This window comes from Arvicanthis niloticus, chromosome 5 (assembly GCF_011762505.2).
Source record: "Arvicanthis niloticus isolate mArvNil1 chromosome 5, mArvNil1.pat.X, whole genome shotgun sequence".
Taxonomy (NCBI): Eukaryota; Metazoa; Chordata; class Mammalia; order Rodentia; family Muridae; genus Arvicanthis; species Arvicanthis niloticus.
The window spans coordinates 33,002,406-33,073,397 of record NC_047662.1 but is presented as its reverse complement, the minus strand read 5'-3'; the positions used below and the strand labels follow the sequence as shown (position 1 = coordinate 33,073,397).

The following is a 70,992-nucleotide window of genomic DNA, read 5'->3' as shown; positions in this document are numbered from 1 at the left end:
CAGAGGTTGAAGCAGAAGGATCAAAAGCTCGAGTCTATCTTCAGCTACTTTATGAGTTCAGAGAGACTCTGTCTAGCGTGTGTGTGTGTGTGTGTGTGTGTGTGTGTGTGTGTGTGTGTCTTTACAGAGTTTCCTTCTGTAGATGAAACTGTCAGGTAGCTTCATGAGGAGTGAGTTTCAGATTTAGGTTCGGGTGATAAATGAGCAATAATACTGTGAGACCCAGGACTACAAACACTCTGGCTCCAGGTAAGCATAGTTCATTCATGTTTTCAGCATCCTTTCCTGAGGTGTCTGCAGGAAAGCACACAGTGTCTCTCTGTAGGCAATTCCAGCTTTGTCAGATGTCTGGAAGTTTCTCTCTGTCAGCAGGAAAGGTGCACCAATCTCCTAGGAGGGACTTCTGCTTCCCTCGTTGCAGATCTACCTTTAACTCTCATGCCTCCCTTTTACCCCCTAGTGTCACCCTATGTGGCCCTGGCTAGCCTGGAACTTTCTACATAGATCATAGATTTGTCTCACCTTGAACTTTCAACAGCTCTCCTGTCTCTGCCTGTCAAGTGCTAGGATTACAGGCCTGCACCACCATGCCGACCTATCTTTATACCACCTCAATTTTAGTCCAGAATCTTTCTTCACTCTCTTCAACACACACTCTCACAAGGCAGACAGACTGCTCTTTCTCCACTGAGCCACAGGGACCTCTAAAAACCCATCCTTCCATGGGGGCTCCCAGTGGTAAGGGCCCTTTCTGAGGATTTTGCCCCCTCCCTGGGCTCCTTAATGTCCTGTTTAGATGGTCTTGTGGTGGTCTCAAGCTGGAATAAGATAACCTTAGATGTGCTGAACAGAGTCGGGGACATAGGGACCTGGGTACAGGGCTGCAGGGGCAATGGACAGGGTTGACCTGGCCTGTTCTGGGTCCATCCTTGATCTCCGAAACTTCTGGGTTGCCTTTGGCCTTGGGGAGTGTTAGAGGCCCAGTCTGATATGGAAAGGTCCCTGCCTTGAGTCTCAAATGTTCATTCAAGTCCCTGATCACGGCCACTGAAGAGGTTGAAATACTGCCGTGTGAGCAGAGACATTAGCTAAAACTATGTTCTCAGCCCGCCTTCTCCAGTTGTACCAAAGACCCTGAGGGAGTGACACACTCTATGGAAGAGGAGTCTGCACTGTGGAGAGAACTCTGAGAGCATGTGCAAACTGCTAAGCAGGGTGGCCAGGCTAGCAAGAACCCAAGTGTTCTGCAAAGAATTGCTGACAAGCCTGGTTGCATTTATTTGTTCCTGTGGTCCCGAGGATAATAGCCCAAGGCCTTGTACATGCTAGGCGAGCTCTCTGGCACAGAGCCACATGCCCTCTTTTTATTGTGAGACAGGGATTTATGAAGTGTTTCGTGTTTACCTTGAACTCACTATGCAGCCTAAGCAGGCGTGAACTGAGCTTGCACTTCTCCTGCCTCAGTCTCCCTACTAGCTGGGATTACAATTGTGAGCCACTGTGCCTAGCAAGGTGTACCAGTGTGTGTTCATGAGAGAAGGGGAGGGGAGAGGAGAGGAGGGGAAAGAAAAGGAGGGGAGGGGAGAGGAGAGAAGGGGAAGGAAAAGGAGGGGAGGGGAGAGGAGAAAAGGGGAAGGAAAAGGAGGGGAGGGGAGAGAAGGGGAGGGAAGAGAAGGGGAAAGGATGGAAGCAGAGAGGAGGGAAGAGGAGAGAGATACTAGGTTTGGGTGCCAAGTGCCCTTACCCACTGAGCCATCATACTGACCCTTGTTTTCTGTTTTGTTTTGTTTGAGACAGGGTCTTGATACATAGACCAGGCTAGCCTGGAGTTCACGTTCCTCCTACCTCAGCCTCCTGAGTGATAGGATTACAGGATGTGTCAACACGATCAGTCAGGACTGGGTGTCACTTGGGACGAGATGGGACTCATCAGTTGTCCCAGGATAGGAGTTGGATTTTCAACATTCCCATTCAACATTTTTATCATCAGTAAAATCTCCGATCCAGAGTCCCAGCTCACCCAGGTGAGGTCCTTCCAGTGTGGTGGCCAGGTGAGCTCCCCACCCTACTAATGTGGAGCCGTTGAAAAACTCTGGGTACAGTGCAGGTTGTCAGGTATGTGAGAAGGCATGATAGCCCAGGAACAAGCTTGCTGGGCTACCCCATTCATGGGGTTCCTCCTGGTAGAGCTGTGTTCCCAACCTCACCAGAACCTTCCAGCATGGGAGCTACTATTACCCATTTACAGCAGGGGAAACCGAGGCCAAGGGTAGGTGGTGACAGAGCCAAGCTTTTGATTTCACACTGCTTGTCCTTCCTGTCCACTGATGTGAGCTTAACACAGAGGATGATGGTGATCAGCCTCAGGCTGGCCTGCGGCGGTGATGTGAAGATGGGTTTCTAGACCTTCTCTTATGTGTCTCTGGCTTCCAGGCTCCTCATCTGTTGATACCCCAGTTTTTTACCCATCTTAGAACACAGTTGACTGCAGGGAACACTGGCTCAGAGTTTTTACCGCTGGTAAAACTTCCTGGGGATGCTGGCAATCCAATTCAGATATTCTGTCTCCCAGATCAGAGAGCGGAAAGGAAGCTAGAAGGACCTGGGGTCAACTTTGACTTGATATGAGAGACTCCTACCCTACTCCCACCCCATCACACTCAGGAGAGTTATGGAGTAGTCTTTAGGAAAGAGGTGACAATATGGTTATCCACCAGTGTGCAGCAGATGTCCAGTCTAGGAGGCCTGTACTCAATGGCATTTCCAGACCCGCTGGGCACCAGGGTGGGGGCTGGGGACTGGCACCGATTGTGGCTTTTCAGCCAAGTATTCACTAATCCACCCTGCACATCTGCTTGAAAATAACTTAATTAGCCTGGAAGAGCAGCTGGCAGCCTGCCAATGAAGGGCCCTGAAGGAGGGACCCACAGAGCCTCTGACAGGAGACCCCATTCCACAGGTGAACCCTGACAGGAGGAAAGAAGGCCTTCACCTTCAGAGAAGTGTACCCATTGTCCACCATAGGGACTGACCCATCCTGGATCTGCCATGTGGGGGCCACCTAACCCCACTGGACTCCAGGGGGTCTGGATAAGCCATGCAGTCAGACAGGATGTGCCTAGGAATGTTCATGATGTGGTGCTTCCTTCACAGACTTAATGAGCAAGGTACCAGCTAAGGGTTAGAGACCTCAGTTCTCTAAAACACGGATGGGATCTACTTGACTTTCTCCTCTGCAGTGGAGAAGGATCTAGAAGAGAGATGTCAGGCTGTGGGCAGGGGCTACAAACCCAATGCTGGAAGGAGGAAGTGTGTGTTTTAAGGTCACTGTTAGGAAGGGCATCATGCCAGGCGTTCATCTGGAGCCTGGATAGAGGTAGGTCTCTGATGGGATGGAACCCAGCTTGCCTCCCATCTCCTAGAGACACCAAGAGCCCAGGCCTGAAGGTGGCCCAGGGCATGTGACTTAGGGTTTGGGTGGGGCTTGAGTGGAGCAGTGAGCGGCCACTGCCTGCTAGGCCTTTACTGAGCCTTCTCTGTCAGCTGCTGAGCTGGGTGCTAGCCAGGCACCCTGGGGGAAGTTGGGTGTGTATACTTATGTGTGTGTGCGTCACTCTGAGTGAGCGACATGGAACACCCAGTGTGTAGGAGCTTTGCCTGTGCCAGTCCAAGGCTGAACTCCCTGGCCTCCCCAGCAGCTCTTCTCTCCCACCTTAGAGACTGCGTCCCACACCAAGTCTACCACATGCTACCTCCCGTTCACCCTGCACCCACTCTGCACCTCCAGCCCATGCCCTGGTCAAACTCTGAATCCATTACCTCTCAACTAACAGCCCCCTGAGGCCAGAATACCACCACCATCTCTCAGGACCCATGCTGAGTTCTTGTTACCAGTCTCCCTAGCTGGGATATCCCCTGCCTCTACCAGCAGCACCACAAACACATAAATACATATATGTAGATACGCACACACACACACACACCAGAAGTTCACATATATATGTATACAAATGCACATGCCACTAATCCATGAAATAACACACATACATACACCATATGTTGCAAACACAGACATATAAGTATACATGTAAACATAAACACATGCCTTACCAATGGTCAAGGGGAACTTTCTAGAACTCCATGCTGGCCACATTGAACCTCTTTTTGCCCTTTGTAAGCTGGTCTCAAAGCTATAGAGTCTTGGCCTTCTCATGTCACTGAGACCAAGGAACAGAGCCATTTAAAATGAGAGCATCAGGCCTGGGCCTAAATGACCCTAATGGGTCATTTAGTTACTGTGTAGCTATGGCTGAGTTACATACCTCTCTGGGCTCTTTCTCCGTTAGTGGCTACTGACTCTCAGGAAGCTGATGGGCAGCTCAGAGCATACACCATTTGCTACTTGCTCGGCCTGACAGCTTCTGCATACTGTTCAATAGCCATTTGAATGCCACAAGCCTCTGATAACCTACTGCTGGCTCTTGTGGGCTCCAGTGATACCTTCGGCACCCATTCTACATCTTTCTATGTTCTGGTGCTCTTTGGTGACCATCTCATTAATAGGAAGGAGGCTAATTATATTTGATTTATGAGTGGATGAAGCGAGAGCCCCTGCAGAAGACTAGGATGTGGTCACATGAGGTACAGATACACACACACACACACACACACACACACACACACACACACACTTTGTGGCCAAACACACTAAATCACAATGGAGTCCCAGCAGGCAAGGCTAACCTTCACAGAGACATTTCTCTGCAATCCCTTGGCATCTTTGCTTGTATCTAAAAAGAAAGGGGCAGGACCTGGTCTCCAGAAGAGAGGATGTGCAGCTCCCAGAAGCCCAGGTATGAGCCCAGGCTGCAGAGGCAACCTCTAGGCCTGACACTGGCCACCTGGGTGGCAGAGTTGCTGGTTGCCAGCTGGCAGCTGGCAGCCCAGAAGAATCTGAGCCTGGCAGTGCTGCCAAACGCCTACTCACACCAGCCGCTCACTTCCTGGGCCTACCCACAAGCTAGTGGGCAAGCTGGGTCCAAGGCGGCCCTGAGGTGCCTTGCCAGGAAGAGAAGGCTGGCGGGGGGGGGGGGGGGGGGGGGGATAAACCCTGAGGAGAGGGGAAAGGAGGGAATAAACAGAGGGCCTCCACCTCTTATCCCCACAGGCACCTCCTGGGACAAGCCAGAGGCCTGTCTAACTTTTGATGTCTCCTCAGCACCGTTAAGGATCAAGAATGGGCAAGAGTTCAGTGTTTCCTGTTCCCTCTGTACCAGGGAACTGTAGTCACCACCAAGAAAGCATGTGAGGACAGGTGTGACCACAAGAGGGCGACCAAGCTTCACCCCACAAGCAGCAGAACTATGAGGTTTGCCTCTGATACTGGGCCTGGGGACAAAGGAGACAGACAAGGCCAAAGTTGGATCTTGGGGGTGGTCACAATCTATCTATGCCTGTCCCCAGCCAGATCCCTTATCCACACTGTCTCTTTTCCGAAGGTGACAACACTGTCTGACTTTAGCAACTCAAGCGTCTGAACGAAGTAGCTATTCCTATTAGGTACTTTACAAGTAAAGAGAGTAACTCAACAGAGGTCAAGGGGTTTGCCCTGGTCACACAGCAAATAGGAATTCAGTCAGTTAGGCCTCCATTCTGGCATTAGTGAGGAAACCAAGCCTGGGTTCTTACCAGCACTCACAAGCTCAGAGAAGGAAAACAAAAACAAAAACAAAATAAAACAAAAAAAAACAAAAACAAAAACAAACAAACAAAAAAAAAGCAAAACCCAAAAATCAAAAACCAAAAGGCAAAAACTAAAAACCAAAACCCCCAAACCAAAACCCCAAAACCAAAAACCAAACCAAAAAAACCCCTTGATTCCGGCTCTTCCAGGCCCCTCTCTGGGCAGTGTAGGGCAGGAATAATCACGAGAAGTAACCACAAGCCCTTTGCATATTTGGCCTGTGTGGACTCCTTCCGTGCCTATCCTCCACAGACCCCTCCTCATCCTTCCATCACACCTCAGCCCCAGCCTGTCTCCACCCAGAAGAGTGCTTCTCAGCCTTCCTTCCCAAAGCTGCAAACCTTCAATATCCTCCCGCTGTGGTGACCCTTCAGCCATAACATCATATTTGTCCCTACTTCATAACTGTAACTTTGTTACTGCATGAGTTATAGTGTAAATATCTAAGTTTTCAGCTCCCCTCCAAAGGGGTCAGGATCATTACTAATGTCGAGAACTGCTGTCCCAGAAGTCTCCACAGCTTCTGTGGTCCCTCAGCCTCTCCACCCTGCCTAGCCATACCTTCTCAACACCTATCCCCCCCTTTCCCTTTGACTACTGACTTCCATTCTGCCCTCTGGGAGCTGGCTTTCAACTTTGACATATGTCAAGCAGGGTACTTCCTTCCTGTCCAGCCAGGAGATCAAGGAGCCTCTATATAGCTAGAGTCTTGGGGACCCACCCTGGCTCCCCAAAGTTTCCCACTCACTTCGAAGATCCAAGCGTGAGACAGATGAGCCAGCCCACTTCTGTGGAACCCACATGACCCCCCAGCCCTGAGATCCATGCTTCCCTCTCCACTTCCTCCCTTTGTCTCCTCACTCTGTCAGTGAATGTGTTCCCCTCTGTAGATAACCTAAAAATTCTCCCTCAGTGACTCCAGCTCCAGCCAGCTCCAGCCAGCTCCAGCCAGCTCCAGCCAGCTCCAGCCAGCTCTAGCCAGCTCCAGCCAGCTCCAGCCAACTCCATCCTTTACCCTCTCAGACTCTTCTCCACCTGCCTTCTTGTGCCTGAAAATTCTACCTTGAACTTGCTATGACAAAATTGGGCCTCCTTATTCTGTACAAACTTATTCCCAAAGTGCCCAAGATACACCTAGTGTGAACTCAGGGTTCAGTGACTCTAAGGTTCACAGGCTCCTTGTCACCCTTTCTGGGTCTCTTAGGTGAGAGTGTTGGGGAGCCTTCTTGCACATTACCAGAGAGGTGCTGATTGTCACCCTGAATGTTCTGCATACAAACACTTGCAAGAGCTGAAGGCATATGCAGCTGGAAGATGCCTGCAAGTCAGCTATGGTAAATTAGTGCCACCCAGACACACTGGCAAGCAGTGATAGCTCCTCCTCCCCCACCCCCCAAGGCTAAGGAAGACCTCAGCTAGGAGTGAGGACAGTCTTCCCTCTTCCTGGCCCATGGGGGAGGGGACAGGATCCCCAGCCACCTTTGCAGTGTCATTCAAACAAGCTCCAACCCCAGCTCTTCTCTGATTGCCTCCCTCTGGTGTGAGGTTACTGTACCTTACTCAAACAGGTAAATTCAGTGTGGACTGTCCTTGACATCTTGTCATCCCTTGGCATAGAGCCCAGGGTGGGCATGAGCCACTGCAGGAAGGAGTAGGGGACCGACAGAGGCTGTGTGAACCATCTCTGCAAGTCCTTCATGCTCCAGGTCAACCACATAGCCCCATCCTTGTGTGTGTGTGTGTGTGTGTGTGTGTGTGTGTGCGCATGTGTGTGTGTGTGTGTGTGTGTGTGTGTGTGTGTGTGTTAGGTGGGGTTGGGAGGGTGAGACTGGATGCCCTGTCTGCCACTGTGCCCTTTAACGAATCCCTACCTCTCACCTGCTTAGCTGATTCCAAGATGTTGGATCATCACTTCTGTCCACATGTGTGCCCCACAGGGCATTGGCACCCCACTCCCTGCTCAAGGAAGGCATCCTCCTCCTCGTGGCCCTGGCTGCTTCCCCAGTGCTTGGCAGAGAACAATGATCATGTAGGTGGCAAGCCCAGCTCTGCTGTTTCTCAGCCTCAGTTTCCCTACCCTTACTGTAAGGATGAGGTGGTTTGGGGCCCCAGCAGTTAACAAGACCCCTCACAGTAGTCATAGGCATAACACAAGCTCCATCATTCAGAAGGTGTGTTTAGCCCCATTTTGCAGCGAGTAAATTGAAACCCAGATACTCAGTAACTAAGGTTGAAGAGGTCTCAGGTCAAGAGCTAGGGAGCAGAATGGAAAGACACAGGAGCTGGAGATGTGACCCTGGCTGTCTCTGCAGACTCCAAGGGGATCCAAGTAGCAGTGGGATATGTCAGGTTATAGCTCTAGGGCATGAAAGCAAGAAGGGAAGGAAGAAAGAAAGAAGAGAGGAGGAAAGAGAAGAGAAGAGAAGAGAAGAGAAGAGAAGAGAAGAGAAGAGAAGAGAAGAGAAGAGAAGAGAAGAGAGAAGAAAGGGAGCAGAGCTGCAGGTGGGGAAGGGCAGGGCAGAGGTGAGGGCAGGCAGGAGGGCAGGCCCATGGTGCTGGGATCAGCAGAATAGCATGGGCTGCTGGTTAGTGTGGGCCCTGACCTTTCTGCTGCTCTGGGCTTTGCCAGTCAGCCTGCACAGTCACTGGCATCCTAATGAGACACTCCCCGCAGGGGGTTGGATGGCACTGAGAAGAGCCTTTGGCTACTATGGCCAGAGCCATGTTCTGCCACTTCCCCTACAGGTTAGTAGGACCCTGCATGGATTCATCTTGGGGTCACAGAGGCAGAAGATGGTACCCCATCGCCTTAAATGACCTCCAAACAACCCTAGAGACCCTGGACACCAGCATAGTGGGTGGGGGGACCCACCCCCACCCCCATAACCAGGCTTCCTGCAGTGCCTGCACGCCTTGCCCACCACTCCCAGGGACCAGCAGCTGGGAATTCCTTGGGCGTGACAATGTCATCCAGTAAGGGGCTGGAAACCAGGCTCTGTTCTGGTAACAGCTCTGGATACAAGCTAAGCTGTAGGGCCACGATATGTCATTTTCCTTCTCTGGGACTCAGTCTCCCCTTCCCCAGTGTAGGAAAACTGCAAAGACTTCCCAGTTCAGAGACTCTCAGTTTGGAAGAGCTTTGGGCTAAGGGTTTCTAAGAGGTCTGCAGCAAACCGGATGTTCTAGTCTCACAGGGAATACAAGGTGACAAATGAAGATCCGGAGCTTCTAGTGTCATCCTGGGGACCTGGGGACCTGGGCACCAGCATATGAATAAGTGAATGCATCCTCGAGAGCTTCCTGCCACACCACTCCTGTCCATGAGAGATACTCAGGGCTCCTAAGCCTTCCAGATCTCTGCAGCTTTTCCACCCTGATTTTCCTCAGGCTCCTAGTCCTACCCTTGGTTCCCATCAACAGAACATCTACACAGAACTCTCTGGTGGCCACTCTAAGTCTTCCCTACCTCGTGGATATCCCAGCTTTGCTCCCTTCCTGCCTCAGTCTCAGTCAGGAGCCTGGCTTAGTTGCCATCTTTAAAATGGCGGTGAAATTTGCATTCAGCAAAATGCAGGCTCCGGATGTGAACAGTTCCTGTGAACCTACCTGGATATCCTGTACACATCTCCCGCCCCAAATGAGCTAGAACATTCCCTTCACCACAAAGTGTTGCTGAGGGGACGCCTCCTGCCTCATCTCTCTACTGTTCTGGTCTCTGTTATCCTAGAATGTGAGAGGCTAATTTCTGGAGCTAGCTTTTCTGTTTTGCAGCCCCCATAGGGATGGCAGATCGGCTGTCCTGTCTCCTGGCATAGCCTGGCACACATTGGTACTGGAAAGCCTGTGGAAGATACAAGGCTAGAGGGTGTGCCTCTGAGTCATGAGCCCTTCTCCCACAAGGCCCAGGGTCCAGATACTCCCTCCCCCTTCTCTATCAAGAGACAACACACTACCTGTTCTAATCACTGTGTCAGGCACAGCCAGGGTCATGCCTCCTCCTTCCATGTCTCTACACATTGTGCACTTCCACAGGTGGTTGCTGCTGACTTCTGGGAATCTGGGCTTCCAAACTCAAACACCATAAATCGGCCTCTCAGGTCCTAGAATGTGGCACCGACTCTGTACTCTCTCATGGCTCTGCCTAGACAGTGTCTCCAGATACACGACTCTTCAGCAGTCCGCAGAATGACTGAGTCACCTTTTTGACCTAAGCAGTGAGCCAGAGGATCAACTGTAACCACACACCCACACAATGACATGGGGTGACCTTGACTGTCCCTCCTCCTCTAGCTTTTGCTTCCACACCTGTAAAATGACAGCCAGGCTCTCCTTGCTCTGACGTTGCCTGCAGGAGTCAATAGATTCCTGTTGGACAAATAGTCCCATGATGTGTGGCCATTTGTGGGTGGGGCCACACGCATCTACTGTTGTGCAGAGCAGCAGCTGCCCTTGTGGCCCTTGAGGGAAGACCCCTCACAGACACGGGCTCTGACCTGGGACCTCTGAGGTGCATAATTATCACGATACCATGGAGCAGTGAGGGTGTGCTTGGCCACTCCAGGACTCCTCTTGGCCACTCCTGATGCCCACTGTGGCTCAGCAAAGCCCAGCAGGTGGAGCTAAGAGAGGCAGTTGTGTCTACTGCTCGCCACTAGACAGCGCCAAACTGCAGCTGAGGCTGGTCAGGTGTACCTACTGGCTCCTTGACCCAGCCTGACAGAGGAAACTGTCTTGAGAGGAGGGCTGTGGCAGCTGGAGGCCAGCCAGGGTAAGTGAGAACAGAGATCTGGCTACCTGAAAAGGGTTGCCATCTTGGCCTTACCACAGTAGACTAACACCCAGATATTCCCACAAGAACTCTTAGACCCACATAACAGGGAAACTGAAGCAGAAGAGGAGAGGCTGGCCGGCAATTTTGGATTCCCAAAGCCAACAGATGCCCTTGAACATGGCACAAAACCTCTGTGCTGCACTCAAGGAAAGCTAGAGCACCATCTCCTAAAGACCCCAGGCTTCAGGGAGACAAGAAAAGCAGCAAGCCTGATGGTGGAGGCTCGGGGTGGAGAATGGAAGAGGCACTGGCACACACACAGAGAGAGAGAGAGAGAGAGAGAGAGAGAGAGAGAGAGAGAGAGAGAGAGACAGAGAGAGAGAGAGAGAAAGAAACACAGGAATCATCCACAGAGGGGTGGAGAGGGTTTAAAAAGAGTCATAAAAGAAGTGACAAGTGTGGGAGACAGATGGATAGAGTGCCCGAAGCCAGGCCTGAGGGAGAAGGAGCCCTGAGAGGCAGAGGAGGAAGAGTAGAGACGGAGAAGAGTGTGGGACGGGGCCATCAGAAGAGAGGTGGAGACAGGGAGGACTCAGAAAGAAGGCCGGGCAGAAAGACAGGAGAGGAGCTTCACCCCAACAACCCTTTCCTCTGCCTCTCTGCTACTCTGCTCCAAAGGCTGGGGTGGGGGGCAGACACCACCTCATGGGGATGGCGGCTGAGCAAGGCTCCCCGGGGGCACTGAAGGCAGACAGGCAGCTTCCCCAGGGTCACGTTGCCAGGAGATGTGAGCCTCAAAGCCCCAATCTGTCTCCGGAGTCTCCTCTAAGATGGGGCTTGAAGCTCAGCTGGGGCCCTTGGCCCTATAGCTCCCACCTCTTACCCTCTCGCACGGCACGCTATACAGAGAAGAGGCTGTGGAGACAGAGGGAATTCATATTTAGCAAGTACCTGCTGTGCGCCCTAGTGCCTGTTAACCCCGACCAGTCACAGGTCATAGATACTCAGGCGCATTTTTGACAGACACTGAAGTCATAGGGTTGGGTTCAAGTGCAGAGAACCCTGGTTTGTACTTCTGCTTGCCGGTTACCAGTTGTGCCCTCTTGCCCGTGATGCTCTCTCTCTCTGTCTTACAGTAACCTCCTCTTAAACAGCAGACTTCTGTGTAGGGTGCAGGCAAAGCCATACCCGAGTTCTTATGTCCCTGTGTGATGTTTTGGGGTCATTTCTTAGGGCAACTTGCCTCTGGGGCCTGTTTTTTTAAGTCCTTAAGTAAAACCTACTGAACCCTCCCTGAGAAGGCTCCGGTTCCCAATTACAGGTGAAGAAATAGACTTATCACTATGCCTTTACCTCAGTTCTCATGTCAGTAAAGGGTGAGTGTGTGCACTGGTCCAGCCAAACCAAGGACGTACAGGATAGCTAGGGACCCTTCATGAGACACTACCCCCCACCCCCCCAGCTGCTGCCCTGGCCTGCCCGGCCAGTAAGAAACCTTGAAGGCAGCAGAAGGAGATCTAAGACTAGGCCACAGCTTGATTTATGTTCCGCGTCGCCTGTGGCCTGGGTGATCTCCACAAACCATAAATCTCTGCTGCAGGCTGGTTTTTCCCTGGTGGGTGGCAGGGGGCAGCTTCAGGGAACTACAGAGTGTGCTACAGAGAAGAACCCCCATCCCCCATTGCTTGGCCCCCTCCATCAAGGCCTGGTGTCCTCCAGGATCCTCTGGGGTTCAGAGATTCATTAGCTAGACACAGGGCATCCACCTTAATGCACCTGTATTCCACCTGCTGGTCCCTCAGACCTCAGGAGGCGACCACAAAGACTGTGTGGGGTGTGAGTTGTTATTGGCAGACCACTCTAAGCTGGGCCCTCCAAGTCAGCCCACAGAGGCATGGACACAGACACCTGAAGTCAAGGACCTGAGTCCTAGGAATCCCACCACCCTCCTGGCCTTTTATTTAACATGCACTGAAATGACGATGACAAGCATGAGATGGAGAGCCCAGAAGCAGCCCCTTCTTATAGACACACCCAACAAAAATGTGTCATATTCTGGCACAGGCCCTTTCTAACCTCGCTCACAACACGGCAATTCACAGGGTCGTGTGTGACTGTGGGAGAGACAGACAGAGTGGAACTGGGCCAGTGGTGTGTGTACACATGCATGTATAGTTACCTGTTGTTCCTGCGTATACTGTATGCTCATGAGGAATGTGTGTGTGTTCATGCTCGAAAGTACATACGGCACGCATCGATGTATGTGCTTACTCATGCAAGTACATGTGTGTGTGTGCTTTTGCATGCATGTGCGTGCATAAGTGTGCATGAGCACACACATGCATAGCCGCGTAGGTGTGCCTGGGCACACACGTGAGGAATACAGATCTTCTCTGGCTTCTCCAAGCCCCTTCTCTCCTGACTCATTTCCTTCTCCCTCCCTCCCTCCCTCCCTCCCTCCCTCCCTCCCTCCCTCCCTCCCTCCCCCTCAGCCTTTGGCTGTTCCTTTCTGCTTCCTTCCATAGCCTGGGCTGGTCAGATGGGTAAGTGGGAACTGACCACCTGCCTCTCACAAGACCCTGCTAATCCTCTTAGCACCCACCTAACAGAGACCTTGCCTGCTCTCAGCAGGTCTAGGAACCATGACCATGACAAACAAGCACCCAATCCAACCCCCATCAGGGTTCATTCAATACACAGGGCCTCCTGGAGGCCACACACAGGACAGGTCTAGGGCCCAGCCAGTTTAGTGGTGGCTTCCCTCAGCCCTGAAGCCACAGGAACAGGAAATACACTGGCTGCTCCCTGGAGCCCAGAATCCTAGGATTCTATTGTCCTAGTCTCTCTCCCTGGGGTCCCCAAGACTCCAGAATCTTTTTCAGACTTTTTCTTGCCTGCTGCTTCCGTCTGTGGTGCAAGACTCCAAACAGCCGCCTACAGCCTTTCCCTTGTCCATCTCAGTCTCTGCCTGCCCATCTTGTGGGCCAACAGTCCTGCTTGAAGCCACTTAGGTGGTCAAGCAGCCTGCTTGCAGGTTCTAGCACGTTGCTCTTCCAAAGCCAGAAGAACCTGTCTGTTATGTCCTAGTTGTTGGGTGAGCTGACCCATGGGGCCATCTGGTTCCTGGAATCCTTATCACCATACTCTCTCCACCCCACAGGGTCACATGTATTCCTCCCTAAGGATACAGCCCAGCCACAAGGGTAACTTCGTTCCTGTACCTCTGACCCCACAGGCTGGCCTTTCCGTTAGGAGCACCTCACCCAGCTCATCACTCTCAACACGGTTTGACCCCTAAAGTCCTAGACCTAAGTTCCACTGTGTCAGAGAATCTTTCTCTCAACCTGATAAGCAAAGTGTCTCCGTCAATCTCCAGGGCATATCTCACATTCATGGGTCCCCATCTGCATCTTTTTTTCCATATTGCTCTGGCCAGGAGAGGTCGCATCTCAGGCAAAAAAGTCAAGGGACACAGAGGTCCAGGTATGTCCTAATGGTTGGTGGATATGTCAGACACATAGGAGGGTTTTGTTAAAATTATGTTGACTAAGAGGATGAATGGGGGGATGGAGAAACAAACAAGCAGGTTCCTTCCACAGTCCTGTGTGCGTGAGTGATATGTTGGGTAAGGAAAGGCCAGGAGGCCCTGCCCACAGTTGGCAGCTGCAGCCTGGTGTGCCGTTCTGCTGGGCGGGAAGGCAGTACACTCCCCTGTCGGCTTGGGAGGTCTACCAGTGCCTTAAGCCTGTGTAGGCTTCACTGTGCAGCCCTGGCTAAAGCTTGCTGTGCAACCTGAAGAAAATCACTGGCCATCTCCGAGTCTCATCTTCCTCATCTAAAAACAAGAGAGTGGAAGAGGCGGTCCCTGTTCTTGCCGTCTTCTAGGGGGTCCTTGGTGCTTGTCACCTTCTGGGAGTCATGCCCTTGTCTAGTCCTCGATTAGAGATGGGATGTAAAGAATGAGAAACGGCAGGGTGTGGCTTCTGAGAAGACATCACAAAAGGGCAGGGAGCTTCTGCCTCGATTGTCATTTCTCTGAGGGAAGCCAGCTGCCATGCTGTGACATAACCAACTGCTTCACACTTCTACTGCTGAAGCTGCTAGCCACTCCCACTGTCAAGCCCTGCCTCCATGGACTGAACTCTCTCTAAACCATACACCAAAATAAACCTTCCTCACTTAAGTGCCCTCTTTATTAAGTGACAAATGCACCCCCTCCCTGTGGCTATGGTAGACTCCACACCTTAGAAACTACAGGTGGACTCGACCCAGCCTTGCTTGGCCACAGATGTGTGTTGGTTTACAAGAAGGGCTTTTCTTAGAGATCACTGGGTGACAGAAGAGCTTCAGGACCACAGAGGCTGAGTGATTAATTTTAAAGGCTGATTCTCACTGTCTTCCGGGTGGGGAGTGGCAGGGAAGTCCTAGCCTTGCCCAAAGTATAAACATCAAGTGGCTCCGAAGTCTGTGTCGCTTGGGTTTTTGCATGTTTTTAATTCTCCTGTGTCTGTACTGCTTGCTGGTGGCCTACATACATTACCGGAGGGGCGGTTCAAAGAAGGTTTGTGCATAGTATGGATTCTAGACTGAAACAAGAGAGCCTAGATTACAAAGGCAGGAAAGATTTGAGCGCCAGGTTTGTAATGTCCCTGACCCTCAGCTGTACTCTATCAGGAGAGTCGGGAGAGCAAAGGACGAAGGCTCTAACTGAGCTCCACGTGTGCATTACAGGACAGTCCTATGGACAAACATCTCCAGTCAGGGATGGATGGTTCTAGGAGGGAGAGGAGGCAGACCTGGAGCTATGGATCCTCTTTTCGCTCTGATCCTCTATCAGAGACAAGATGCAGCCTGAGGATGCAGTGGAGGGAGAGTGCAACAGCAGATGTGTCCTGGGGCAAGAAGAGAACAGAGCTCAGAGACACAAATTCCAGTCCCAGCTCTGCTAGGACCCAGCAGCAGGGCAAGGAGCAGCCATCGGGAGTCCTCTATGTCCGTTCTCGAATCTGTGAAAAAGACAGATGTCCTGTAACCACAGCCAGAGGTTTGGTGGCCGCTCTCCACAGAGAACAAATTCGTTCAGAGACAACAGGGTAAGAAGGCAGGGTTTTACCAGCCACATCAGGAGGACGGAGTGAAGCACCTCAGCTGCCTCCCAGCTCTGACATGGGCTTTAGCCTGAGCTGGAAGGTGGATTGGGATGGATAGGGCAGAGGTAGGTACCTCAGGGTAGACTACAGTCTGCCTGATCATCCCACACCCTGGACACTCACTTGAGGGGACAGGCCAAGTTCCAGGAGGCAACGACTCCTGTGTATTGTGCAGCCTCTGCTCCTACCTCAGGATAATTGCTCCTATTTAGCGGACGATTTTATGGAGGCAGTCGGCCAAGTGTCACCCTGCTCATACGTATCTGGCATCTGTGACCTGTGTGAGTGTGCTTTTTAGGGCAGGAACTTGTGGTTATTTTCTGTGAGGGGGGGGGTCTCATGCAGCCCAGGCTGGCCTCAAGCTCACTCTATAGCCAAGGATGACCTCGAATCCCTAATCTTCCTGCCTGTACTTTCAAGTACTGAGATCACAGGCGGGCACCACCACACACAGCTTAGGAAAGAATTCTGTAAGTGTCTGTTCTACCACTGTGTACATAATCCCCCAAAGTCCTACACTAGGGTACATAGTCTCCATTCATTCAACACTCTGTGATCGTCTCCAAGTGCCAGTCTTGGGAACAGGACAGTGGGTATACAGCCCTACTCTCCAGGAGCTATGCTCTAGGGAGGGAGACCCAGTAAGAGTGTTGGGTTAGGGAATGTGTAAAACCACAAGGAATTATTTCTCATGCTGCACTTCTTCAGGAGAATTCCTGAGGGGGACTCTGCTGCATGTGACCCTCTCTTGGGGACCCAGGCTTAAAGGGACTCCATGTCCAGCTTCCACAATGAGGCACATGGGGCGACACTGCATAGAAGCACCATCTCCCAGTAGCAGCTCTGGAAGTGACAAGTGGTACTTGGCCCTTGGTCATACCTCCCTGCAAGCCTCTTGGTCTCACATACCACCTCCCTCCAAGGGCAGGGAAGGGTGGTAGCACCTCAGGGTGTATTTGGTGGAAAGTGCTAATGCCTACAGTGGGCAGATCCATGGGTAAGGCCTAGGGAGAAAAACTGTGTGAAGGAGAGACAGAGGGTTCTGCCCCTCTGTAGCTGTCTGGCTTTGAACAAGGCACTTGGCCCCTCTGAACCTTAGCTTACTCTTCTGTAAATGGAGGTGAGGTGGAGATTATCTCCTAGGATTACTGAGACAGTGAAGTGCTCTGACATCCCAGCTCTGCCATTGGCTGGTTTTCTAGCAACTCTTGCTTCTGTCTGAGAAGCCACACCCCCTTTCTCCTCCCTGGTCACCATTACTCCCATCATAAATATGTCAACCCAGGTCTTTTCTACCCTCTGTGAGTCCTGAGACTCCAAGGTCTCCTTCACCTCTAGGTCTGCGTGTGCATCTGCTGAGTGGGACCAAGCCTGGCCAGCTGTCTAAGTTGAGGGCAGAGTTTGAGGGAGCATCAGGACCAACAGCAGGTGGTACTCCCTGAACACTACCAGGTGGACTCCCAGCTTCCCATGTGCTCCTCCCCCCTAGGGGGGTGGGAAACACAGGGGTCCCACCCTGAACTCCTCAGCCCAGCCTGGCTCTGGCAGCCAAGCTTTTGGGTTGGCATGAGCTGGTGGCTCACCCAGGAGGGGAGAGCAGCTGCAGAGAGGGTGGGAGAATTCCTCCTGCTGCTGGATTTGTAAAACAATTGATTAAAGACAATGCAATTAATTATTCTTTGATGAAATAGTGGAAATTACCAAGAAAATGAAGATTTCAGCAGCCGAACATTAAACCCCTCTAATTATGTCATTTCTGAAAGGGGGAAGGGAGGGGAAGGGAGGGAGTGGCAAGATGGAGGGAAGAAATGAAGTTTAAAAATAGATGGGGTGACCCTGGAGCTTCTTGCAGGCTGGGTAGAAGAGGCATGGATGAGGAACCAAGAAGGAAACAGAGATTCCCAGAGCTCTCTGTGGGGTCTGGAAACAGCCTGAGCTACAGACACTGGGATGCATGCCTTGAGTCCCTAAAATGCATGCCCAGCCTTTTCTCTTTATAAACAGGGCAGACCGAGGCTCAGAGAGGTATCATGGCTTGCTCGGGAATGCATAGCAACCACCAGACATAAAACCTGAACTCAGCTCTAACCCCAGAATCGGAACTGTTTTAGCCCTACCTGGCTGGAGTCTGCTGGAGTCCACACTGCATTTAGCTTTGGCACACGCCACTCTAACAGCTGCCCTTCACAGTCCCCAGTTCAGGGTTGGTTTGAGGTCTGAGTAGCTGCCAGGTGCCACCCTCAGCTGATCGGAATTGGGCCAGGCATCCAAAGATCCCTGATGAGATGGTATCTTCCTACCTTCCGGTGTCCTCTGATCCCTCAGATATGCTTCTGCAGGTCAGGGAGGGATGGCAGGTAGGTCCTCCCTATGCCTCTGCAGGTCAGGGAGGGATGGCAGGTAGGTCCTCCCTATGCTTAGCCTAACCACCTCTCCCAAGAAACCAAGACTAAAATGCTAAAGGCTTACATGCTGCCAGCCTGGCTCTGAGGGGTGCTGCTCTTAGGGGCTGCTGGGTGGCCTTGTTTCCCAGCCCCAATTCTCCTTTCTGCTAGAGGATACATCTGTCAGTACATAAGAGACTTCTGGGCACAGTCTGTTTCAGTTCAAATAGTAAACCCAGTCCCAAGAAGCCCCAGTAAGCTCCAGGAGGGCAGGGGAAAAAGAGGCTTTGTGGACTGGACTGGAGGGGTGTCAGTGGGAGATCAAGAAGGAGATGAGAAGAAGTGGGCCCTGCAATAGGGCTAATCCCTTCCCTCCCCCCCCCCCATCCCCAGAGAGCATCAGAGGAGGTCCAGCTTGCTAGAATGGCTAGCCCTGACTGGGCCAAATGCAGAGGACTGGTGATTCTCTCGGCTTGGCGGGGATTCCTTGTCACAGCTTGCTCTGTGGTTCCCTCTCCTGGACCTTATCTCAGGCAGATCACATAATTTTTCTGAACACTCTCAGTCACTATCTGGCTCATTTTTTATCAGTTAATATTTCCAATCTGATCTGGCATCAAAACTCCAATTTCTCATTCAGTCTTAACAGGCCTTTCCCTCTACAGCCTGGTGAGCTCAGGCGAAGACACCTGAGGCAGAAACACCAGAGGCCAGTTCATGGGAAAAATAAGGACCCAGAAGTTACCCCAGGGAATGTTGCTGTTGGGACCTGGGAAGCTTCCTCCCTGGGACCCTTTAGCTGGTGTCTCCCTCATGAGGCAGTGGTGTCTGCAGCTGCTCCTGCTTCCAGGCTTCCCGCTCAGACTCAGAGAGCTTCCCTTTGTGTACCAGGTACCCCTCTGTGCAGTGTGCCTGCATCTGTGTAGGCTACTCTGATCACAGAGAAACCTGGGCTTGTAACACCACCACAGACAACACTGAGTCAACACCCTTCCAGACTGACTTCAAAGTATGATCTGACTCTAGAGAATACTGTCAGCTTCTCCAAACATTTTCCCTGAAGTAATCCTACACCTAGATTAAGGGGAGTTAACCCTGCACTGTTCCCACACAAAGAGCATCTGTCAGAGGGCTCCTCACGGCCATCAACCTCCCTGCTCCACCTTCACCACTCTCCTATTATTGCACAGAGAAAGGTGACAAAGGTCCCAGAGCCAACTAGCGGTTGCCATCTCACGAGGCCCGAACAGCTGTCCACCTGTTTGGAATGTGAGGGTTCTCAGCAAAGAGGGAATTCCAAAGGAGTGGGTCCCATTTGGATACCCATCCAGGTGTAATAGTTACCCTGTCAACTCAGAGTTTCTTGACCACCAGCCCTGACACCTCGCCCGGACTCCCCTCCATTGGACAAGACAGGAGGACCTCATGTGTATTAAGGATAGAACTGCATTGTAACCACCTCAAAGTCTCTGTACAAAGCATTGAGGCCTGAAGAAGGCATAGCACCAAGGGTCTCCCGGCTGGCCTCTCTTCACAGCACACTCTTGTCACATTTCAGCCCCGAGCATTGGCCTCTGTGAACAGCCTGCTGCAGGGGTGGTGGTCAAGAAACCCAGCACTCTCAGAGGCAACAGCAAGAACAAAGCAGAGAGCTAGATGGGTCTGTGTTCGAATTCTGATGCTCTCCTTTTGGCTGTCATTTCTGAAACTAGTTTCTCTCAGTGTGAAATAGGTATGCTAACACAACCCATGCAGGCTGGGAAGATTCACTGAGAGGCGTCCCAGCCAGGCGCCAGCATTAAGCAGGGTAGCCTCTTCAGGACACTTCCCTTGAAAAATCTCTTCCTCCTGGGCTTGACTTAAGCCCAGCAACCAAGTCTCAGGCTGGACAGGGTCCTGAACTTGTCATTTTTGCCAAATAGAGGATGGCTGTGATATGCCCAGAGCTCTGAAAGGGTCCTTGGAGCCAATAGTGGGGCAGAGCCGAGCGAGCGGGAGGGCTGTTCTTCCACCCATCTGCTCCCAAACCCCTCCTACCAGGGATGGCGCTGGGCCCCTCCCCCAGCTCCCAGCACAGATGGCAGGAAGGAAATGCCAAGGCAGGGACAGGGAGGGGCCATTCAGCCCCCAGCGGCAGCAGCCCCTGCCAAGCTTCCCACAGGAACAAGAAAGGAGCCCCTCCCTCACCCATGGCATTGCCCCTCTGAGAGCCACAGCCCACTGATGCCCTGGTGCCTTGCATCCTGTTGCCATGGTAACCAGGACGGGGCTGACGTGCCGACAGGCAGTCCAGGAGCTGCTGCCACATGCATCACTTGAACTTGATGTGACAGACACTGGCAGGCGGCCTGCACAGGGGTGGAGGGAGGTGGTGCCCCGTGGGCAAAGGGATCCAGACCAGACCGGGGAAAGCTCACATGGAAGCCCGCCAGGCAGGATGTGTTTAGTGTCCTCTGAAACCTGCAAGGCCCTAGAGACCCCACCCATGGCCTAGTGTGGGGCCTCTCCAGCTCCCATTTCCCGTTTTGTAACCTGGAAGAATGGGCTAGGTAGGAAAGGAGAAATAAAACAGCACGAGTTTGCTTTGTGACTGAAATATCGCACAGATATGGCTATTGTGGACAACCAGCCTCTGTCCTGGCTGCTGCTCCTTCCTGCCATCTGCCAGCCTTCACTTTTGGTTCTGCAGAATGGGGCTATAATGGTGCCTTTGCCGTTGGATTCGACTGTCCACTCACTTGTGTAATAAACATTTCCCAGGCTGGTGATGAGGCTCAGTTAATATAATACCTAACATGTGCAAAGCTCGGCACCACATATGCCAGACATGGGAGTGGATGACTATAATTCCGAATTCCTGAGACAGAGGCTGGGGTATCAGGAGCTCAAGGCCATCCTTGACTATGTAATTAATGAGTTAGAAGGCCAGTCTGGGTTACATAAAATCTTGTCTCAAAAAACAAAAATTCTTCTTATTATTCTTACTATTTTGTTACCTAAGCCCATTTTCACAAGCATTATGTTAGAGGCTAGAAGCGCAGTGAGCAACGCTGACCTGTGTCCTACCCTCCTTGAGCTGATATTCTAGTGAGGGGGCAGACTTTAAGCAAAGATGACAGGACCTGGTGACATCAGGACAATAGAAAGGCCAGGAGTTAGAACATCTAGGCAGAGGCTGAAGTTAGGGAAGATGCTGAGATGATAGCATCTCGGCTTCGAACTCACTGAAGAACTGAAGTCTCCTGGAGTCAGATTCCCAGGTAGAAGATAACTGTGCTGAGGAGAGAGGAAGTGGGGAGAGGGAGCACCATGGCAGGGGGTGGGGAGCATTGTGGTGGGGAGGGGAGTACTGGTGTTGGGGTGCTGGCCAGCACCAAATGGGACTGGCTGCTTTATTCCCAATATGACAGGAAGCTAAGAAGAGAGGCAATGTAGCCTGACCTCCATTGTGTGCTATTTGCACCCAGAGGCGTGTGCACCTACGAGGCTGTCTGAGTAGAGGCCAGGTGCAGAGCAAGGACGAGCGTGGTATGAGTCTGGGAGCAACTGAATGAGATGGAGAGAGGGAATCAGATTCAAAGATCATCCATGGAGCTAGAATCACTGGAGCTCACTTGTGGTCCAGATGTGGAGGGTAAGGGAAAGGTGATCAACCTCAAGTCTCTGGTGTTAGTATGATGTAAGGTAGGGGCAATGCCTATGTCTAAGACCTGGAAACCCAGGTAATGTGAGCCATCTGTAAAGATGAGACCTAAGGTGGTAGTGGTAGGGCCTCACAGAGAGAGATTAATCATAATGTTTATATGGGTGGCAGAGTGCTTGCCTAGCATGTGCAAGCCCCGGGCTCAATCCCCAGCCTCATGAGTCAGGCACAGTGGGGAACCCTGGAATCCCAGCAATTAGAAAGTGGAAGTAGGAGGATCAGGAGTTCAAGGGCATTCTCAGCAATATAGTGAGTAGAGGTTAGCCTATCACACACACACACACACACACACACACACACACACACACACACACACACACGCACGCACGCGCACACACACACACACACACACACACGCACGCATGCACGCACGCACGCATGCACATTTGTTTTTAAATTTCACTATTCTGAAAACTATTTACCCACTGTCTTAGTTAGGGCTTTACTGCTGTGAACAGACACCATGACCAAGGCAACTCTTACAAGGACGACATTTACTTGGGGCTGGCTTAGAGGTTCAGAGGTTCAGTCCATCATCATCTAGGCAGACACAGTGCAGGAGGGGTTGACAGTTCTACATTTTCATCTGAGAGCCACTAGGAGAAGACTGGCTCCCCACTTAGTTAGAAGAAGAGTCTCATTGCCCACCCCCACAGTGACATGCTTCCTCCAACAAGGCCACACCTCCTAATAGCTCCACTCCCTGGGCCAAGCATGTTCAAACCACCACACCCACAAAAGCAGTGAAAGTCATTTGAATCAAAAAAAAAAAAAAAAAAAAAAAAGGAAATTTGGGGAAAGAAATTATAGCAGCACCCTTTTGACTGTGATATAACAAACAGACCCCTACATTCCCATTCACAACTTGAGAGAATGTTAATTGACTAGGCTCAAACCACACACCAACCTGTGCTCAATCGGCTATGGACAGGGTCCGGGAGGAACATGGCAGCCCACACTCTGGATGCAGAGATTGTCTGCCATTCCCAAGAGAAGAGAACGGTGCTGAGCAAACAGTGCTCCTTACAGGAGTGTCAGCTGAATCCCTGACCAGAGGTGTGAGGGAGCCTGGAAGACAAGGAAAATCTACAAAGTTGGGAGAGGTGTAGAAGGGAAAGCCTGAAGGCAGAGGAATGACAACATTGTCCTTGCTGAAGGGAAGAATTCAACTTCAGAATGCTTCTGTGTGTGCCAAGAAACCAGAGGAGAATCAGCCGGGTTCAGGTAACCAGGCATGACTAATAAGAAATAAGAATAACCCTGGGGCCTGGGTGGAGGGTAGTCAACCACTTTCTATGGTGCTAGCCAGTCTTTCTTTTCTTTTCCTGACAGGGTCTCACTGTGTAACCCAGGCTGGCCCTGAACTCACAGAGATCTGCCTGCCTTCCTCATACTAGATTTAAAGGCCTGTGCCATCACAGCCAGTGCACCCAGGCAAGCTGGTGAGTCTCCATGCTCACTAGCTGTGTAAGGTTGGACACGTTAGATTTCTTATCTCCAAGCCTGAGTTTGCCTTGAAAATGATGAGCGTGACTCAGGTATAGCAATACACACCCTTCATTTCAACACTTGGGAGGCTGGGACAAAGGTTCATGAGTTCAAGGGCAGCCTGGTCTGCATAATGACGCCTTGTCTCCAAAGAATAAATAGAGAGACAGTACCAAAGTGCCAAATGTCCTAATGGAAATGAGATCTGAGTGAGGGTGCCTCTGTCACTGACCTGAGGCAGTGACAGGGTCCTGCCCTGTCAGGCAGGACAGAGACAGAGGGGGATGTAAAATACTGGCCCCAGGCTAGCTCATAAGATGCACTCAATAATGTCATCTTTCTTTTTTTTTCTTTTTCTTTTTTTTTTTTATTGCCTTTACAGAGATGAGGTGCGAATGGGGCAAGCAGGAAAGTGTGCTGAACTTTTGAGCTCTGATGAGAGAACCCTCTGGAATGCGGGAGGCTTTCATCCGTGGTCCAGGACTCCACCCTGAGCAAGTGTCGGAGGCCCTACTTTCTGACCTTCTGCTCAGTATCAGGCTCTCAGCCAGGTCATTTACGCTCATCAGCTTCTTTTATTACCTCATACACCAACGATCAGGGACAGTGTATCAGTTAGCTTGTGCTGGATAATAAGTCACCCCAACATTCGTGGCTCAAAATCACCACTGCTTACTTGTTAAGCGTGTGATTCTATGGCTTGCAAATGCATCTGGAATACTCTGCTGCTGGCTGGGCTCACTCACGCATCAGCAGTCAGCTGCTCCTCAGTTAAGTGGCTCTGCTTCTGGGGCTTGGCCAGCTGTCATCAGAGTGATGGGTGGGATCTGGCCATGTGTCTCTCTTCATCCAGCAGGACAGCCCCAGCTTGTTCACACCACAACTGGGCAGGGTGCCAAGAGGCCAACCGAGAGCATGCAAGACCTCTTGAGACGTAGGCTCAGAACTGGCCCTACCACATTCTGTCACAGGCTGGAGTAAGTCACAGGGCTAGCCTAGAGCTAAGGAGAGCAGAGAAACTACAGAGTTGTCATGATGTGAGTGAGACCCGCTCAGCACAAGAGTCTGGCGTTGGTGATGGCACACGCCGCTAATCCCAGCACTCAGGAGGCAGAGGCAGGCAGATCTCTGAGTTTGAGGTCAGCCTGTCTTACAAAAACAACAACAACACAAAAACATGCCCAGCATAGGCAACAGTTGGAGCCACTTGCAGCCTCACAGATAGGTCTCGCCACCACTGCCATTTTACATGGCAAGCCCCACCCACAGGCTCTGGTGGATTCCAGAGGCAGGAAATCCTTTCTTAAGGAAACCAAGTGTGCCCACTCTATAGGGACGTGGGGTGTGAGGGAGAGCTTCGATGGAGCCAGTAAGACTCAAGGAAGTAACAATGTCCTGCCCAGTTTGTATAGCCAGCAAGTGACAGAGGCAAGCTTTGAACTCTAGTCTCACATTTGACTGGTGATATTCAAACTCCATTATCTCGTGGGACAGTGATGCAGCCCTGTTTGACACAATCTCAAAAAGCTCTGCTCTAGCAAACACCGGTGAGCTTGGCTGAAATGAAGATGAGGCGGGAGAAAGGTGCGGAGTTGGGTTGGAGGGGCCGAGGAGGATTGCTAGTGAGAAAAGTGCTTACTGTGCAGGAATGGGGACCTGAGTTAAGGCTGGGCTTGATGACATGCACCAGAACCCCAGGGCTGGAGGGCAGACTTGATGACATGCACCGGAACCCCAGGGCTGGAGGGCAGAGAAGGAGATCCTAGGGCTAGCTGACCAGCTAGTCTAGTCAATCTGTAAGTCCCTGTTTAGTGAGTGACCTTGTTACAGAAGAGCAATAATAAGTAACTGAGAGACACTGAGAGACACTGGACATCCACCTCTGGTTTCCACACTCATGGCTGTGCACCCACACACCACATACACACATACATCACATAGGAGACAAGCAGCGGCAGCAGCAGCAACAAAAACAAATGGAGAACTAGAGGCAGGGGAGTATCAGGATTGAGCAGAGAGCCTGTAGCCTAGCCGAGACAATAGCTTTATGCTGAGGATTCCAGCCTGCCACAGAGAGGAACAGGACTCTGCTGGCCAGACCAGTGCTGACCCTTTTCTAGACTGACTCTCTGTCTGGGCCTCAGGCTGGCAGGGTCCCATCAGAAGCTGGGTGGTGAGGGAGCTGCCTCTGGTGTCTCACTGAGCTCCCAGCCCCGGTGGTGACAGGCAGGGCCAAGAGATCAAAGAGGTGCCGCAAGGCTGAATAAAGGATCTGCCTCAGAGAAGTGTTCTCATGACATCTCTGCCTGGCTGAGGGTGAGCAGAGGGCACTGGCCTTGCCAGGGGACTGCCCCACCTCCTCACCTCTACTGCCACTGCCCCTCCCCCACAGACACCAGAGCCAGGAGCACAGCTGTGCCCAGCCAAGCTGCCGGGTGCCAAGCGGGGCCTGGCGGGCTCCCTCTCATCTGTCTCTCTTTAGCAGGAACAAATGGGAATGAGGGAATCAATTAACAAGGCTCCTTAGCCAAATGACGGCTGCTCCCACCTCCCCAGTCTGTTAACCCTTTTCTTCCAGGGCTGGGTTAGGCTGTTGGGCTTGCTGCTGCAAGCCCTGGCCCTGTGGTGCCAACGAATGCCATGCTCCTGTCTATGCCAGATGCAGATGGCAGCTGCCAAGCTGGAGAGCAAGAGCCAAAACATGAGAACCAAATTTCACCTCAACAGAATCTGGGGTGGGTCTCAGAGGTACCCAATGCTATGGGCAGGCCTGGCTGTTTCCTTCCTCTCTAGGGACCTGAGGCCCACTTCTGGCAAAGAAAAATAAACAGAAAAGAAAGGTCCAGCCCAGGTTGGTGAGTCACTGTCAAGTCCCTTCTGAGACCTATGCAGGGTCTGGAAAGTTATGGGCCCAGGGGACGGGTGGGCGTGGGGGGGTATCAAAACACTTTGAATGAGCCCTGAACATGTTTTTCCCTTTGAAAGCAAATGATCAAAGCTAAGCAATCTCTGTGAGTGGTTTGGGGAGGCAAGAAGAAGGTTCTGGAAGTCCTGGGTTGTCAGGAGCCTGGGTTGAAGCACCCGTTCAACAGCTGACATACCACTTGATGACATTTTAAGTCATTAACTAACAGGCCATTCTCATCAAATGCCATTACTTTTTGCCCAGGAAATTTCCAGAGCCTTGGGTTGGCTTTGGCCTTGAGTTGGCTATACTATACAACTCAAGGGGCACCATTCACAATCTGCTCCTCCATAGCCAGGGACACTGAGGTCACTCATATTAGACAAGATACACACACACACACACACACACACACACACACACGTATGTATATATACATACATACTCTTGACATTCTATGTTCAGAAGACTTATCTAAGTTTTTTTTTCAAATAGGGGCTGGAGAGATGATTTCATCAGTAAAGGGCTTGCTATGTGAGCATGGGGATCTGAATATGGGTCCCCAGCATCCACAGAAAACACCAGGCATGGTGGCATGCACCTGTAATCCCACCACTGGGGAGGCAGAGACAGGAGGATCTCTGAGGCTCACTGACAGCCAGTCTAGCCAGTCTGTGAGCTCCAAGTTCAGTGAGAGACCCTTAAAATAATAAGGTGAAGAGCAATAGAAGAAGCTATCAGAAGGTGACTTCTGACCTCCACAGTAATACACAGATAGACACCCAGGAACACACATTACAGAATGTGTGTGTGTGTGTGTGTGTGTGTGTGTGTGTGTGTTAAAAAACTGTATGCAGCTTGCATTGAAATATCTACCATTTCTACACCCTAACCTTAAACTAGCAAGAAAGATCATCGAGGACAGGACAATGGGTAGAGCCATCTGCAAGCCCCACTCCCACACTCCAGTGGTTTCCAGAGGCAAGAGCCATAGAAAAACCAAGTGTGCTCCAAGACAATGTTCACTTTCCATACAGATGAGGCATGAGTGATAGATACTGTGGTCTCGGAGATGTTTTGGTTAATCCACCCACACAAGCAGGCAGTAAGCTTCTACAGTCAGCCATTCGCCTGTCTGTTAGGGTCCCAAATGGTAGGGTTATCATAGGATGCAGAGATGGCTCTGGAAAACAAAACCAACTTTGTCTGTCTGGAAGACACACCAACTTTGGAGAAATGGAGATACGCTGAGCCTCACTTTCTGACCTGTAAAATGGGGCCAACCTTGCTGAGCTGCCTTGAGGATGAAGTGAGATAAGAATGCCTAGTACATTCTGGTATGGGAAGCAAGCTTGACTTGCGCTCTCTCTAAAATGAGGCATCCTGGCTAATTCCTCTGGCTCTGAGGCCACAGGGCCCCAGAGCCCAGAGCTCCATAACAGAAGGTGAGTGAGCAGGGAGCTGATTCTCAAAGGTCTGTAGGCTGCTCCTTTCACTCGGGCCTGGGGAATTCTTCCTGCTCTTCTTCCTTGCCCAGGGCTATCTCACGTTCCAAGACTCTGTCCACTGTCTTGGGAAGAGCACTCACAGATATCCAGAGCAGGCAGCCAGGATTCAGGCTCTAGTTTGGCTGTGTGATGACGCTCAGACCCTCCCCGCAGCCCAGCCCTCATGCCTCAGTTTCCTCACAATGAGACTGATAAGAGCAGCCATCTCACAAGGCTGTTTTTGTATGTGGCCATCACATAACAAATGCAAGTGTTAGCCATTCACGTTATTAGTCCGGCTGGCTCCCACTCCATCCTGTTGCGGAAATGGCATGGACCTCTGCAGGAGAGAGCTGAGTGCCCGGACAGAGCTGTAAACAAGACTGATTGACGCCTGTCTGTCCTCCTTGCTCCCATCCTGGTGGAGGCAGACACATCAACAGGCAATTGCAATGCAGCGTGACCAGGGCCACTCCCCAGGGAAGTCCAAGCTGGGGGGTTGTGGGGGACTGTGGAACACACTGCACAGCCAGAAGAGAGGCTAACCCCACAGAGAGACCCAGGGCAGGGCCTCTGGTGGAGGTGAGGTCTGTCAGACAGTACAAGGTGTCTGGGTGAAAACCAAACAGGACAGGGTTGGCAAGATGGCCCAGCAGGTTAAAGCAGACTTGCTGCCAAGCCCAAAGAACTGAGTTCCATACATATAGAAAGAGAGCTGAGTACCTCAGACTGTCCTCTGATCTTCACATACATACATGCACATGTATGTATGCACATACAATATTAATAAATGCTTAATTTTAAAAGGGGATGGGGATAGAGTAGAGGGCCCTAGTCAATACAAGTGTTTGTGAGTGGGAAGTGGGAATGGGGACACACATGTCACCTGAGCTGTTCTTAGTCAGTTCTGATGATAAGAACCTAGGAAAGGATAAGCCTGGAGGGCTTCTCAGTGGTGGTGACATCAGAGCTATTCCCCTCACTGACCTGTGGGTGATGTGTGAGTGATTGTGGGGGGAGGGGGAGGGGTTGCAGTAAATTTGTACTTCAGTAACATTGAGTGCTATGATGTGAGGTGTGAGGGTATGTTTGGGTGGATGGAGGGCTTGTTAGGGTTCACTATGCCTGCATAAGTCAGGGGAGGGACTGAGTACTGTAAAGCTCCATGTGTATGCTTGTGGGTGTCCCTAAGCCTATAGCTTGGGTGTTCAATGCATGGCTGTGTGTACATTTTTGTATGTGAGAATGTTCTTGCAGGTAAATTGCCTGTGTGTGTGTGTGTGTGTGTGTGTGTGTGTGTGTGTGTGTGTGTGTGTATGTGTGTATGAAAGAGAGAGGCAGGGCAGTGAGCTGTGCCCCCCCTTCCAGCCCTGCTGCAGAGCACACACACACACACACTCCTGGGTTGAGAGGGAGGGGAGGCTGCCCGTTGCTGCCACAGCCAGTCAGAACTCGCTCATTTGCATGTTAATGAAGCCCTGGGAGCTCTCCAGCTCCAGACTGACAGGAGCCCCTGGCCCAGTCTTCCCCTGACAAGCCTGGGAGGGAAAGAGAGGCTGAGATTTAGCCAAAAGAAGAGGAGGCAGCAGAGGAGGGCCGGGGAGGAAGTTCCCCTTGCCCCCACCCCACCGCAGGTTCCCACTCTTCGCTGTCCAGGCAGCTAGCTGTGTGACCGGTGCCTTCCACTTTTCCTTCTAGGCTCCTAGCTCAGTGCAAAAGAGCTGGAGCAAAGCCTTCATCAGACTGGGGTGAAGTCAGAGGACTGTTTAAGGATCCAGAACAAGTGTAAAAACCCTTCAAACCACCCACGCTCTGAGAAGTGTACCTAGGAGCAGTGTTTATGTAGGAAGCCTCCCCTCTGGCTACCACCCATCCAGGCATCAGCCACACGCAGGGTGGTGTTCAGCCACTTCTGCCCCACAGAAACGGCTGGCTTCATTCGGGACCAAATCTCTCAAGTCCTTGCCACTGCCAGAATTCTGTCAGGAGAAGGCAAGCCAAGGCAGAGAAGGGGAAGAAACTAGAATGGAGGCTCTGAAGACAGTGGAGACTGGGTTAACAATGCGGGGGTCCCTGTGTCTGTGGTAGCCAGAGAGTGGAGGTCCACAGCTCTGATCTACTGTTTCATTCCTGGGACCTTTGAAATCAGATTCCTATCCAGTCCCTGATTCTATCACTTTACCATCCCCCAACTCCCTTTAGGCTTATTCCTCCCCCACCCACCCACCCCCACACCCCCACCCCCACACCCGCCTTTTTTCTTAGCCAGCCACTTCCCACAGGAGGCCATTACTCTCTGGGGAGCCCACAGCAGCTGGCTACCAAGCAGACTGTCTGGTTTTGTCTCAGAAATGTGTCCCCTGCCTTGGCACAAGAACTCTTGGGCTGGGGCCCTGGCCCCTCCCTCCTCAGTCTGAGCTCTCCAGGCACTTTCCTGGTTTTGCCTTCCAGTCCTCCCCACCTCTCTGTGCTCTGCCCTGGGCTTGGCTAAGGCCCCTCTGTCTCTCCCCAGCCTCTGTCTCCATCTCTCACTCCTTCCCAAATGCTCAAATATTTATATATATTCTCTCTCTCTCTCTCTCTCTCTCTCTCTCTCTCTCTCTCTCTCTCTCTCTCTCTCTCCTTTGCCCATTCTTCCTCTGGCCAGGCCCAGGTATGTCCTTACTATAGAACCGGAGACCTGGCAGTGTGGGCACCTCCAGGCCCAGGTCTCTGCAGGTGAGAGGAGAGGCAGGCTGCTGGTGGTGTTAATTGCAGGGAGGATATCTGGCAGAAATAAGGTGGTTTTTCTGCTTCAGTGACGACTGTTACAATCAAATTGTCCACAGACAATTAGTGGAGTGGGAGAAATAAGAATTAGATTTCTAATTATTTTCCCAGTAAAAGCCGCCCTGGACTTGTGGGTGAGGGGGGAAGGGCTGCTTGGTGAAGCTCACAAGTGCTTTGGGACCTGGCATCCTTGGAGCTGGGGGAGGAGGCCCAGGTTTGAGTTTCTGGCCCAGCCCAGCCCTCAGCATACCAGGGAAGCAGAGAAAGAAAGGGCCTGCCTTTGCCAAGGAGTCTTGGACTTCTACAAGGAGCTGGCAACCTGTAGACTCAGGTCCTAGCATCAGCCTTGACGCCACTTCCTATTGATTCCCATTTTTGACCCTCGGTTTGCTCATTCCCAATTTTCCAGGGCAGACTTGAGAGGTGTCAGTGGAGACAAAGAACTCATCATCAGGACCAGGCAGGTGTCCTGAGGCCTAGGCTCCAGGCTCACACTGGTACTCACATTCACACATGCACTCTCTGTCCATACCCACCCGCCTCCCTGGATGCCCAGTGTGTCTCTGTGGCCAGAGGAACGGACTCGCAGGAAGGGTACAGAGTCTCACTTCCCCACGGAAGCCTCAGTTTCCACCCCTGTTGAAGTCAATGTCAGCATTTACCAGGAGGGGAGGAGTACAGGTTCCCCTGGGTCACTTTGAAAAGAAGGAAAGGTCCATCTGGCTTGACTAATGTCCTGCAGTGCCTAGGGTGTGGCTCCTACACGGCCTGTGCTCACTAATGCACTGCTGCTATGGTGCTGTTGAGTTACTGGCTTTCTAGGACTGAAGAGGTAGGAAAGGGGTGTTACCAAGGAACAGCGTTGGGAAGCTGAAGGGAGGGCTGAGCAAGCATTTATCAGTCCCAGCTGAGCCCAAGGGCTCTGTACTGAATGCCCAGGTCCATCAGATAAGGACTCTCCTCCCACTGAATAGGACAAGCTTGGGTGTGGGTCCTGGCTGTGCCTGTTCACACCGTCAGGCCATTTCTGCTTCCCCTTACCCACCAGACCTCAGCTTTCGTCTCAGTAAGGAAAGTACCACCATGGCAGCCTCTAGAGTTGTTTCGCAGCTGTAACCGTAACCATGCTTGTCCGTGGTGACATGCTTTGGAGTAGTAGGAGTTATTGCCCCAACCCCTCTAACCTGAACACCAGCCCCTACCCCACACACCTAATACACACACACACACACACACACACACACACACACACACCCCTCCTGGTCCTTATTTAGAGTCTGCAGGGAGGAGTACCTGGCCACCTCAGTACTTTCAGGCCTGACTCCACAGGGACAGGGAGTGTTGGCCTAAGTGGCTAATGTCCTCTGAGTGCCTAGTGACCAGCCACACATTTGCACACAGGTCTCATGCAGGTGACTCCTGTGATCACCCACAGCCACATTCACACACACACACACACACACAAACAAACAAACACACACACACACACACACACACTCTCACATCCTTCCTGGGCCAGCTCGCTTCTGTACCCAGGAAAGGGCAGCCATGCTGCTGTCCCTAAGTGAAATGGGGCAAAGCTTGAATCCCACTCACCAGGGCTATGCAAGCCAGCTGTGGGTCTGGACTGGGTGAGGACAGATACTTGCAGCCATAGCTTCAGTGTAACCCCCAGGCCCTTACCTCTGGGACCAATTCGGTATGATCAGCAGGGAAGAAGTCACATGCCTGAGGATGACAAGACCCTCTCTACCTGTATTGATTTACCTGCGAGTTGGCCTTTTTTGACAGGGATAGGGACTCCCTCCCCCACTGCCCATCTCTTTCCTTCTCCCCCACACCACCGACTCAGTATCTCTTCCCCTGTCTCGCTGGATCCCAGGTCTTGGCCGCTCTGGGCCTGGGTCTCCCACACCCTGCCTGGGCTATGTAAATGTGGTATTTCCCTCTCATCACCCCGGCTGCCTGCCTGGCTCACATTTAATTTGATCCACAGAGGCGCTTCTACAGAGTCGCTCATCAAAGCTAGAAGACAATTAGGTGAATGTCAGGGTGGCCTGGGCTCCTCTGAGGCTCAGAGCCTGGAGCTGGGCTGTGAAGGGTGAGGACCAGAGGCCAGGTTAGAATCCTGGCTAACGGTGGGGCTCACCCCGTGCTCAGTGGTCCAGCTCCTGCTGTGGGACCAGAGGGTCGGAACTGCCCAGTGTTAGCAGGCCAGTCCTGCCTGAAATCTGACTTTAAAGAGTGGATGGTGCCCCTGCAATAGAGGACCCCTCCTCCTGTCCCCACACGAGGCACAGAATGCAAGAACTAAGGTTTGGAGGATCTGAGTTATACATTGGGTCGGGATTCCCTGAGAAAACCACACGTTCTTTTCCCAGCCACACCCTGGCCCTGCCTGTATCTGTTCCCAAAGGGTCAGCCTGAACTTCAATCCAACCTTTTAACCCTCCTTCTTGCTGGTCTCTCCTGTGTTTCTTCATAGCTCTGATCATTTTGTGCTGTTTCTCCCTGCTCTCTCTGCCTTCCTTCACCCTCAAGCCTCTCTCCTTGCCCTCTCCTCTGCCCTCAGACTCCTGTAGCTTAAAGCCGCTTGACTAATTTGCCATCCCAACCTCTGGGGTTCACTGGGCTCTAAAGGTGCAGCCTCTTGGATGCCTCTCCACTGCCCCCTAGTCGGCCCCATCTCTCTCTCAGTCTATGATTATCTCCCTCCTGCCTGGCTTCTATACATTTAGCCCCCTCCCCTTTAAACAATAATAATAATAAAATAATTTGTTTTTAGTTTTTTGTATTGTGGTGTATGAATATGTATATACATGGGGCGCATGTGTATTCATATACACATGTGTGGAAGAAAGAGGACACTGGATATCCTTCTGTATCATTCTCTGCTTTATTATTTTGAGAGAGAGAGAGAGAGAGAGTCTCTCACTGAAGCAGGAGCTCACTGTTTTTTCCAGCTAAGCTGGCAGCCGGCAAGCCCCAGCAACCCTCCTCCCCACCACCACTGGGGTTACAGGAATGTGTAGTAATGCCTGGCTCTTTATGTGCCTGCTGGGGATTTGAATTCAGGTCATAATACTTGAGCAGCCAATATTCTTACCCACTGAGCCATTTTCCCAGCCCAGAAGACAGTTTGTTTGTTTGTTTGTTTGTTTGTTTGTTTTTTGGAGATAGGGTTTCTCTGTGTCACTCTGGTTGTCCTGGAACTTGTTCTGTATACTAGGCTGACCTCAAACTCAGAGATCCACTTGCCTCTGCCTTTTGAGTGCTGGGCTTAAAGGTTTGTATTACTATTGCCCAGCTTGAAATAATTTTTAAAAATATTTTTTTCTTAATAGCCCAACTTCTATCCTATTCCTCCCTCCAGAGAGAAGCGTCTAGAGAGCTGTCTACACTACATGTTTAGACTTTGCTACCCCCTACCCCCATCCCTGTGCTCCATGGTCTGCTCCAGTGGAACCATCCTTGTCAAGGTCACTGGTGACCTCCGTAACTCTGTCCCTGGCCACACCACAACCGGATGCCAAGACATCATTGGGCACTGCTGACCTTCTCTTTCCTTAGCCCGTGTTAGCCCGTGTTAGCCCGTGTTGCTCTCATGGTGCTTCCCCTACCTCATCCTCTGCAGGGACATGTCTGAAGCCTCCTCTGTCCTTGCCTCACAGAGCTCGAGCCTGGGCCCCTCTTCCTGTTCATCCTTCACAGGACCCCAAAGCTTCAGGAACTTTCTACATCTCCATGGCCTGTGATCCTCCTTCCAGCCTAGGGTGTCTCGTGAGCTGAGGACCTGACCACGCACCTGTATTTTATGGCATTGCCAATGTCTTCATAACCCTCACCAAACCTTCCCTCTGACTTTTCTCTGGGCTCCCCAAACTTAATGACTGAACTATCACCCCTCAGACTCCAGCAGAACCTCCTTTTCCCACCCTTCCACACAAGACGTTGAGGGGCTGTCTCTGTTTCTGTCTGCTCCAGCCTCGGAGTTCCCATGGTGCCTTGCGGAATCAGAGGCTATCTACCTTCAGGTGTTTATCATGTTCCCCCTCACCCCCCTACCCCCGCTATGGAATGACATCTTTTTTCCTGGTTGTTTAATCCATAAATCCATTTTTCCCCTTTCTCCAAAGCTGATCTTCAGCCCTTCTTCAGGAAACCCCTGATTTTGGCCTCAGCTGGGCACCCAGTCAGCTCCACTCTCCACCATATTCAGATTCTGTGTGATTTCCCAGGATGCTTGCTGATAAGCGGGCCATGTGACTACCCTTAACCAATGAACTGTGATCATGATTCATTCCTACCTGGCCAGTCCACTGAAGAGCAGGTATCTGGCCTTCTTGCTGTGAAGTCTTGAAGACTATGGCACCAGAGAATACCAAGTTACCCGCAAAAGAACGGTAGCCTTGAGGAGAGAGCCCTGTTCTGCTGCAAGCTTGGCCTGAACGAACGACAAACTTGTATTCATATGCTAAGATGGGGGAGAGCGGTTTGTTCCTGTCCTGACTAACAAAGCCCTATCTGCCTCTACTTTCCCTAGGTAGCCAGAGGATAGTCCTCAGCTCCTCACTGGGTAGCTGTGAAAGCCTTGCACTCTGTGGGTGCCTACTGAAGGCCATACTCATTGGGAGTCACCCGACTATGAGATCTAACAAAGCTGACCTCCATGTTTCAGAGAGAAAAAGACAACTGTGTTCGGCTGCCAGGGTCATAGGCATTGACTGGCAAAGTCCATAGTGAGAGCCACTTTCTTGGAGCTGTGACTTGTAGCAGCCCTACCCTGCCCAGTTCTAAATGTTGACACTTTGATTTGGTCCTTAGAGGAGGAGGAATTGGGGATGTGGAAAGGTCACCTGAGAAATGGGAACAATGATTGTAATATCCTAGAGTTAACATCCTAACAGTGATGTCAGAGACAGTCATATGTATATGTCAAACACTATTCCATCTACCTTCCCGACATACCCATTTGTTTTTTTCTTAGCAGTATCCTTTGAGATAGACACAATCACTCCCATACTACAGATGAGGGTGTCGAGGCAGGGCTGAGGTAAGGAAGTTATGAACAGCAAAGCCAGGACTTGAAACCAGGATTTGGCTTCAGCACTGTTCCTGGACCCTCCCTATGTGTTCCTGGGACATACGTAGTTTAGGGTTACTCCCCAGGCCACAACCTACCTTGATTTGAGCTCTCGGGGCTAAGGCAGGGGCAGAAGCTGAGGAAACTGATTTTCTGAGGGTGTCTGGGAGATGATACACACACAACGCGTTGTGGAGGACCACAGGCATGAAGACCAAGCATGGACACAGCCTCCTTCCCTCTTCTGTTACAGACCCTTGCCTTGATGTAAGCCCTAGGCTGTTCTGGAACCCAAATAGCACAGGAGCTAGAAAATAGCCAGAGGCCATTCCTTCTTGAAACATGGGTGGGAGAGACAGATTGGGGGGTGGGGGCTTCAGAAAGCATGCTCAGGGGTAGTGATGTATAAACAGGTGTTTGGAGAAAAAGAACAGAAAATGGGTAGAGAAAGAGTTTTACATGCCACAGGATACTCACCCACCATGGCCACAAGCCTGCTAGCAGTGGGTGTTCTTGGTGAGGAGAGTCCAAGGCCGTGTTGTGAGTATGGGGACCCTGAGATTCTTCAGCTCTGTGACAGCTCATTGCAAAGACAGAGCTCAATTAATCTCATGTCATCCTACTTCACAAATGAGGAGACTAAGGGTCAACGAAGCTGACTGCCCAAGGTCATTCCACCAATGAGCAGCAGAGTCTAGCAGAGTCCAGGATCGTGCACTGCTCACAATTCCAGCTGTTCCCAGCAGTACCAGCCTTGATGAGAGAATCCCCCAGGTCCCCAAGGATACCTCCTTCTGGGGGATCAGGTTACCTGGGTCTCCTGTAGCCAGGGTGAGCCCTTGCCTCACACGCCCACCCGTGTGCTAGGGACAGAAGGGGGACTTTATGTGCAATCTGCCAGACTCTCCAGAAAGCACTTAGGTTTACGATGTGCATGAAATTGATCGCCAGTTGGCGCGGCCCCCGCTCACTCAGTGCCAGCCTCTCGCTGGCAGGAGGCTATCCCCACCCCCATTTTCAAGGAGCATCAAAGCCGCCTGCCAAGGCCCCTTGTGAGGGTCCTTCTCCAGGAACAAGTGCAGAATGGAGGGAGGAATTCTGCCCAAAGGCCTTTCCACTGTGTATGCCCCCCCTCACCCTCCCCGTGAGAGTTAAATAGCTTCGTGTTTTATGCCAATTTCAGCCTCTTCGGCTTCCTCTCTAACGAGCCGATGCTTTCAAAGGCCCCACTAATTGGTGTTTGTGCCGCACACGCCACGACACTTTGATAGTCACTTAGGACGTTGGTCCATCTATCACAGCCCTGGTACAAGGAATCTGTTCACCTTGCTGCACCAGGGTTTCCAGCCTGTGTGCTCTGGTGCATGCATACAAGTGTGGGCGTGTGTCTGTGTGCAACATGAGGACACCCAGTTGTCCTCTTTCCCGTCAACAGGCTTCCTCTCTCTATTCAGCAGATCCCAGTGCACATGTGCATAAAGGCACCATAGTGGGTAGCTCTGTGTACCTCTGTGTTTGTATGTCAGTGTGAGTGTGCACAGGGATGTGAACTTGCCTCATGTATACACTTTCCTGAGCAGAAGGGTCTGTGTGTACACATGCAGCAGTGTATGTGTGTCCATGCACATACATGCTTGGTGTGCATAGACATGTCCATGAGAACACTTACAAGTGTATTATGAAGTCCAGCTGCACCTGTGGATATGCAGGCTCAGCCTGCTTAAGCCCAAGGGAGGGTATAGATGCACGTAGAGGGCATACAGGCAGGGTGATGAGCAAGTCTGGTTCCTTGTGTGTCCCAGTGGCGCAGTGTGTGTGTGTGTGTGTGTGTGTGTGTGTGTGTGTGTGTGTGTCTGTCTGTCTGTCTGTCTGTCTGTCTGTAGTATCTGTGGATGGCATGCAGAGGCAAATGGAATACCAGGCTGGACCCAGGGCTTTGGGTTTAAGGCTTTGCTCTGCCATTTGCTAGCTCCTCGACTGTGGTTAGTTGCATCACCTCTCATCTTTGGATTCTCATTTGGAAAAATGGAGGTAATAGAAGTGTGTATCCCATCGTGCAGATCAAATGGGAAAAGCTGGTGCCTGTGCGAGAAACCGGACAGGAGATGTGTCTGTTTATACAGTGGCTGGGGCAGGCTGTTCCTCTTGGGTTTGTTCCTCCTCCGCTGGGTAGACACTTTCCTGGGTTTGCCATGCAGACAATGGAGCTGCCTGAACCCTTGAATAGAGAACTGGAAGACTGGTGGTGAAGGCTGGCCAGGTCTGGAGCCATAGCTGGGACCCCTGAGATCTTAGTCCACTCCCAAAGTGAGTTTATGTTTCTATTACCTATCTGTCACACAAGGGAAACTGAGGTACATATGTGGATGGGATCTAGAGAGAGCAGGGTTTGTTGTCAAAGGCCACAGCCCACAACTGGCTGCGCCTCTGATTCCAAAGGGAGATGGAGCCTGCACACTTGTCACCTATGCCACATAGACCTGGAAGCCTAGAACAAGGAGCTCTTCACTGATTGGCCTGGGACGCCTGCCTTGGGCTGTGAGGGCGACCTATGGGGACGCAGCCCTGTCCTCCTCTATAAGCACAATGCAAACAGTTCTGCTCACACTCCACCATGTGCTCACAGAGAAACCTGCCCAGAAAGAAAGATCAAACGGCTGCTCACTGCCACAGGATGGAAAAAGCTAAGGTCAGAGGTCCCTTGTACCCTCTGATTCCCACCTACTTGTTCCTCTTGTTTGCCACACTGCCCCTTACTTGGCTGTCATAGCCTTGGAAGGTAAAGGTGGGATTCTACCTTTGCACAGGTCATGGGGTCTTTATCTCCACCAGATGATCCACTGTGACACCGTATGTGACCCCAAGACCTAGGCCACACTGCTTGAGTTTGTAGGCGACACATGTGCCTGTTTTGTTGTTGTTGCTTATTTATTTGTTTATATTCTGAGGGTAGCCTTTTTTTTACATCCATTTTAAACTTGAAAACCAAGACTTTAAGATCACACCCATCCACAATAGCACTTCAGCCCTGTCACCTGGCATTCCTATCATTAATACTGCCAACTCCAAAGTCTTCACTTACACCAGCATTAGGGGTGTCTGTGCCCCACTCCCCCCAATCTCTATCCTTTACACCTATTGGTATACCACGCCCCTCTGCTTCTCCCTAAATGTCTCTGACACAGCTCTCAAAGAACACAGAAATGATTCTCTAGTGTGTACTCTGATCTCCTTGCCTCATGCTGTTCTAGACTCATTCTGACACAAGCTCACCCCCCCCCCCATTGGGATCTCTCCCCTGCTCTCAACACCCAAGCCTAGCCTGGCCTGAGGGACCCCTGAGCTGAACTGGGACCCTCGAGTCTTCACTGGGGCTGGCAGCCATCAAGGGGAGCAGAAGGGACCCAAGGGGCTAGCGGCCCCCTCCTTAGGCCTGTCGCCCCACCCATCCAGCCGGTGCCCTGTCTGCCTTCCTGAGCTCATTAACTGCAGGTCACCGTTCAGCAGGAAAGACAAGGCGTGGGTTCTGCGGGCGTTCATTAGCCGTGAGAGGAACAGTGTGTGTGAAATTAGCAGTCACCTGAGGACCTCGATAATTTCATAATTAGGAGGCCTAATGGCTCCAGCTCTGGATGCCAAACGACTTAACCCCTCGCCTGCTGGGCCCCCAGCCCCCAGCCCAAGGCTGCAGGGGAGGGCCTGCAGGAACCCCTATATTCCAGCTCCCTCTCCTAGTACTAATCCAACACCCAGCACAAAGGCTGGCACAGATGCAGGGGTTACAAGAGCAAGTTTTATAAAGTGAATGAATGAATGCATGAATGAATGAACAGGTGTCTGGATTGGGGAAGGCACTGCAGCCCCTGCTGCTGCAGGTGCTCAAAGAGAAATGCTCCAGGGGGTGGGGCGAGGCAGGGTGCTCCATCTGCATAGGAAGTGGGTGGCTGAGTGCAGGCCTGGTGTGTGTGTTGTGTGCGTGCGCACGTGCAAGCATGAGGGGCACAACACGTGTGGATCTAGGATTTTGGCTTCTAAGAACCGTGTGAGTGTGTGTGTGTGTGTGTGTGTGTGTGTGTGTGTGTGTGTGTGTGGCCATGTCCAAGCTGCCATCTAGGAGTAAGTTCTTCAGTCTCCTGTCTCTGTGGCAAGACCCAGGTGCTTCTCTCCATGCCAGCCTCTCTTGGCACCACCCGAATGACGGCCTCCAGAATACAGGGAGCTTGGGGGCATTCTTGGCCAGTAAAGGAGTCCTAAGGGGCTTGCTTCCGATCTTCATTTGCATTCCAAATACAATGTTTTCACTTAGAGTGAATATTTATTTGGAGTTTTGAGAAACCTATGCTAATACAGAGGGGGTTACTTAGGACAGTATCCTATGACCCTTCACCTTTCTCAACCTGTCTCCACTCCTCCCCCCACCCCATGGCCCTGAAGAGAAAAGCACTGGTGGAGGGTTGGTGTCCTGCCTTACCCCCTGGATTGTAGAAAGGAAGCAGTAGCCTGGAGCTGAGTGGGGCCAGAGGGAGGATGGAGGAGGGGAGCAGAGATGAGAACAATGAAGGAATAGAGAAGAAAGAGGGGATCAGGAAGAAAGGAGAGGAGAGAGGATAGGAAGTCTGAAGGAGGTGAGAGAGGGGGAGGGGGAGGGAGGGAGGGAGGGAAGGCTGAGAGCATTATCAGCACTTAAAAAGCCAGCAGCTCAGTTCTTCTTTGGCACAAATAATGGCTTTTTATGAATAAATCATGTGTCAGACGCCTCCCAGGGAGTGGGCACGGAGGGGGGCGCGTCTGCTGGGCTCCAAGGCTGGCGGGGAGGGCCAGTGACAGACCCCCAGCTGTAAGGGTGTTGCTCCCTCTCCTCATGGGGCCCAGAAGGACAGACGCTGTCTCTGAACTATCACTAGCCTGAGCTGGGCAGAGCTCAGTCATAACTCTGAGGTGGTCTCCTGGCTCCACGATCAGGATTTGGGTTGGATCCCAGGGGCTGGAGTGTCCCTCTGCCCCCTATACTCCCACAGACAGCAGAACAATCCAGAAGATGTTTCTGGCAGGGGAACACCAGCCTGGTGCTCCCGAGAGAGAGGGATGTGCCAAGTCAGGCAGGCACACCCAGAGAGAGAAGCATGCGGTGCACATGTGGAGACTGAGAGCACAGTTCACACATGCATGGCCTCCACACATGTGGGCACACTCAGAGATGGATACACTGCAATCCACACACTTACATACACATATACATGCTCAGCCATATGCACTCAATAGAGATCTCAAACCCCCAACTTGCTCACTAACACACACATACACACACACACACTCACATGGGGCCACACAGACAGATACATATGGAACTACATGGACACACACAGACCTGCACATGCAGATCAGCAGCCCACCCTCCAGCAGCTTAGGGTGGGGGCAGCTTTGCGGCTCATCTGGAGTCCAGACTCAGTTGGGCTGTGTCTGAGTCTTACTGTCGGGTGGAGCATTACCCCAGTAGAGGCCTTCTAGTCCCTATGTGCTCCCCAGTGGGCAAAGACACCACAGCACAACAGTGAGGTCTCGGCTCCTCAACTCTGAGCCTGAACCTATGTAGGCCACACTGGCTTGGAGCTCCTTCATTCCCCGGCCCTCTGGGGAACCTGGGCATTAGACACATGAAATCAGGGCAAGGTAGCCTGGCTCTACCCTTTGCTAGTAGTGTGACCTCAATCACACCAATCTTATTTGCCCGTCAAACAAACCTACAAGACATGTGCTAGTGCCTAGCCTTCCAGTCAAAAAAAAAAAAAAAAAAAAAAAAAAGCAGGGAGTGGGGAGCTCCTGGCAACAAGAGAACTGGGTGTCTTCTTTTGCACTTGACAGTCTTTCACAAACTGCAAGGAGCCCTGTGTCCCACCTTTCTTCTCCCCACTCCATCGCTTCTTAGCTGGTGATCTTTTCTGGTGCTAATGAAGTTAACCCTAGTGCATCAGAATAGAGTCAGACAGCAAAGATTCTTTGTTTATTCCACTCTGCAATGCCCCCCAAGCCTTCCCAATACCCCATGATAACATCTTTGCTTCTGATTTGCTGAATTCCCTCTCCAGTTCAGATAGATATCTTCCAGGGCTCTGCCCTCCCCCTATTCAGAGAGGAATCTTTAGCCTGCCATGATGGCCAAAGCCTGAGAGGGCTACTCATATGATGGAAGTGCTCCTGGGTGTCTCTCCTCTAGATCCCCACAGGCTGGAACTCAAATGGAGTCGCTTCTCTTGCCTCTCTGCTTCCCATCTCAGGGAACACCTGTCTGTCCAGACACCCAACATTACTGATTCATCATCCCCTTACTTCATGTCCCTTCCACATTCCAAATAAGTAATAATAATAATAATAATAATAATAATAATAATAACAATAATAAGCCTCATCCTTTCAGCTTCACTGGCCTCCCCCATGACCTGGTAGTCACTCACTCACCGTCAGCACCTGTGGTCTTGCCTCTACTGCCTGTTGGTGTCTCTGCCACCAGCAACCTTTCCATTTCTGAGCATTTAGCTCCATCCACTCAACAGCTTCTAAAATCCATGAGCTTCTTGACCCTGGTTATGCCGTTTCCTGTCTAGAGCTCTCTCTCTCCTGATGTCAACCATCCTTCAAGGCCCAATGGTGAAAGCACCACTGTAGCATACCCCTGGTTCCTGTATTCATTACACCCTGATCTATTGTCACATTACCCTAGCCAACACCCAGGGACCTCCAAATGTCCCCAAGGCAGAGACAATGTGCTACTCTTGGTATAAGAACTGGATTTGAGCAGGTGCTCACAATCTTCCTTCCTGGCAAACGGACCAGAGCAGAATCTGGCTATTTCACATCTCTCATTTAGCTGAGATGGAAGCTAGATGCTCTAGTACAGACTGGGAAAACAAGGCTACAGAAGGTGAGCCGTGTTCCTGACAGTTAATTATTGTCAACCTGATTGGAATTAAAATCACCAAGGAGATACACCCAGAGGCTTGTCTATGAGGTTGTTTCCAAAGAGGTTTGACTGAAGAGGAAAGATCCACATGGGATGTGAGGACTATCCTCATGAGCTGGGTTGGGTCCCAGATTGAATAAAAAGGAGGAAGCCCTTAAGATGGCTCAGTGGGCAGAGGAACTTGCCAATCCTAATGACCGGAGTTTGATCCTCAAAACTTATAGAGTGGAAGAAGGATCATTTCCAAAAACGTGTTCTCTGATTTTCACTTGTGTACTGTGGTGTGTGTGTGCTTCTGGGCACCAGCATATCTCTCTCTCTCTCTCTCTCTCTCTCTCTCTCTCTCTCTCTCTCTCTCTCTCTCTCTCTCCCTCTCTCCCTCTCTCCCTCTCTCCCTCTCCCTCTCTCCCTCCCTCCCTCCCTCCCTCCCTCCCTCCCTCCCTCCCCCATAGATACAATGTGACCAGCTGCCTCATATTCCTGCCACCATGCTTTCTCCACTATCATGGACTTCACCTTCAAAGTGTGATGCAAATTGAGCCCTTCCTTCCTTCCTTTGCTTTGTTACTTTTGTCAGGTACTTTGTTGCAGTAATGAAAAAAAGTAACTAACTCAGCTGTTTTGTTCAACCAAAAATGTTACCAAGGTGACACAGCTGGCAATGCAAGGGAACTGGATTAATTACTACAGAAGTCTGTGCTTCTGAGACTGTTTCTTCTCTCTTCTTCTTCTTCTTCTTCTTCTTCTTCTTCTTCTTCTTCTTCTTCTTCTTCTTCTTCTTCTTCTTCTTCTTCTTCTTCTTCTTCTTCTTCTCTTCTCCTCCTCCTCCTCCTCTTCCTCCTCCTCTTCCTCCACCTTCCCCTTCCCCTCCCTCTCTTCCTCCTCCCCCTTCCCTACCCCCCTTCCTTCTCCTTCTTAACCAATACCTTTCAAAATTATTTTCCTTCTCTGGCCTTGTGTTTTCATCTGTATAATGGGAATGAAACTTGTGCTAATACAAGGCCTGATAGTCACATATTCTCAGTTAACACCTCTCCCAACCCCTCAGCCTTGACTAAGGAATTTCCCCAGGCAGGAAACTTTCTGCTTGCTTGTGTTTTTAAAAACAAAACCAAACAAAACAGGTGCAAAACACTACAAAGACTGTTTCCAGCATCAGGAACTCTGTAGGTGCTTAACCAATGTGCAACTAAGTAGATCTCTGGTTGTGCGCTCAGACAAAAAGCTGCAACAGCTGCAGCAACAGGGACCCTGATACCACCCCTACAAATCCCTTTCATCACCACCTCCTAACCCAAGGCGCGGGAAATATTTAAAACAATTTTATTCATGAAAATATGCTGTACAATGCACTCTACACGGCCTCGACACGGCACACACGCACACGCACACGCTGACGGCACGGCCACAGTACACTGCCTACGATACGTACGCGCCGGGGACGCCGCGCCCACCGCCCGCCCCGACCGGACACTTATAAATATGGGAGAGAGGGGCCAGGACTGGGGGTGTCGAATTGGGGGATGGATCTGGAACTGAGGCCCGCTGGAGAGGCTGTGACCAGTACTGAAGGAGTGTGGGGTTGACTGACAGGAGAGAGGAGGTGCCAGGACTGGTTAAGATGGCAGACTGAACCAGAGGGTAGCTGAGGACCAGAGGACTGAGCGGAATGGATGACCAAGATAGGTGTGAACGAAGAGAGTTGCTGGCTTCGTGTGGCAGGGCTATGGCCAGTGAGGGAAAGTGTCATTTGAGAACCAGATTGGAGCTGGGTGGCCTAAGCGTCGCAAAGGGCCCAGCAATAGGAACTGAAGATTCAGAAACGCCCCTGCCCCACTTCCTAGGGGGCTTCCAGGGTCAGCATCCACAGTGGGCCATCCACCTCGCTCTTCCCCACTCCCACCTAGCCGGACCTCAATCATCTCTCCCAGGCCTCCAGCCCCAGCAGGAGGTCTTAGGAGTTCGGGCAGGAATGGCAAGGTGTCCCAGCCGCTCCTTCCCACCTCCCTCTGCGCTCAGCTCGGAGGAGTGTCTTCACCTGGGCTGGGCCTCCTGGATCCTCCCGTGGAGCTGGGTCGGGGGAGTGGGGACCCGGGAATCGGGATGGGAAGACAGAGGCCCCAAGGGGACGGGACCGGGGCACCCAGGCTGCGCAGGGTGGCCCTCAGCCCGGCACCCAGCTCTGGTTAGGGGGCGGTGCCCCGGCCAGGCCCGGGGGCGGCGGAGGCAGGGCTGAGTCGAAGTTGAAGTCCATTTCGTCGCTGTCCATGAAGTCGTTGAGGATGATGGACTCGACGTCACACTCGAGGCTCCCGCTGAACATGTCGAGGTCCAGATCGGCCGGGAAGCGGTCCGGCCCTGCACCCAGAGGCCCGGCTGCTGCGGCCGCGTAGGGCCCAGGCAGCGCGTCCAGCAGGAGGCCGCCGGGCGGACCCCCGAAGGCTGCAGCGTGGGCCGGCGGGGCCAGGCCGGCGGCGCCCGCCTCGCCGGGCAGCGTCATAAGGCTGATGGGGTGGGCTAAGGCACTGCGCGAGGGCGCCGGCGGCGCGTAAGGGGCCGCTCCCTTGCCCGGGTAAGAGGCTGCCGCGCCCGCCAGCGCCAGCTCCCCGGGCGCGCCCAGCAGCGGGCCGGGCCTCGGCGCGGGCGGCGGCGGAGGCAGCAGCGCGGGCAGCGCCCCGGGGCGGAAGGGCGCGGCGGCCGGCACGAAGCTGGCCTGCTTGTTCTCCTGGATGGTCTGCATGGGCAGGCGGCGCAGCGAGCCCAGAGCCGGCGGCCCGAAGCCCCCGCCCCCGCCGTAGGCGCTCGCCTTGCACCCGCCGAAGTAGGAGGGGGTTCCGGCGCGTGCCCGCGGCCCGTACGCGTCCTGCGCGCCGTCCAGCAGGGCGTCCGGCAGCCCGGCCACGCCGCCACCGTGCAGGCCCAGCGGACCTCCCAGCTCGGCCAGACGCGGCAGCTCGCCCGGGCAGCGCGCGCCCAGGGCAGGCGACAGCGCGCTCGCAGGGCTTGGGTACATGAGTGGCGAGGACGGTGCCAGGGCCTCCAGGGCCTCGTCGTCCTCCAGCTCGGCCGCCTCCCCGAGCAGGGGTCTCCCACTGCCGCGGAAGTCAACCCACGCCTCGTAGTCGTCGCTGGCATGTGAGGCCGGGCTGGCGGCCCACTTGGCGGAGGCCGACAGGGGCCCTGGAACCGGTGCGCCCGGAGGGCTGTCGTCGGGGCTCCGCTCCGGCAGGTGCAGCTGCTTCTTCTTGCTCGCCTTGCCCTTGATGCGCAGGAACTTGGCCCCGTTGTCCATGGACACGGCTCGGCGCCGCGGGGTCTTGCCCGTCTTTCCGCCCTCGGGGTTCAGCATCCACCATGAACTCTTGCCAGTGCCCTCGTTCTGCACGCGGATGAACCGGGTGTGCAGCGACAGGTTGTGCCGGATGGAGTTCTGTGGCCGGAGATAGGGGCATGGGTGGCAGGAGGAGGAAAGTGAGGAAGTCAAGGGAATCCAGGGGGAAAGAGATGGGAAGAAAAAATAAGGGGAGGGGGGTCGGAAAAGGATGAGAGGAAACAGAAGGATCGATGGGGTAAAGGGAGATAAAAAGAGAGTGTAGGTTAGGTACCACGTTGGACAAACCCAGAATCCTATCCTTAACCCCAAATATGCCCCTGGCCCGGCCCTGCCCCACCTCCCAAGTAGACACTGCCAGAGGGCAGGGCTGGGGCTTAAGGGATAAGACCCACTTTGAGTTCTGTTCTGAACCTGTGCCATCCCTCAGCAGGACCCCATCTTCCAAACTCAGCCAAACCTCTGGAGGGGCTGGCTAGACTGTGAGGGCCCCCCAGCAGATTATGTAAGGGCTCATGCCACTACCGCGGCTCATTTGTCCGCCCCCCTCCCTCCCCAGCCTGGCATGGAGCCAGGAGCCCGAAAACCCAGGGCTCCAGAAATCAATCTCGCGGTGACTGATTAAGCCCTGTTTAGAACTAATTGCTCTTTCGTGTGTGGGGAGAATAAATTACCTGCTTTAATTTCGTGTCTTTAAAATGCAACTGCAGGTAGAGAGGACTGTTAACCCTTTGTGGGAAGGCCTGGCCAGAGAAAGCCGAACAGGCTGAGGTGGGGACGCCCAGGACAGGCATAAGCCTATAAATCCGAGACTTTTTGGAGATTGACCCCAGGATTATCTAAGGAGACCTCAGAGCTACTCCTGTGTCCCTCTGACCCACCTGGCTCAGCTCTGTCCTCAAAGCCCCTACCTTGTGAGACCTTTATACAACTTCTCACACAGTCCCCATTTACAAGCAGGAAGACAGCTTCGAGCAGCCAGAGAAGCTTGTTCAAGTACCATAGGCCTGCCAGCTCTCAAGTACCTCTTGGCTTTACCTCTGCCACCCCACCCATATGCTCATCCTAATTTCTACTGTGCCGATCAGTGTCTTCAGGGGCACTACCTGATTTGGACAACCCTGCCCGGAGGACAGAGGAAGGCACAGTGAGCTCATAGCTCTACCATCCTGACCACGACAAAAATCTGGTGTAGAATTTCTGCTGGACCCCCTTTCTGGTAGCCTTGATGTTCCTGTTCAGGCACTGTTGTACAGACAGCTTTGGCCTGGCTAGCTGAGGATTGGACAGGATGCCTGGCTATTTGGTCACCTGGCTGTGTGACCATGGCTATGCATGTCTCTGAGCTACTCTGAAACACACACTGTGGTCATCACCATCTCCCAAGGCTGTTGGATCATTACATGAGCTAATGGGTGTGGTTCAATGTTTGTGAACACCCCAGGTGCTCCGAAACTGCTCTGTCTGGTCAGACCTTACCAGTGGACTCATCAAACCTGCTTGGTCACCATCTCCTCAACACCAAGACTCAAGCTATGCTAGTCATCAACCCCTTGGGGAGGACAGCATTACCCCATTTTGTCCACCACATGACAGAAGCATGATGTAATTTGCCCACAGCCCCACAGCTAGGCAGTGATGTCAGGCACCACTCCAGCTCTGCCCAGACCCCTGGACTTAGTCTTAACTTGCTAATCCACATAGGCACACCCTAACCACTAATCTGCCAGGGTTCTCCCTCCTGTCCCCAACAGTCTCCATCTTTCCAGTTCCACCAGGCTGGCTGTCCCTGGCACTTTATGGACCTGGGAGGCAACAGCTGGAGCTTGTCAGCCTTGCCCTGCCTGGCTTCTCCTGAGGCCCAGTGAGGAGGGAAGCTGGACCCCCAGGGAATGATGTTCCCTCAGGTAGATACTCCATTCCCTGGCCCGCCCATCCACCTGGCTCCCTGCCCCTCCCCCACACCTGCGTTCAGTTCCTAGGAGACCTCAGCGATCTTCCCCCTAGGACTATCTGCCTTTCGAGAAGCTCCACCTTCTCAGTCCTGCTGGAATGGAAGTCAGGCCGCACTGCTTTCTGTCATGGGCCAGCCTGGCTCAAAGTGCTGGGGCCTCAGGAAGAACACTGCCGGGTAACTGCACCTCGACAGTCCCAGTCCATTTGGCCCCCAGAGCCCCAAAGAACTTATCTTCCATAATCAGTATGCTAAACCCTGTAGGGTCAGGGATTGAAAAGCTTAGTTCCAAATGAAGAGGGTGTGGCTCGGAGACACTGAGTTGCCAAGGTCACGAAGCTTGTTTGGCACAAACCCAAATATGATTTCAGGTTGGTCTTTGTAGAGGACATTCCATTCTGCCACGGGCAGGGAAGGTCAGAGAGCTTGCAAAGACTCTGAGAAAGCCAGTACTCCCATGCAGACCATGCCCAGGAGCCACCCACGGAGAAGGCTGCTGCAAGGTCAAGACTACAAGTTCTGTGCTTCCTCTTTAGAACTTTGCAAGTGCTTCAAACACACCCCTATTCTTTATGACCTTAAAGAGGCCCATGAAGGTTTGCCGCTTTCTCCCCTTGCCTCCACCCTGGACTCTGCCAGGAGGCTGGGAGTTCAAGCCCTAGCCTCATGCCATGGCTCTCACAACCCAGGGAAAAGAAAGAACATAGCCAAGCAGGATTCTTTTTTTTTTTTTTTTTTTTTTTTTTTTCATAAATGAAACCTGGTGTGAATCTGAATCATTATACACTCGAGCCCTAGTGTGGGGAAGCCCTACCCACTCAGCACCTTCACTCTCCATGAATGAGGCCTGTGGAGGGGTTCTGCAAGCCAGATGGATGGGGCAGCTGAGCTCAGATGGGTGCCAGGTTTGCCCAGGGTTACCCAGAGGGGTGGCCTAGAGCTGAGGCCTCTGACTTCCAAGCTGGGCTCTGTACTAGATGTGCACCAGGGCTATGCCCCTGAGAGAGGCCCATGCCCTGCAACTTAGTGTATCTCCTTAGACCTAGACACCTGGTGCCAATCAGAGCTCCCAGCCAAGATCCAGTGGCAAGCACTGATGACAACTCTGGCTTGCCCACAGGGCCTCCTGGGAGGCCAGAGGCCATGAAGGAGGTGAGGGAGGTAGAAGAGGGAGACGCCTCTGCCAGGCAGCAGTAACCAGGGCTCCCTCTTGGAGTCGCTTAGCAACCCACCACCACAGGCACGGCCCAGGCATGCCCAAGTTCCCTGGATGCCCAGGGCTGGGCTCAGCTTCTGGGGCCTCCCACATCCCACATGTACAGCTAGGCTTGGTCTCCTAAAAAAGATAGGACCTCCCTGATTTCAGGCCCCAGGGAAACAGTATAGGGCCAGAAGAAAGGACAGCAGGTTATACTCATGCCTTCCCTGTTCTTCCTCAGAGCCTGGTCCTGGGTGAATACTCTCCTGGGCCCACCCACTAGGGAGAGAAGCCTGGCAAGAATGGCATATGGCCAGGTGCATGGGCTCTGGCACTGGATCCAGATGTCAGTTTCAGCTCCAACTCACAGAAGTGGTACAACCCTGGAGCAAGGTACTTTGAAGTTCCAGTTCCTTTAACAGCTATGGCTTCCACCTTTGCTTCCCTGCAGCCTCTTCACACAATGATGCTTAAACACCTGAGATCCTCCCCAACCCCCAGCCCTCCCCCATGCCTCAATGAACAAAGGCCCAATCACAAGCCTACACACCCTCCCTGACCTCTCAGGTGTTCCCCTCCACATTCTCTCCTTTGCCTCCAACCTGCCAGGCCAGATGTCTTTCCCTCTAGATGCTCACAGAATTCTCTCATCTCCCTTTCCCCAGTCTGAATTTTTCTAAGGCTGGCCTCTTCTGGGTTAATTCAAGTTCAAATGAGTGCCTGATGAATAGTAACTTGAGAATCTTATATCTGAAAAATGCTCCAAAATCTGCCAATTTTTAAGTTATAGCTCTCAGACTTGTGGGATAGGGATGTTCCAATTCTATGCAAATATCCCAAAATCCAAAGGAGTTTTGTGTTCAGTAACACATCTGTGGCCCAGCATTTGGGGTAAGGGATACTCAGCCTCTGTATAACTTGTTGATCATTTTCCTACTGTCTGATGGCCTTATAAGGGTAGTGACGTATCCTCACCCCATTTTTTCTTTACTTTATGTATTCGGCATATACTAGGCACTTAAAAGTTGGTTCAGTGAAGGAATAAGAGACATACATACATGATACTGGCTTGTAGGGGGATCTGAGTGAACTAGCCCTGGCTGGCACACAAAAGGGACTTTTCTGAACTAGGTTAGGAAGCAAACTCAGGATAGAATGAACAAACAGCAAGCAGGGATGCAGGAAAAGTCAGGCCCACCAAAGTGGAGAAAGGACAGGCTTCCCAGCATGCTGAAGAAGAGCTCACAGACAGCTACTGACTCTCGGGTCTCCACCTGCTCCCAGATTGCCCCAGGCTGGCTCACACCCAGACCTCCCACAACACCGGTCCCCAAGGCCAGAAGACACACTGAAAGCTTCAGCAGGTCAGAATGACCTCGACCTTGGCGCCTTCCCCATGGATAGGGTCTGATCCATCTGGCGGTGACAGCTCATCTATCCGTCAGGACACCCTCATCTATTCCCAGGACACCCTTCGCCCAAGAGCAGTAATGCATTCATCTGACAGCACAACCCCATTTATCCAGCACACCAGTCCCATTTATCCAGCAAGTACAACCTCATTTGCTAACAGCACTCCATTCACCTGACGGAGTCCCTCATTTATCCACCAGGACACTCTCATTTATCCTCCAAGTCGGACACGCTTCTTCCTCCTGTGGTGTGGCTGTGTTCTCCGATGGTGCAACCCAGCCGATCCAGCAGGACGTCATCTCTCCTACAAGTACACTCCATCCCTCTGACAGTACAACCTCATTTGTCTAGTAATGCAGCCTCACCTTGCCTCCTAGTACCCCCTCATTCCCTGACAGTACCACCTCGTTTATCTTGTGGTACAACCTCATTTCTCCTTCCCGCACAGCTTCACTCCCCAACAGCTCAACCTCATCCAATCTTACTTCTCCAGCCAGGACCTGCCAGGTTTCAGCAGAGGGGAGGGGAATGATGAGTGGAAAGAAGAGAGCTCTGTTCCCCCATTTGGTGTCCCTGCCTGCAAGGGGCTGCATCGTATGATACTTGAACTATATGCAACTTTTCCAGACCAGGGGTACGGACTTTGCCTTTCAAGTGGCTTGATCTAATCAGAGCTCTCATCTCTCATTCTGTCCCCACTAGGATGATAGAGGCCAACCGGGTGGATTCTGGGATGCAGCCTTCCTTGCTCTCTGCTGTGGTCCTGTGATCCTGGGAAGGGGGCATGAGAAAGGCCCCCCCCTTGGGGGGCACATTCAGTGGTATGCTGGTAAATGTTTGACAACCAGCACTCTGTGGGTGGGTGGGGGGAACCCAGTTGATGGATTTGTAGCTGTTACTGCTTTGTGGCATGAATCCTCCAGTCATAGCCCAGTGAAGCTGCCAGTGTGAAGTCACAGAGTGAAGAACTGGAAAGAAGTGTGCACAACCGTTCTTGTGAGCCAGCTCAGCTCATGCATTCCATTGGCATGTGCTTCTAGTACTGACATGGGAGAGAAGTGTCACCTGCTACATGCCAGGTGTAGGCAAGGTTCTTTTATCTTGACAGTCATGTCACTCATGTCCCCACAAGAAGAGACCATGGGCTTACAAAGGGAGACATTGAGGCTCTGGTGAGTTTAATGTTTTAGGTTGAAGCCCCAAAGCTGGACGTGAGGAAGCGAAATTCAGGTCTCTGGTTATTAGCTTTCAAAGCCTATGCTCTTCCCACCCTGCCCCCCCCCACTATGGCAGGGGTCTCTGTTTGATGTCCATCCCAGTAGCTGTCCCTGTCTTGGCTCACAAGCTCAGGTTTTTCTGGCTTTCCTCAGAGGCAGGATATGTAAACTCTGTTCCCACTGCCTACTTCCAACCCAGCACTGTCTCTTGCTCTTCTTGGTCCCTGGGGGAATCCCAAGATGGTTCAGTCCTGGGTCTTCTATTATCCCACTGAACAGCATCAAGTGCAGAGTCTCCACAGGTTCCATCATAGGCAGAAATCTCAACTCAGGCCCTCCCTTCAGAGACTAACCTTATCTGCTAGATGGTGACAATGACCCAGCTTCAGAGCTTCAGAGACACCTGTGGGTCTCCACCCCCAGTTACAGCTCCAGCACGCATAGGGAGGGTTCCACAGTTCCAGCTCTCATCCTTCCTGGTCCAAAGGTCCAGGAGTAGACCTGACCCTATGCCTTACCTTTCACTCTATTTCTAGAGCCCCCACCTTTCCAGGAGCACACATCTGAGTCAGACAGACCCACAATTGGGGGTGGGGTTGCCCTTTTGTCTGGGGTGGAGTTGGGATGTTCTGGTTGATGACGTCAGGATCGAAAGGTCATGTTTAAATCATGGGTACTAAGGTCTGCTAAGGAGGAGGGGTAAAAGGGCAGATTGGGGGCAAAGAGCCACAGGTGCCCATTAGTGGGCTTAGGGTCATCAGGACAGTAGTGAGCAGCCAGGGTCCAGGACGAATCAAATATTGAAGCAAGACACGAAGTCAGGCCCAGAATACACAGCTGTATTCCTCTCTCCCTCCCATCCCCTGACACAGAAGAGCTCACATAACTAGCCTGGGCAAAGGGCAAACCAGCAATAGGAGTCCAAGCTCACTCCTGCCCCACAGCCTTGGGCACCAGTACAACTCCAGAGAGACACTCAAGAGCCACACTCCCCAAGACAGCAGACCTTTCTGGGCTTCCAACCAGCATGTCCACCCCTGATGCCTTTGCACGCTTTGTTCCCACATTCGTGTCCCTCCCTCTGTGCCCACAGGTTCTATTCTTTCACCAGGCCTGATCTGAGACCCTTCTGAACCCTCCCAGCAGCCCCGGAGACAGTGGACCGCCCCACAACACTGCTAACCACAAATACTGGAGTTCAGCTATCTGTCTCCTCCACTGAAGTTTGTGAGGTTTACAGAAATGTGGAGGAAGGAGGGAGTCCTCAATAGTGTCTGACTTGTGAAGATTCCACTGAGCAATTCCTAAGACCCTGCCACCAGCTACCAGGGTCCTCTTGAGCTTCCCTTTTGGCAAGGTCTCCCCAGGGGCTCCTGCTACCATGGCCTCCTGTGCCTTCCTCAGAGCTTTCTGGCTTCTCAGGAGAATTCAGCATAATTGGGGGAAAGACTACTTTTTTCTTTTCTTGAAATAGGATCTCGCTATGTAGCCCAGCTGCACAATGTCTTGGCTTCCTCGGTGCTAGGATCACCACGCCTGGGTAAGATACCATATACTAAATACTATCACTTCTTTGTCTTATGTTATGACTATATCGCCAAGCATTTGAGCCAACCTTCTGAGCTCAGCACCCTCTTTTGACAGGTGCCAATCCAGAGTCCCTGCTCTGAGATGCCTCTAAACGGTGTTTTTTTCAACCTGTGGGTTGGGACCACTTTGGGGTCTGCATTATCAATTCATAACAGTATATTACAATTCACAACAGTAGCAAAACTAAAGCTATGAGGCAGCAATGACATAATTTTATGGTTGGGGGTCACCACAACATGAGGAACTGTGTTAAAGGGTCACAGCATTGGGAAGGTTGAGAAGCACTGCTCTAAAGAGAAACCTAGGCCTGGAAGAAGCTCCAGGATTGACCTGGAACAGAAGTGGAGCTGACCACCTGGCTCTCGGCTGCCCCTCCCGAGAACCCCTAACTGCAAAGCCATTCAGACTTGGCGCTGCACCCCTCTAGTGTGACCACCTCCCTTATCTGCGGGCAGCTCCTCCCTGCTCCCCTGCCCAGGCCCTGGGAGCAGCTGCAGTGACCTCACTTAGCCCTGCCCTGGACCCAGCTCTGGGGAAGGCCTAGCAGCTGTGCCCGAGCCCGAGCCCTGCAGGCTGGCTCCTGGGGGAGAAAGAGGAGGAGCAGGCATAGTGCCAAGAGAACCATCTGCTCTCCCAGGGGCACAGCCACCGGCATAGACACTGGCCTTGCCCCCGGGGGCTGCCCTTGGCCCTCTATTTTCTTGACAAGGGACTCCAAGAGCCCAGGGCAGCCCACCCAGACCAGGGCAGCAACCTCATTTGCCATCTGTCTCCTCCTGAAGCCTCAGAGGTCCTTTAGGACATACTGGAACACCACAAATGTCCACTGGAAAAAAAATGGACAAGTGCTTGGGTGAGCTCCAGGGCCAGAGGCCAGAGGCCAGAGGCTGGACTGGGTGTGCTAAGTGTGGCTGCCCCGGTCCGTCCGGCCTGGCTGGCTTTAAGTCCTCACTCTCCCTACTGGGGCCTCCATCTTCACATCTGCTTAGCTGGCAGGTGCCTCTGGCAGAGGGCAAGCCCCTCCTCCCCAAGGCCCAGCTCAGGTTACAAGAGGAGGTGGTGGCAAGGCCAACTGAGGACAGGGGAGGGGACAGGAGGGAGAAGGAGGAGGCCTCAGAGCTTCCCAGATTATTGGAGGAGAACCAGGAACCAGAGTAGGAATGGTCTTACCCAAGATCGCACAGCCTCGCAGTGGGGCAAAGAGAATCCAGTAAACCAGGAACAGGTAGCCCTAGGCTTGAGAATTACCTGGAACAAGTGGCTTTCTTATCTGTGAAAATGAGGAGCCTTGGGGTTGGGGATGTGTGTCAATGGGAAAGTGTTTGTTGCACAAACACTAGGACCTGTGCTCAGATCCTTGGTATCTATGCACAAGCCAGGTGTGGAAGCCTATATCCATAACTCTAGTACTTGAGGTCAGAGATAAGTAGATCTGTGGTGTTCACCAGCCAGACAGTCTGGGTAAAATGGACAGCTCCAGAGTCACTGAGACCTTGTGTCAAAAAACAAGGCTGTGAACAATAGATAAAGGCACCTCACATCAATACCTGGCCTTCACTCACTCACACACACACACACACACACACACACACACACACACACGGCCTTAAATCTACTCTGTATGCCTCCCGAGGCCACAAGGAAGGTTCTAGAGACTCAAAAGTAATGGATCAGAGGAAGGCAGAGGCAGAAAACCAGGTTCCAAAATACTCACATGTTGCACTCAGGGACCAGAATAGAGAGGAACTCTTCTAACACACACACACATTGACACACATGCATACATTCATACACACACACACACACACACACACACACACACACACACACACACACACACACCCCTTTCAGGGATATGCATAGGGAGTCCTGCTCTATACACTGGCAGATAGCTCTTTTCCTCATAGAGCAATGAACAACAGTAGTGACCTCTGATAAGACTTCTTGGGGACTCTATAGGTATCTTTCCTGACGTTCTGAGAAAACTCAGACATAGCCCTGTCATCTCATTTTGTAGAAGAGGGAACTAAGGCTGAAACTGCTCAGAACTACACAGAATGTAAACAGAACTAGGCTCTACTGATACCCTTGGCTTCGTAAGCTGCTTACTACACACACAACCCAGTCATTCTCACCAGAGTCGTAAGACACGGTGGGCTGGCTGCAGGGAACTGAGCCTGATATCTAGACCCTGACACAGGCTCATCTGTTCATCTCGCCCCACCGTGTGCTTGCCACACAAGTCACTCTTGAGTGATTTGTCTGCTGGTGTCATCCCATCTACCACTCCCACCGGAGCACCAGCTCCAGAGTCTGAGCTTGCCCAGCAGTCCCAGGCCCTCTTGCTTTCTTTACTCCTGCTGAGCGCCAAGGGTTTGACCTCCTTGTTTCCCTGCCTCTAAACACCTACAGCTGATGCTCTGACCTTCTGTCCTGTTCTGCCCTGATGGTGTCTGTCCAGCATACGACTCTTCTGTGTCTTCATCTCTCAAGTTTAATCCCCCAGCCCCTCAAGGTCGGAGCCGGTCCTGTAAGCCAGGGAAATGGAAAACTGGCCTGCTCCTGCCTCTGGGGCACTGTCTGCTGGGAAAGGCAGGCTGAAATTAGGGCCCATTCCCCACGCTAGAAGCCTCAGGGCCAAACTTCAAGGGAGAGCACAAAGCCAGTTGCAGGGGCAGAGAGAGGGCTAGAGCAGAGTGGAATCAGCACTGGGACATTGCAGCGCTGCCTGCCACACAGAGCTGAAACCTCTTGATTTCCTCCTCTCTTAGTTTCCTCATCGGTCCATGGGGTAGACAGCCACAACACCAGTATCATGGAGAGACTGTAAAAATCCACTGGGAGACTGTTTTATGCATTGACACATGGCGGGTGGAATTCTGAGCTACATGTGGTTCAAGGTGGCTAAAGCAAGTGTCAGAGGACTGAAGTGGGCAGGAAAGGTTGCAAGGTTGAGGCCAGGCCTCAAGCATCACACTTGGCATCCCAAGGATGGACAGACAGTGCTGGGCTGTACATATGTTGTCTCTCCCATCAGTGGGGAACTAGCTAGGTCAGCGTCTGTGACTGTCACCTTTCTTTACATTCCAGACCCAGAAAGCGTTCTCAGTATCACCCTCCCACTCCTCCCTCTGTCCGGCATCCAAGGCTAGCAGGAGCAGCATGTGCCAGTTCTGGCTGTGGCTGCCTTCTCTCCAACCATGTCATTCTGATACACGGGATGGACACAGGTGCTGGGGCAGGGGCTCAGTCCCCTGAAAACAGTTGGCATGAGGTCCAAGTCCCTAGGGCAGTAGGGAGGAAAGGAGCAGGGCCTCAACTAGGAACAGCTTAGAGAAGCTGACCCACAGTCATAGGGCGGGGAGGAGGAGGCTGGGAGGCAGGGAGGCCACCAGCTAAGAAGTGGCTTCTAATTGACTGGTCATCAGACATGCCTGTTAAAATATAAATCTCAGAGCTCATGCCCAAAGAATTGAGAAGGGGACTGGGAAAGTGTGCTGGTGCAAAGCTTCAGGGGACTCTCAGATGACAAACCAGGCCTGTGGACAGCTAAGGATTTTAAGCAGAGATCCTCAAAGAGAGGTGTTGGCTTCCAGAACCACTGGGATGGTGGCGGCTTCAATCACATTCAAGCACCCTAGCTATTTTTTCTGAAGGGTGTCCCAAGGGATCGACCAAGGAGCACTGCCTTGGTAGGCATGTGACAACTGGCAGGGGGTGTGGGCTGAGATATTCAGTGTCACTTGTGAAGGTGGCAGCATGAAGGTGCCTGAGCAGCGAGGTGGCAGGAAACACAGGTGGGAGGTGAGACCTGGACAAGTCCAGCAGAGGGCCCGGGGACCCAGAGCAATTTGGGCCTGGTTGGCTTCCAGCATGAACCGAGGAGCCTTAGCATCCCAGAACAGATCTCGAAGATCTTGGAGCAGGAGGGCTATGTGGGAGCGAGACCACACTGACAGTGGGAGACAGACGGAGAAACAGGGTAGACACACACAGGACTGCATCCCCATCTATGCCTTCTCCCAGCTATGCCTTGATTTCCTCGACTGCAGAATGGACCTACAAGCAAGTACCTGGCAAGGATTTCAAGAAGGATGGAGTGGGAGAATGTGTGCAAATGATAGGACTGACTGCCCAGCACCCACATTCTCTCCTCATTCCCCTTCCCACGAGAGGCAGCCCCCTTAGAGACCAGGAAGGTTTCTCTTAGTGAGGAGGGAGGCCCTGGGGGTAGGGTGTGGGAGGCCCCACCCCCACACACCACCTGGCCCCCTCCCACCTCCACATATGGGTTGGGGGGTGGGAAGAGGCAGAAAACAGCCAAACCCTCCCAAACAGGAGTGGGTTTCCATAGCAACCAGGGTGCCAGAAGAAGGGGGTGCTCCCGATCCAGCTGTCCCCCCCCCAAGCACCCTTCTCAGGCCCTAGAGCCCAAGCTGATACCCACCCAACACCCTGAGCCCCCCATCTGCCTGCTCTGGGGACAGCTGGGGCTGTCATGAACACTTTCCCTTGTGCTAGCCGAACAGTTGCCACATGGGTACTGCCATGGGTAGGAGCAGGCATCTCTAAGTAGGAGGCTCAGGTTCAAGACTATCCACACCCATAGTCACAGGTGTCCACCAGTGAGAAGTCCGTTCAGTACCATGAACCTCTCGGCTCCTGGTACCAAAAGGTTTCTAAGTCTCAGTGTAGAAGGGCCCAGGGACTGTGTTTAAGGTCCTCTGGACTCACAGGAGGACACCGAGCATCAGAGAGAAGGATTCACTCCAGATCTCACACACTGAATCAAGTTTCCCACAGGGGACCTGTCCACCCTTACCCAGCCCTGACTCCAGAGGACCACACAGAGGACCTGGACACAGTGGGTGATGCTTCAGGGCACTGCTGGGAAGAAGACAAGTCTTTCCAGGAAGTGTCTCCTCAGTGAATGGCAGTCACAGAGAGAAATGCGTCAGCGGGGACTATGGGAGGCTGGTGTCCAGCATCAGACCCTTGGACTTCTTCGGTGACCCAAAGTCTGACCTGAGGGTGGAGGGGGCCCTAATGGGAAGGTGTCAGTCACATACCCTGCTTTTCCCCAGTCACTCAGCCCCAAGTGGGAGGCGGGCACACTTCAGGTGTAGGGAGGGCTGGTGAGTCTGCTGAGAGGTCAGGGAAGCTACACTTAGAGGCTCACTGCTGCTCACAGTTCCTGACCCCTCAGCCCTAGCAAGGCCAAGACAAACCCTAAACCTCCGGTGATGGCTATCATCAGCTGCCACTCAAAAACAGAAGAAGGTGGGTTGCAGGAAGGAGCCCCAACCCTTTCCAAACCCAAACCCTTCCAAACAACAACTAAGGAACCCCCAGTCCTACCCAGTGGCACAGAAAATGCTGAAGTTTAAGGGTTAGAATTGGGTTCTACCACTTAGGGCTGGTACTAGGTATGCGATCTCAAGGCAAGTCACTTCTACATCTGGAAAGTGGGCAGTGGTATGAATCTGGTGGGACATGTGCTTGGTGCATTCACTAGCCCTGTCCTGGGCAGGGTCTCCCTGCATCTCAATTCCTCAGTTCCCCTCAACACTGCACCTGAGTAAGTCCAAAGGTGGAGCCCTCAAGGTCTGCAGAGAGCCCCCCACCCGCATTAAGTGGGGGCTGGAGGGCGCTGAACTTTCGAACCCACAAACCCCCCGCGCCGTTCATTACCTTAACGCGAGTTAAAAATAACCGTCTCATCTCTTTAAATTAGTCTGTCTGCAATTACCGCCTGGCACGGCGCTGCCCGCCATCGTCCCGCTGGAGCGGCGCCAGGTGGCAGGCGGGGCCCTCACCCTGTCTGTCGGTCTGTCTGCTGCCTCTCAGTCCCCCTTTCCCCCACGGCAAGACAACCCTGGAGGCCCCCAGCAGCCCTTCCTTGAGAGCTCCCCAACTTGTGCAGGGTGGGGGCCTGGGTCGCATAGGGCCGGCCCAGGGGAACCGAGAATTGGGGAGGGGGCTCCGGGCACGCCGTCGGGGGAGGGGCGCTGGGAGGCCCGGGAAGCCGGAAGGGCCCGCAGCGCGCCAGCGCTCGTGGGTGGGTGTGAGCAGGTGGCCGTGGGAGTCTGCCGGGCGTGCCAGCAACTGTGCCAGGAGCGGCTGGCACGGGCTCGTGCCCAGGAGGCGGGCAGCTGCCAGCCCCTCGCTCGTGCAGTGAGGGGGGTGAGGACACCCCCCAATCGGGGCTCACACCGCCTCCTCCCGCACCCCCACAAGCTCTTGGGACTGGGGATCCCCGAGGACAAAGGAGGGGGAAGGCGCCCTAGTGGAGCGGGCTGGGGGGGGGCGCTACTCTCCCAACTGCTGTTCAGAGCCAAGAGCAGGACCCTGCTGCTGGCCTCTGGAATCAGCCCCTCTTTCAAGCCCCCTCCCCACCTGGAACTTACAGGGCCAGGCTTGGGCCAGATGGGGCTAGCACCCGCCTTCTGATCCCACCCCTCAACAGCTAAGCTGCTCCAGCCCTTGAGGGAGAGGGGAAGTCCCCATCCACTGGGCTCCACCCCTCTGGGCCTAGGGACAGAAATGGGAGGCGCCCAGGCCTGGTCTGGGAGCTCCCCAAGGACTGGCAGCCAGGAAACACAAAAGGAGTTGAACAACTCCAGAGGCGTTCAGTGGAAGGAACAGCAGGATAGTGCAGCCAGGAAGGCTTCCCGTAAGAGGCCAAAGCCAAAGGAACATGGGGCTTATGAAGGAGCTGAGAGGGAATGGGAGGGTCTACTGTGGGAGCCACAACTCTTGGGCCACTACACTCCTGGCCAAGCCCTGAGCCCAGGCTTGATACTTACTCTCTGTCTCCAGGGGAATGGGACTAGCCCTTACAGTACAACCACAGGTAGTCCTAACTCTCCAGGCCTCTAGTCTGGTTAGGGTGGCCTGAGCCTGTCGCTGTCCTCTGCAGCACTAGGGTCCCCTCTTCTCACCACAGATGGCAATGGCCCAATACATCAGCCTTTCTCTCCCCTTCCTTTCTGAAGGTGACCACTTCCTGCCAGCCCAAGAGCCCTAGGTTCTAGTTTGCAACTGCAAGCACCCCCAGATCCAGCAGGCACTGATCTTCCTCTCTGCCTTTGAACATGCAGTCCCTTCACCCCAACACAAAACTATCTCCCTAATTTTCCCTAACCAAGAACAGACCCCAGATCAACTGCCACCCCCTCCATGGGAGAACATCAGACTCCATCAGACTCTCTAGAATATGGAACCCACTTTCCCCAGCCCCTTGCTCCACCTACCAGCCTTTCCTGTCTCAAAACACAGGGTGTGAATGTGGAAGCTGCTCAGAGCAATGCATCCTGAAGGTGGGGCCAAGAACTTAGGTCCCCTTAAGGGGTCATAGCACACCCCAGTCCCCATGGAATTGAGGTTTGGTACCACTCAGGGTTTCAAGGGCAACACTTTTGTGGGGGATGAAACAGATGAAGGAATAATGGATGCCCGGTGCTGGCACCTGAGGTGTTCCCAGCCTTGGTCAGGCTGAGGTTGAGAGCTGGAGATAGCTCCTCCTTCAGGCTTCTGAAGGAATTGACTGGGAGTGCCAGAAGGAGTCCCAGGGAAGGAAGTTCCAGGAATGAGAGAGAATGGAGGCACCCTGTGGGAAGGTGCAGGAGTGTAACAGGGGACATCCACTGAGGAGACAGGTTGAATTAGATCCCCTCCAGTGTCTGGGTGTTTTTTGGCCAGGACCAAGAGCAAGAGTCCAAGCTTGGGGCTGCTCACCCAGTGCCCCAGTTCAGGACTAGAAGTGAGGTACAGGGAGGACCCATCATTGGGAACTGCAGTCATGGGCAGACAGGAGACTTGGATGCTTGTCCAGGGCTTACTGCTTTCTGACACTCTCAGGAGAGAGTCCTATTACCTCCCAAGGCCTCAGTCTCACAGTTTGAGAAATGAACTCATGGGGCTCAATTATCTCCAAGCACACTGCCATCATATCCTAAGGTTTATGTCCGCCTCTGCTCAAAGCCAGCTGCAGCTCACTCTCACAGGGGCCAGCAAGGCATATTCCAGAGGCTTGGTGGGACCTGGAGAGGTGGGTGACACCTGGATTGGAGTAGGACCTTAGGCAGTTAACTGACTCTTGTGCTCTGGGCCTCAGAGACCTCCCCTATAAATGGTTATAGTAAAACCCAGCTCAGGGACTACTGAGAGCTTTAAAGCTACGGGAAGAGTCTGGCACAGAGCTCATGCTTGCTCAGAACTGCAGCTGTCTCCAGGCTTCTAGCTTCAAATCTCTGCTTCCCATCTTTCCCTAGTCTCCTTCATCCATCTAAACCTGCTAGAGCTCTGCCTCTTACAGGAAGCCCTCCTGATCTGCTCTGGTCCTGGTACTCTTTGCCAATCCACAGCCTCTTTACCACCCACCCATCTCTTTACTTTCGGTGCACATACGCTGATGGCTTCTTGGGCCAGACTCTATGTAAGGTGCCATAGAGTCCTAACACTGACTCCGTCTCTCAAAGGTAAAGGAGGGCGGGAGCAGGAAGCAGGACACACATGATTGACTCAGGATGCATGCCTTAGGGCCAGGAAAAAAAGCTGGGGTGGTTGGGGGGAGGGGGGGAAGAATCCTGAGCTAACTAACAAGTGTTATGGAAGGCTTCTTGGAGGAGGCATTGGGACTCTGTGCCCCTGAGGACAGTGACTACATCTCCAGGAAGGAGTGGAAAGTGGACTCAGCAAACGAGAAGCAGAGCAAGCCCAAGGGCAGGACACTTGAGAGAAAGTTGTGTTCTGGTGGGAGCTGAGCTGCGGGGGACTGGAAAATGGAGGGGACAAGACTCAGGTCTACTTCTATGACCTGGGTTCCTGCCCCATAATGGTCAAGGAGGGCCAAAGAAAATGCCAGCGTACAGGTATCCAAAGAGCTGTGGGCTCCCAGATCAGGACATCACGCCCAAGTGCATCTAGATCTGCCCATGGCCATGGCCCCTGCCCCTCTCTTCAAATTTTGCTGCCAATCAACACCCAAACACCCTCATCTCTGAACACAGGCATGTCTTCCTTATAGTGACTACCTCTCCCACAAGAGGTCCCCTCAAGCCTCCTCACCCTCAAATACATAGGCTAGCCTCATTTCCCAACAAAATGGCCAGAGGAGGAGCTGAACAGAAGCTACAACCCAGTGAAGTCCCCATCCAAGTCTTCTCCCAAGATGGCTCTCCCCTTTCCACTGCCTGCCACTGAGGACTCTCTAGGGGTGCTCCACTCCTTAAGTGCATCTGGGCCCAGAAAGCCAGGGAGGTGGGAGATAAGTTGCCTAGAGTGAGTAGAAATAAACCCCCAGACCTCAACACCCTTCCCACAAGTACCAGCAGGGAGCTTTGAGCACCTCCCCCACCCCATGCTGTACCAGGGAAGCGGCTGACAACACCTGCCCCATGAAAAACTCATCTCGGGTGACCTGCCATGCTTTTCACCCCGACTAGTAAGTGCTCCAGGATGAACTCTGGACACCACAGAAAGAACTGCGGGCCCACGATCAGTTAGCACTCTTCACCATGGGGCGGGCTTCAGGAAGGGCAGGGGAGATTTGAGAGCAGAAAGCAGACTGGAGCCCTGGGTCATGACTCCAGCTCTTTAAAGCGGGTACCCTTGTGGAGAGGGTAAAACAAGTCACACAAAACAAAGGGAGCTCCCTACTGCCCGTGGCCTGGAAAATGAGTTATGCTACTATACCCTCAATGACAGGCCAGGGATATTCCTCTGAGACGCCTCAAAAAGGGTATTCCTTGTCACCCTACCAGACCTCCAATCCCGCGCATCCTTCCTAGGGGACGTGAATGAATACAGCTGCTGCCAGCACGCCCCCCGCCTGTCAACCGGCCTGCCCCACGCCCTGGGCGCGCACTCCATGACCCCTAGGGGTGTTCCAGAGCCCCCCTCCCTGTAGCCTGCCCGGAGCCCGGATGCCCCACCTTCCAGCCGGCCGAGCTGTTGCTGTCGCCTTTATCCTTGAAGTAGGGCACGTAGCGGACCATCCAGTCGTAGATCTGCGAGAGCGTGAGTCTCTTGTCCGGGGCGCTCTCGATGGCTTTGGTGATGAGGTCGGCGTAGGAAAGGTTCCCCCACGCGTTCCGTCGGGAGCTCTTCGCTTTCCGCAACGGTCCGACCTCCGCGCCCAGCGGCGGAGCTGGGGCCATCGCTGGGGCCGTCGCCCTGCGTTCCGGCCCGCAGTCCTCAGAGCCCTCGGCCACTCCTGCGCCCAGCGCCCCGTCCTCGTCGCCGGCCAAGTCCGGCTGCGGCAGAGGCCAGGTACACGAGCGCGGCCGGCTCTGCGGCGCGAAGTCCGGGTCCACGTCCACCTGATGCGCTCGCAGCTTCGCAGCCATGGTCCCGCCCGGCTCGGGCGAGGCAGGGAGGGAGGCTCCGCGGAGGGTGGGCGCGCGGCTCTGGGATCTGCGCGCCCCGGGGAGGCCCGCGGGAGGGGTCCCTGGCGGCGCCGGCTCAACCGCGGGGCGCCATGGGCCGGGGCGCGGAGGCAGGGGGCTAGACGAACTGGCGAGCACGGAGGGAGGCAAAGACCCAGGCAGTGAGGGGGCGGCGGCCCGGGAGCCCAGCGGGCACACACCTCGCCCAGCCCGGCTTCTAGCACCTGCCGCCTGTCTGTGCCCGCAGCCACCACCGCCACCGCCGCTGCCGCCGCTCCGCGGGCGCCAGTCCCGCGCGCGGGCCCCGCTCTCCCCGGACGAGGCTGGCTTGCACCATGCCGGAGCCCGAGCCCGTGCCAGAGCCCGCGCCGCCGCCGCCCGGTGAATGCCGCCGCCGCCGCTGCCGCCGCCGCTCCGGCTCCAGCGCCAGCTCCCGCGCCTGCCGCGCTTAGCGCCGGCTGCACCTCGGGATGGGCGGGGGACAGGGACGGGGCGGGCCCGGAGCAAAAGGAGGCGGGCCGTGCTCGCCCGGGGCCGTGGAATCCTAGCTGACTGAGTGCCCCGCCTGCAGACTGTGGGGGGCGTGGAGCTCCGGCTAAGGGCGACCCCGCCGAAGCCCCGCACGCCACAGCGCCCCCTAGGGAGCAGGCGAGAAAAGTCTGGCGCGACCCCGCCCCCTGCCGGGCTCGGGAAGGGCAACTTGGGGGCGGATCCCGAGTGCTCCCATTGGTGCACAGCGGGGCTGCCCCGCCCACAGCCTTCAAAGGATTCCTCCCAGGAGCGCGTCAGCAGGTTATTGTTACAACCCGGGGTTTCCCGGGGCAACAGAAATGGGGCGTGGCTCAGAACACTGGTCCCTCCCCGCTTCTACCATCCCCAGAATTGCCCCGCCCTCTTCTTCTAGACCCTTGACGTTTCCAAGTCTTCCTTCCAACAGCCAGACCAAGCTTGATCTAACTCTCCTCCCTTCTTTGTGCCATGGACCTGTCTATGGAAAAGGAATGGTTTGATAATTCCTGGATTGTAGGCCAGGCGTTGCCACCACCCTACCTGTTCTCTGTGCAAATGGGGCTTCCTGGGCTTTTTTGGTGCTTGCAAGCACAATTTTAGAGCGTTGGTTCTCAAAGTTCAACGTGTGGCAGGTTTTATCCTGCAGAGTATTAAAACAAATTCCTGAACCCCGACCCTCGAGTGTCTGGCGGCAGGTCTGTGTTGGGGCGGAGACTTCACATTTCTAGCAAGCTCACAGGCAATAGGGACCCCACTTTACGAGGCACTGTCTTCCAGTCTGTGGGAGGTTCTCAAAGGGGCTCTTGGAACAAGTGCTTACCCCCAAAGTTAAGAATGGTTGGGGAGGAACTCACTCATTTAATAGGAATATATTGAACATCTTCATTGTTCCTGTCTCCTTTCAGGGCCCTATGGCAAGAGCAGCAAATGGAGACAAATGAGGTCCCTACTGTATAGACTAGTAGAGGACTCAGATGTTAATCCCATCATCACGTGACCTCACAGGGAGCAGCTCCTGAGAGGTTATGCAGTCCATTACCTCATCCCAGAGGGTACGGGAGGCTAAGTCTCCAGTCACCACTCCATCTGCCAGCCTTTGCTCAGGCTATGCCGTATACCTACAAACATTCCCATCCTCGAGGCCTCCACCAAAACTCAGCTTAAACATCAGTCTAATCCTGGCACTTCTTCTAACTCAAACTCCCTCACATGCCTGACTATTCCCTGCTTGCCCAGATGCTTGCTGCCCTGCCAGTAAACCTTCATGTCCCTTTGGCACAGTATCTTGTTTTGCCAATCAGGAAACTGAGGCCCAGAGTAAGGGAAGCAACCTACCAAAATTAGCATGGCCTGACACTAGACTTCCAAGTCTTAACCCCCTCCTGGCCAGTACCTGGTTCCTGAAGGACTAGAGAGATGGAATTCTCTGGGCAGCAGAAGAGCTGTGTTCTCACCAAGGGGACAGCCTCCTCTCTAAAAACTTCCTTTCCTCAGATTGAAGCCCAGGGAGAGGATGAAAGTGAGAGAAGGTAGGTAGGGCTTTGATTGACAGGCTGGAGCCCTCCCAGGGGCTGGGGGTTGGAGCAAGCCCATCTTGCAGATGACTGGCATCAGCCTGAATCACATTCCAAAGGCAAGGGTAGGTATTGAAACTATGTGCTACCCCCTTACATATACACATGTTCCAGGTGGTTCTGCTTAGGACCATCCGGGGCTGAAATCATTGGTCCCTTCCCACAATTCACAGATGCCCTTCTTGCCTGGGGAGTCAACACTGGCTCTGCTTCTTGAGTTCCCTGGAGGCTAGCTTCTTGCCATCCTTGAAGTCAGGCCTGGCTTTTAGTGTGACATGAGAGCTTGCTGGGGACCATACCATGGCTGGATGAAACTTAGCGGGGGTTCTGGCACAGGCTGTCACTGCAGGGCTGGGAAGCCAGGTTGGCAGAGATGCCCAGAGGCTGACTCAGGGATCTGCTTTGCCCCTGCCTGCCTAGTGGCCACAGCTGCTGCCTGGCCTCTCCTCTGGGGCCTATGTCTGGCACAGTCAACTCCCTAACACACTCACTAAGGCAGACTGACTTTCTTGTTCACTCACAGGCTGACCCCTGCTTACACACTCAGGAAGCAGTCTGCCCGTGATTCACAGGAGTATGGCAAGTCGTTTCGCTGCTGGACACTCCTGTTTTCTACCCTGTTGGCAGGTGTCACCATGGCGCTGCATTCACAGGACACTTGAAGTATGAAATAAGACTCAACAATAGTACCACGCTCAGAATCAGTCCAGAGATGATTCCTATTGTTCACGTGTATTTTCCCCAGCTCACATAGTCTCCACGGCTCGTATGATGAGCACACACCTCCACTCACACTCACTGGCTCCCTTGTGTGCACACTTAGCCAATGCCCTATACTCAAAGTCTAGTTACATAATTCTTATCTTCCCATGGTTTTCTTAACCACTGACTCCTCCCTCCCCTCCCCCACGCAAGCTCTCCAGCTCAGTGTCCTCTCACACAACCCACTCCCATGTCCATTCAGCTCCCTGACAATCTCCCATCTGCTTACCTTTCTGTCTCCTCCCCCACACAGGCATACTTGCTTTCACACCTTCCTCAGCAAGGATGTTCACGTGCACTTTGATGCACACACACTTGATCACTTGCACTGTGTGCTTGCCCATACAACTCTCTTTAATGCTTGCATGACCAGTGCCAGCAAACTCCTCAGTGGTTCAGCTGGTCCACCCCTCCCCACACTGAGCATATATCACACACTTTCCCAATGCATTCATCTTAGTGATCACCCCCATCCTGGCCCTCATGAACTGCTTCCTCTCCTGTCTCAGCCCCTCCCAGCTCTCAGAATAGCCCCTGCCGCCACTGCTGAGCTGTCAAGGCCCTCCAGAGTTGGTGTCCCGCTGCTCTGTGCCAGCTTCCCAGCCTCACTCAGGGGCAAGTAAGGACAAGAGGGTGGCTTCTCTGAGTTCTGGTGTGTGTAGCTGCTCTGTACTCCGGGACTCCTCTTTCAGAGCCCACCTGGAAGGCAGTCAGTATTTGGGGTTGGCTGCTGCTACCTGCACCCACCCTGCCAGGAAATCCTGATCTTCGTCTTTCTCACCCTGTGAGAGCAGAGTCCATCTCCCCTCCATGGGTTCGAAGATGAATGGGTTTTACTTGGATCCAGCTAGACCATGGTAAAACCCATCTGGCCCTCCTAGGATTCTCAAGAGAACCCTCCCCTAAGCCACGGTTATCAAACAAAACAAACAAATGAAAAGAAAGAAAACACCTTCTTGTTGTCCAGCAGAGCCTGTTTGACATTTGATGCCACAGTGGCAGGGGAAAAGAATAGCATGTGGGTGATGTCTGGGGACACCTCTGGAAGCAGGGGGAGGGACTGGTGTCTAGAGTAGGCCTCCAGGTTGGAAGGGGGCTTGTCTGTAGAAAGCAGAGGGGATATCAGGACAGCTGGGAGAACCTCCAGGATAGGCTCATGCCTGGCCCAGGCTGGGACAGTGCCCGGAAGTGGGTGGGGCTGAGCTGAAGAGGCAAGGCTGAAGGGACCTACTAGCATGGGGGCCCCCTTTAGAAGATCTAAGACCACTTCAATTGCTTCCACAAACTATTGCAGGGGCACAGGGTTCCCTGCATCAGGAAAGCAGCTCAAGTAGCCACAGAGAGTTCCAAAGAACCTGATGTTCTCTTTTGGCCAGAGAACTGTCCACCCACCAACAGGGAGAGAGAATCAATGCCAGAGTGAGTCCTTCTTACCGGAACACGAGATCCCTTTCCATCCTGCCTTCTCATGCCCTCGGTTCCACTCAGTACTCACTGAGTGCCAGCCTCTGCGGAACTCCTGACTGAGAATCTAACTCCTTGTGGACAAGAACTTGGCCCATCCTGTTCACAGCTCTGTCCTCAGGGCCTCGAGGAGAGGCTGACACTGAGAAGAAGCACGGGGCAAATGGAAGCATGAGCTCATACTGTTCTTACAAGTATCCGAGAGCCAGGTATGTTTGTTTCTACTGTCTGGATGAGGGAAAAGAGGCTCAGAGAAGGAAAGTGAGACTCCTGCCTCCCTGAGACTCAAACTGTAACCAGGGACCTCTCTCTCTCTCTTTCTCTCTCTGCGTGTGTGTGTGTGTGTGTGTGTGTGTGTGTGTGTGTGTGTGTGTGTGTGCAGGGCATGTGAAGGCTATGCATGCATATGTATGAAGATCTGAAGACAATTTCTGGTGTCAGTGCTTGCCTTCCATCTTGAGGCATAGTCTTCTTTTGATTGCTCAAGGATGAGCACGCCAGACTTGTTGGCTTGTGAGCTCTCAGGGATTCTCCCATCTCTTCTTCCCAACTTGCCTAGGAGCATTGGGGTTACAGACACATCCCACATGGGTTCTGGGGATTCAAACTCAGATCCTCACACTTTTAGTCACTTAGCCACCTCCCAAGCCTTGGGTTGGTTTCTTGTGGTGCATAAGGTATGCTTCTTGTATGGGAAATGAGCCTCTGTTTCCTTATTGTGCAATAAGAATGACTGTCCTTAACTCGGGTATGATCAAGACGCCCAGCCAGAATGTAGAGATGTAACATAGTTGGTAAACTGCTTGACCAGGAGGCACAAAGCCCTAGGCTTCGTTTGTAACACTGCATAAACACATGGTGGTACACATCTGTAGTCTCAGCACTAGGCGGGTAGAAGCAGGAGGAGCAGAAATTCAAGACCATTCCAACTACACAGAGGATTTGAGGCCAGCCTGGACTATATGATTTACAATCTCAAAAATAAAATAAAAGCCAAGCCTAGAGCCCACTATGGAATAAACACAAATGTTTATAAATGTTTATAAACACATGTTCCTATCCCTCACCTTTCTCCTTTGCTGTGTGTTCACCCGAAAGCCCAGCCCTGGGAGTCACTCCTCCTTCTGCCCCGTGTGAGGAGGCACACTCATTTGTGAATGGCTTCAAACAAAAGGGATCTGTTGTCTCACAGAAATGGAAGCCGGAGGTCCCAAGGTTAAGATGGTGGCAGGGCTCTGCAGCTTCTGAAGGCTCTGGTGGCAATGACAGTGCTTATCACTGTGGCCTTATCTTGAGGACACAGCACTATGGTCTCTTTCCCCCTGTTTACTAACATGGTGTTTTCCCAGGTCTGTCTTCTCAGGTCATCTCCTGTTGTCTGTCTCTATGTCTCATCTTCCTTAATGGTGGTGGGGCTTCTACTGTTCTACTATGTCCTCTTAGTTAATTATATTAGTTCATATTTTATTCCCAAATGAGCATCCCATGGTAAAGCTCCAGGAAGGACTTTCATTTTAAGGGGTACAAGTGAACCCAGAAGCAAAGAATCACAGAAACTGTGTGGGATGTGCAGGCAGGAAGGTCTACATTCCAATTTGGCCCGCCTCACTAAGTTGCCTGACTGAGCATCTGAGGTGCATGTCTCAACAGCCTCCCACAGTGGTGACAAGGGAGACAGGGTGTAGGGGTGATAAAATACAGACGATGTGTCCCGCAGCCTTATTGCCCTTCCTTGTGACCTCTCCTCTGACCCTAAGTTTATTATTGTCTCTGATTCAACAGTACTTTGGAGCCACATGTTTTTGGCTGAGTCATTTGTCTCTAACGTGTGTGTGTGTGTGTGTGTGTGTGTGTGTGTGTGTGTTGGAGACAGGTAAGCTGGTCATCTCAAAGGTAGGTGGGTGCAAAGCTCTGAGGTCACTTTGCAAATATGATGTTGTTTGGACTCTCATGAGCCAGTTGTAACCATCAAGAGGAAGCATTAAACAGTATGAGAGTTCTAGAAGGCTGCTTCTTTCTCCTGTGCCTCTCTAGCCAGGTCCCTAGGCCCTCTGAACCATGAACCTAGCAGATTTTCCTAAGCCAATGAGTCTCTGTTTCAGAGCAGCCTCCTGTAGCCAAGCTGGTTGTTACCTCATCACTAGATGCTAGGTAGCTATGGAAAGAGAAAGCAAGCATCAGCCTTAGCAGGCATCTCCTATGTGACCCGAGACTGGCTGCTCACTTCAGTTTTCCCATTTTCAAGGTAGAGATTCAAACAACTAGCCCCAAACTGGGTGGAATTAAAGTAGTTCAAACCCAGCTGTGTGAATTTTGTGAATTTTTTTTTTTTTTTTTTTTTTTTTTTTTTTTTTTTTTTTTTTTTTTTTTTTTTTTTTTTTGGCTAATAGCTTCTTGGTCTTGCCTTGTGTTCCCAAAGGCACATGAAAAGTCCTCCTGGGCTAACTGTGGGCCTCAGGAACCTATGGTAAGAGGCATCGCAGAACCCAAGCCAAGGCTTCTGTTGAATTTGGTAGTTAGATCAAGCAGCTTAAAGGAAGCGGCTAAGAGGAGTAGGGAGGAGGAGGCCCCCTCTGTGCAGGCATAAACTGAGGGTCCTGAAAGTCATGATCTGCACTAGTGACCACTATTACAGTCTATAGGAAATGGGGCATCATCTGGAGAACTGAACATCTCAGTCCCCTGCCCAAGTCCTACATTGAAATCCTCAGCACATGGTGATATGGGCAATTGTTAACTCAGGGGGATGAAGACCTCACAAGGCACAGAACATAGCAATGCCTAGAGTTTAAACTAGTTACCAGAACTCTTTGTTTGTTTGTGTGTGTGTGTGTGTGTGTGTGTGTGTGTTTGTTTGTTTGAGACAGGGTTTCTCTGTATAGCCCTGGCTGTCCCGGAACTCACTCTGCAGACCAGGCTGGCCTTGAACTCAGAAATTCACCTGTCTCTGCCTCCCAAGTGTTGGAATTAAAGGCGTGCACCACCACTGCCCGGCTACCAGAACTCTTTTTTATATCTTGCTACATTAGTCATCATTGACTATGACAATGACAACGATGCTAACATTTACCAAGTGCAGGCACACTTCTTCCTAGATTCTTAACTGAATGTGAGAATCTGACAGTATTTTAAAAAGGACTGCAGAAGCTC

General features: G+C 52.7%; 1 protein-coding gene across 1 annotated transcript; it reads right to left on the bottom strand.

Moving 5' to 3' along the window:
- Nucleotides 1–43,748: 43,748 nt before the first annotated feature.
- Foxo6 (forkhead box O6) lies at nt 43,749–63,996 on the bottom strand. The gene is made up of 2 exons (XM_034502938.2): nt 63,080–63,996; nt 43,749–45,871 (listed from the first exon to the last, which is right to left on the bottom strand). Exons 1-2 carry the CDS (start codon nt 63,491–63,493, stop codon nt 44,606–44,608), a joined length of 1,680 nt encoding a protein of 559 aa, XP_034358829.1. The 5' UTR covers nt 63,494–63,996; the 3' UTR covers nt 43,749–44,605.
- Nucleotides 63,997–70,992: the final 6,996 nt, after the last annotated feature.

Bases quoted from the DNA above. Each gene is read 5' to 3' on its own strand.
- Foxo6 (XM_034502938.2), bottom strand. From the start codon at position 63,493: ATGGCTGCGAAGCTGCGAGCGCATCAGGTGGACGTGGACCCGGACTTC. The intron at 45,872-63,079 runs GTGGGGCATCCG...CTCCGGCCACAG, and splicing joins ACAGCTCGGCCGGCTGGAAG to AACTCCATCCGGCACAACCT.